Below are 72,089 nucleotides of genomic sequence, written 5' to 3'. Positions count from 1 at the left end.
GCTGGTTCAGTCAGTAGAGCATGCAATTTGATCTTGGGGTCATGAGTTTGAGCCCCACATTGGGCAGAGAGATTATTTTTATTTTTTATTTTTTTTATTTTTTAAAGATTTTATTTATTTGACAGAGAGACAGCCAGAGAGGGAACACAAGCAGGGGGAGTGGGAGAGGGAGAAGCAGGCTTCCCGCGGAGCAGGGAGCCCAATGAGGAGCTCGATCCCAGGACGCTGGGACCATGACCTGAGCCAAAGGCAGACGTTTAACGACTGAGCCACCCAGGCGCCCCGAGAGATTATTCTTTTTTTTAAGTTTTTTAAAAAGTTAAGTAAGAAAACTTTCAGTAGTGATTATGTAGCACTTTTAAAACTTGTAGATAGACTCAAAACAATCATGTAGTTTCTGTTAATAAAGGACTCATCTGTCTCTCCACCTATTCATTCAGCAAGGCATCCAATTCCTGAGCCCCCTGAGGTCTTAGGCAAGCATTCGTGAATAAGACAAACTCATCCTTGCCATTCTAAAGCTAGCAAGCTGCGGGGAATGGCAGCAATGAAACAGGCCGTCAGGAGCGATTACACTAGGGGAGTCATGGAACCTGAGATCAGAGACAGGGGCAGCTGGGAGTAGTGGATGACCTCTTTGGACAAAGTCCTGATGAGCTTATTTAGAGCTCCTGATGAGCTTATATATTTTAAGTTTTTATTTAAATTCCAGTTAGCCTACAGTGTAACATTAGCTTCAGGTGTACGATATAATGATTCCACACTTCCATACAACACCCTGTGCTCATCACAGCAAGGGCACTCCTGAATCCCCATCACCTATTTAACCCATCCCCTCACCCACTTCCCGTCTGGTAACCATCAGTTTGTTCTGTATAATTAAGAGACTGTTTCTTGGTTTTTTCTCTCTTTGTCTTTGGATTTGTGTTTTTGTATTCTTTGGGTAAATACTTAGTAATGCAATTGCTGGAGCATAGGGTAGTTCTAGTTTTAACTTTTTGAGGAACGCCCATACGGTTTTCCACAGTGGCTGCACCAGAGGTTATATTTTTTAGATGCAAATTTCCGGGTGAGTCTTACCAGCCCATCCTTTGACTGGAAGAGCACAGCCCCAGCTGTGGATGGAGCCCTTCCATTATAGCCCTTACTATGGAATATTGATGTGATCTGGTCCCCACCACCTCCACCCCAAGAACTGAGATAATAGGTCCAATTCACTTAGTTGTCTTGGTGTCTAGCTCAGGGCCTGGCCCATTTAATACATTTAATAATTGATGAGTGAACTGTTTGCTGATAGCAACGGGACTGCATGTCCTTGCCTTGTATGAGGGTCCATGGGACTCAACTATGAATCTAAGGAATGATGAATTAATGAGAATTATTACTCATCTCTGGTGGAGAGTAGAAGTTAGAGAGCTTAAAGCTATTATTTGTTAAGTGCAAGTACATAAAAGAGTTCACATTATGTAACATTATGAGTGCTTCTCCTGATCTTATCCAGATGTGGCTATAAAAAATGGTGGCCTGAGATGGCCCAGACACAGAGACAGCCTCACCAGGCCAAGGGCTGCCACGCAGCCACACAAGCACATATCTCTCTTAATCTGCCAGTGAGGATCCCAACATTTCTGCCAGTCTGAGGACAAGCCACCCCGGCCACATTTCTTCCTGGACATGGTGTGATGGGGGAGCCAAAGAAGGAGGGAAAGAGTTTGTAGGGGAGGTAAGAACCTTCCCTGTACCCTCCTAGGTTCTCCAGCTGGAGCCTTATAAATTAGACTGACAAAAGACAAGAGGATTACAAAGGATTAACAAGAGGAAAACAAATGAACAAACCAGAAGTTTATTAATATGTGCTTCATGCCCACACATGGGAGCATTCAATGATGAGTAACTCACAGGGGTGGTATAGTATCCTGGGCTTAAATAGCATCTTAACAAAGAACAGTATATTTTTAGAGAAGTGGCAAGACAAAGGAAAAGGACTTTGAGTTGTTAGGGGTGACAAATTGTGGGAAGGCAAATATATGAGGAACTAATGATAGATGAGGGCTAGTATTCACAGGTTTGTTGCAATCTATTCCTTTAGTACCATCTCTGGGCTGATACACATCTAGAGTTGTCTCTGGTGATTAACTTCTGTCCTTCCTGGTAGAGAGAGGGGGGACACCTTTACAAATTAATGACCTGCTTTGCAGAGAACTTTTGTTGTATTCGTTTCTTCTCAACTACCTTCAGCTCAAAATAATCCTTATGCTAAAGTGGTATATTTTGGGGTGGCATATTCTGCTACCCTTCAAGTTCCAAGAGATTCAGTCATTCTATATCCTGAAGAGACCTCAGAGCTGGGAGCCAACACACTGAGGCTGAAGAGAAAGGGTGCTTTGAGGGGATGTGGTTGCTGAGAAGAGGCTTCTGAGAGTGTGGATTACAACAGAACTTGTGGAGGAAAGAAAAAGGGGACATAAGAAGGCAAACTAAGGATTATGACCTGGATCTTCTTTAAAGTCCTTGAAGAGACCAGAATAAAGAAAAGCATTTCTTGTTTATCTATCTGTCTGTCTGAGTTCAGGCTGCTATAACAAAATACCACAGACCGTGCAGCTTATAAACAGCAAAAATTTATTGCTCATGGTTCTGGAGGTTGGATATCCAAGACCAGGGTGCCAGCATGGTTGGGTGAGGGCACTTTTCCGGACTGCAGACTTCTTGTTGTGTCCTCATGTGGCAGAAGGGGCTAGGGAGCTCTGTGGGCTCCCTCATAAGAGCAGTAATCCATTTATAAGGGTTCCACCTTCATGACCTAAGCACCTCCCAAAGGCCCCACCTCCTAATGCCATCACTTCTGGGGGTTAGGATTTCAACATATGAATGGGGGAAGGGGTTGGCAGGGACACAAATGTTCAGGCCATAGGACCATCTGTCTACTTCGCCTTTTGGAATCATACTTATTTAAATATGACACCATTCCTGGACTGAATGATGAGGTCACAGCATACCCAGACACCTCTACTTGGTCCTGATGAGAACTGATGGGCATCTCACTATGTCTAGCACTGAACTCCTTATCCTTTTCTCACAATCTGCTCTACCCACAATGCCCTCCTTAGCTGATGGCAACTCCATCCTTCCAGACACTCAGGCCAAACCCTTGGTGTCCTCCATGACTCCTTTCCTCTCATTCCAGCATCCAACTCATCAAGAACTCCTCTAGGCTTGACTTTCCAAGTACATCCAGAATCTGACCTCTTATCACCACCATTGCTCCTCCCAATTTGAGCATCCATTATCTGAAATTACAGCAATGGCCTCCTCACTTGTCTCCCAGCTTCTACACTTGCCTTCCTACAATCTATTCTCAACAGAGCAACCAGAATGATCTTTATCCACCTTCTAATAAGGTACAAAAGAATTCAGCTTATTTATTTCCTACGCTTAAAATGCTGCAATGGCTTTCATCTTAAGATAAAAGCCAAAGTCCTTTAAAAGGCCTAGGAGGATGTGTTCTGCCCCATCCACCCCACTTCATCTACTATTCTTTCTTTGGATAACTCCCCCTCAGCCACAATGGCCTCCTTGCTCTTCTGCACATTCACTGGGCATGCTCCAGCTTAGGAGTTTAGGGACCCTGGCTGCTCCCTCTGCTGAAACTCACTCCATAGCCACAAGGCTACCTTCCTACCCTCCTTCAAGGTGTTGCTCAGGTGTCACCTTTTTTTTTTTTAAGATTTTTTTTTATTTAAGAGAGAGAGAGAGCTCAAGCGGGAAGAGTGGCAGGCAGAGGGAGAGGGAGAAGCAGACTTCCCGCTGAGTAGGGAGCCTGATGTAGGGCTCGATCCCATGACCCTGAGATCATGACCTGAGCTGAAATCAAGAGTCAGATGCTTAACCGACAAATGCTTAACCAACTGAGCCACCCAGGTGCCCCTCAGATGTCACCTTCTTACTGAGACCTACTCCTTTCCAAAACTGCAACTGTCTTGAGCCCCACATTCCTGATCCTTTTACCCTGCTTTATTGTTTTTAGCATATAACATCTTATCTATGCTGCTAAATGTTCAGCCTGACCAGATTATAAACTCCATGAGTCCATGAGGATGGGTGTCTTTATTTTTATCCCTACTTTATCACTATTACCTGGAAAAGTGACTAGTGCAGAACAGCTATTCAGTAAGTGTTTGCTGAATGACTGAATGGAATCATTTTACACCAACAAGCATTCGAGGGTAGCTCTAGACATGGGCACCTACCAGTGCCAGGCACGGCCCTCACAAGCTGGAAGTGAGGAGCGAGAATTGCCCCTACTGACAGGCACAGGCTGGGGTAAGAAGTCAACATCCAGGGCACCCAGCTGTCTGGCACTTAGACTTTCATCTTTGTTATCAATCTGCTTTGTAGCAAGACAAAGGCAAGGACACTAATGTTAACACAATGTGAAGACAATTCTTACAGGGTCTCTGTGTCATTTTGTCCAATGGCCAGACATGTAGCAGGCCCAAGCTCCAGGCTAGATGAGGGCAGCTGGATGGTTTCAACTAACATCTTGAGTCATAGTACAGTCAGTCATATGCAGATACACTTTACCCAATTGGTCTCAAATGCAACAACGGCAGCCCTAAGCAAGGTGGAAAAGAAAGGCCAGCCAGAAGGGGACTCACAGGTCTCTTCATCTTTTCCAAGGAGAAATGTTTTCCCACTCACCATCAAGATAAGAACAATCAGTGTTTGCCCCCTTCACCGAGTGCCAAACAAAAGCAAATGTACCTAGTACTGCAGTTACAGGGCTTCACCAGCGAGCTGAAAGCCAGCACTGCAAATCGGCTCCATGAGAACTGTGAAAAAAATGTATCTATAAGCCCTGGGGCTGGGAAGGAGAAGGGGGCACTATATGCATAAAGAAGAACATTGCTATTTTTCAAGATAGTCGAGTGCTATGGGTTAAAGTGCATGGCCCCAAAATTCAGATGTTGAAGTCCTAACCCCCACTACCTCAGAATGTAACCTTATTTAGAGGTAAGGTCTTTGCAGAAGGAATCAAGTTAAAATGAGTCATTAGGGTGGGCCCTCATCCAATAGGACTGGTGTTCTTGCATAAGGGAAACCTGCTCCCAGACACGCATGGAAGAGGGATGATGTGAAGAGGCCTAGGGAGAAGATGGCCGCCTACAAAACACGGAGACAGGCCTGGAACAGATTCTTCCCTTGTCTCGTTCAGAGGGAACCAGCCCTGCCGACACACTGATGTCAGACTTCCAGCCTCCAGAACTGTGGGACGGTAGATTTCTCTTGTTGAAGCCACAGGGTTGTGGGTCCTCATTACCACAGTGCTAGCAAACTAAACCACCAGAAATGTCTATTTCAGTGTGTAATGGATACGATAATCCTGCCTCTTCTTACTTCGCTAACATTTCAGAACTTGTTACAACCTGATCATTCATTATGTTGTGCTGGGCACTGGACACCACGATATCACCAATATCTCCTCCAGTGTTTGTACGTTACAAAAAAAAAAATGTCACCTCAGCAAAAGATTGTTTGTGTTACCTTTGGCTGCCTTCGCCCGCCCTCCATATACCTTCTTTCCAGGGTCTAACCTGGAAACTCGAAACACTTACCTCTCTTTTCCCAGTGCCCACGCTTCCAAACCTACCACCCATCCTCCCCAAAGCAAACATTCGGTCTCCTTTCAAGAATATGCTTGGCTAGTGATTCCTTTTGGCAAAACCAGACTACTCTTTTTCTCAATTCTCTCTGAACCATCAGTTCATGCCTTTCAGGGTGGGCCTTCCACAGCCCATTCCACAGCAGATTTATTGCTCACTCCATCTTCCTTTTGCACGATTTAATCTGCTGTATTTTAATTGGGTAATAAAACTCTGTGTGCCACCCAGCAAAATTCCAGAGCAAGCAATCACCAGGGACATTCTCTCAGCAGCCAATTTCTAATTATTTATTCAGGCCCAAAGCCTAATTCCACCCCTGAGTGCAGTGGTTCTGAGCTGCTGCACTCCCTGTTTAGGGGGATGGGGGAGGGCGGGGGGCTGGGTGGCAACTCGGGATTCCCTGTGAGCACATCCCTAAACAATAGACGGTCTCTGCGTCCCAATGGCCTTCATACCTGGGAGAAGTCTCTCTGCTGTCACAGCAAAGGGGAAGATTGCCCTGGGACCTAGGCTTGGTACCCCACCCCCACCCCCACATTGCTCAGGAATGAGATTGCCAGCATGGGTAAGGAAGTGTCCCTGACACTTAAAGGAAAAACAGGGACTCATCAATTCATGGTGTCAAGGTTGAGGACAACTGGATAGCCATCTGGAAACAAACTGACACAGAATAAACTCCCTGTCACTAAAAACACTGAAGGGCAGCAGAAGATGCTGCCCTAAACTATAGGAGTTTAGGACAGTCCACCCCAAATATGCTGTTTTGTTAAAATACGACACTTTGCTATTTAATTATTTTGAGCTGTAGACACTTGAAAAACAGCAAATGCAGGGAGAGGCTTTCTCTGAATTCCCCTTATCTGTCCAAAGACAGGTCCTCCAAAAGGAACTCCATTGTCCTACATCCCCTCCCAGGAGTTTCATCAACCTGGAAGACTGACATTTGTCAGAAGAGAGAACAGACATCAACATTGCACCCAAACTTTGTCACAAACTCTCATACCTCCCATCTGTTCTCCTGAGGGCCCATTTATCTTTCCTAAGAATCACTTACTCTCTCCTGAGAGGCCTACATTCCCTATACTCTTTCCCTATTAAATGATATTTATTTTTTAAAAAAGATTTTTTATTTATTTATTTGACAGAGAAAGACACAGCAAGAGAGGGAACACAAGCAAGTGCAGAGGGAGAGGGAGAAGCAGGCTTCCCACGGAGCAGGGAGCCCAATGCGGGGCTCAGTCCCAGGACCCTGGGATCATGACCTGAGCCGAAGGCAGATGCTTAACGACTGAGCCGCCTGGGCACCCCTATTAAGATGATATTTAATTCTGAATTCTAAGCCACTTCGGGGGGCTGCTCATTTTTCCCTGGGTGCTTCCCATGTATACATGACATATACATCTTAATAAACTTCCGTTTGCTTTTCTCTTGTTAATCTCTTTTTACTACAGGAGTCTCAGCCAAGAATTCAGAAGGGTAACGGAAAAAGTAGTTTTCCTTCTCTGTAATATCAATATAAATGTGAATTTATAAGAATGTTAGGATAGAATATGGAAGAATTTTTCATAATTTCAAGTAGATTTGGTCTAAGTATTGCACAAATTCCAAAAACCTTAAAAGATTGATATATGTGACTATATAAAAATTAAAATTTGTTAAAAAGGTGCATTCCTCTCCAAAAAAAAAATCATAAACAAAGTCAGAAGATAAATGACAAAAGATTGGGAAAAATATTCACAATTTGTGTCACTCTAATATTATATAGTAGATGCCCCCGACAAATCAGTAAGAAATACCCACAACCCAACAGAAAAAGTTGCAAATGTCTTAGCAGAGTTTGTTGAAGGAAAATAAAGAGTAGCTCTTAAACTTTTTTTATAATACTCATTGTAAAGGAAGTGAAAACTAAAATTACAATGAAATACCATTTTTCACCAGTCAGACTAGCAAAAACTTGATCTCATACATTGTTGATGGGATTATAAAGTGGTTTGATTTCTATGATGAGAAATTTGTATCTGTCCAAATTAAAAATATATATACCCTTTGACCCTGGGAATTTATCTTCCAGATATGCTCACACATGGGAAATAACACCTTGTACAAGAGTTTTGTATGAGGCATTGTCTGTAATAGCCAAAGCTTGGAAGCCACCTAAATGTTTATCAAAAGGAAGCTGATTAATCAACTATGGTAAATCTATGCAATGGAATATTCTTTAGCTGTAGAAAAGAATGAAGTCCTTAATAAATCAAGATGGAAAAATCATACAGAAAACTACAAATGCACACACCATACCTGTGCGTAAAGCAGGCTGTCATGCATGTAAAAAAAAGGTCGCAGAGAGTAAAATATGTTTATAAGCCTTACTTATGCATAGAAAATATCTGGAAGGAGGGGGCATCTGGGTGGCTCAGTCAGTTAAGCATCTGACTCCTGATTCCGGCTCAGATCATGATCTCAGGGTTGTGAGATTGAGCCCCGAGTTGGGCTCAGCAATGGCATGGAGCCTGCTCAAGATTCTCTCTCTCCCTCTCCCTCTGCCCCTCCCCCTCCTCCCTCTCGCGTGCGCACTCTCTCTCTCTCTCTAAAAAAAATTTTTTTTTTTAAATTTCATATATATATATATATATATATATGGATAAACAAGAAAGAAATAGTGGTTATTTGTTGAGGAGGATGGGAACTAAATGAAGAGGGATAAGGTAGGAGAGAGTCTTTTGTTTTATAGCTTTTTGTAGTTTTCAATGTTTGACAATGTGAATCTGTTACCTATTCAAAAAACTAAGTTAAAAACGAAATCTGCTGAGGTGGGGGTAGGAGAGAGGGAGGATCTGGATTATACCCATAGTGTGGTTTCCAGGCAACCAAACTGCACCAAATCCTCCCTGTCCTCCTTCTAGAGCCTTCTATGGTGATGCCAGCACTAGGAGGTGCAGGAGGGAGAGAAGGGGAGGCAGGGTTGCCTGACCTCACACCCATGCAGTTCTGCTTTTGGCCCTGTTGTCAAATGAAACTATACATACACCTGGGTGTTTGTATGTGTGAAAACATTCTTCTGCTAAATGTAAATATTTTACAATCCTGTCTCATCATTTCCTCATATTTAAAGATATACCAATAGCCAAAAAGAAAGGAAATCACCTGGCCTTTTTTCACCCTGAAAAAGCCTGCCCATTGAGCTTTTGTCACATCTCCATTTTTTTTCTTCTTAAAACGTTCCCCCCACCCCCCCGCCCCCAAGTGTTCACTCTAACCAAATTTCATTTGAACACAAATATGAGGCCAGGGCACTCATGGATGACTCGTCCTGGGCACTGCACCCTCCCCAGGAGGCCCCAGTCCCTCTAGCTACATCTTAGGGAAGTAAATAGAGACCAGATGCTGCTAATCCAAGGTACACATGCTCCTTCTTAGTGATTCGGTACTCAACAAATATTCAATGAGGGACTGCAAGGAAGGTACCTTAATATAATGAGAATCTTACTCACAAGGTTTCTCTGAGGCAGACCCTCCATTTTGTTTCAATTTTGGTCATTATTGAAAAGCAAGGGATGGGAATTTGTTGGCAAGGAAAAGGAACTGGGTGTCTTAAAAAATGAAACATAGCATATAGACTAGCAAAGTCATTCCCCTGGGGAATTCACTTCCACTGGCAATATATTCTATTTATTTGAAGTGTCATGCAGTACAAAGATTATCTAAAAACTGACAGGATAGGGGCGCCTGGGTGGCTCAATCGGTTGAGCGTCGGACTCTGGTTTCAGCTCAGGTCATGATCTCAGGGTTCTAAGATCCAGCCCCAAACTGGCTAGCGCTCAGCACAGAGTCTGCTTGTCCCTCTCCCTCCCCATCTGCTCCTCCCCCACTTCTCTAAAATAAATTTTTAAATCCTTTTAAAAAAAAGAAAGAAAAAAAATGATGGGAAAGATTTAGTGTTCCAGAGATGGGGTACTCAAGGGCAAACATAAGATTCTATGAAGAAGATTTGTCAGAGAAAGACTATCTGCTTTCTTTGGGTAGAGTCACTGTTCATATATCCGTGGAAGTCTGGGATAAAACTTCTGCTTTAAAGCTACTTTAAAGGTGCAGGTTAATTTGGGGAAGGGGACCCAGGCCAAAGAACAGTCTATCATGTCCTAGGCAAAGGGGGCCAGAAAGAGCCACTCCACCCACGGCACTGAATTCTTGGTAGAAGAGATCCTCTATATAAATATGCACCACAGCCCTGGGCTCACCTGCCCCAGCAGTGCAGGCATCATTCTCCCCACCTGATGTTCTACCTCAACTCACCTCTCCAGGATCTAGTACTGCTACATTGCTGATGACAGAGCTTCCAGAGGCCATCACAACAAAACTACAATCATTTTGCACCTAAAATCTAGGGCCTTGACTCTGGGGAGAAAAAGACGTTACAGGGAGAGGTATAAGATGCTAGAAGATGCCCAGTGGGGTTCATTCCTGTGTGGGCAGCTCAAGTCCTCAGGCCTTGATCAAAGCAGATTACTATGAAAATGGGAGGCACCCCCTATATGTCCCTGACTGTCCTTCTGGGTCTCTGGGGTGGAAGACGAGCTTGCACAGGGGTTATGTTTCTCTAATGGGGAAGAGTTTTAAGTGTCACACCAGGAAATGAAAACACTGAACAGAAGGGACTTCCAAATGACATGTTGAAAAGAAGTCAAGAAAGCATAGGTCAGGGCCAGGCACTAGTAAGACCTTGGAAACTTTTCAGAACTTTAATAATTTCCTCACCTTTGCTTCTTCTCTTACCTTTCTGTTATCCTTCCCATTAGCACAAATTTTAAAACCTTTAAAGCAAAACTGTGTTTGCTGGGAGAGCAACGGTTGATCACAGGGTGAGGCAGCCTGAGAGAGGAAGGAAATCTGAAGGAGCAAGGTGAGTGCAGCAGTTTGGGGGAGGGCAGGTGGCTATCTAGAAGGACCAGGGGACAGCAGCTTGGGCTGTTAGATGTCCCAGAACCTTAGTAATAAAAGACTGGTTTCTTGAAAGCTTTTATTTTTGTGTCATTGTACATTTTTTGTTTGTTTGTAACCTACTTTTTTCCATAAAATATTTAAGTAACTAATAGGATATAGGAAATATGCAATAAAGTATAAAGTGAGGAGCAAGAAAATATAAATTTTTAAAAGCGGTCATGACTCTGAGGAAATCAGAACATGTCTACATAAGGTTTTACTCAGTTACTTAAGGGCAGGCTTGGATCCATTTCTGAGTTTCCAGACTCCTGGAGAGGAAAGGGAAATCAGATGGATTACCTGATTCTCATTGTCCATGAGAAGAGAAGCAAACAAGCAGTTGCTGAGGTCAGGTTCTTGTGGGTTTTTTCCTATGGTGCTTCATGGAGTGGGGCAAGAGTGATACGGTGACACCACCTCTACATTATCATCTAGAGGAAAACTCAGAGTGTTCCTTACACATGCTAGGAGAAATGACTCCAAAGCAAAGCCTACAGATAACATTTCAGCAGGAATCCTCTCCTCTTCACCTAACCAGAAAGCAGCAGAACCAGATTTGGAGCTTGGGTCATGGGGTGTCAACTCCTGTTTTGCTCTTTATCCCCTTTCACCTACAAATTTCCTACTCCCCTTTCCGTCTCAATTTAAACCTCACTTCTTGAAAAAGACTTTCTCTGGCCCTGGGCTGGGCTAGGCTCCTGGATTTTCCTTATCTTTCACACATCACATTATTCTTTGTTTTCACTTATTTGGTGTCTATCTTTACCAACAGACTAAAAGCCAATGGGAGCAGGGACCAAATGATCATCTCAATAGATGCTGAGAAAACATTTGACAAAATTCAACATCCATTCATGATAAAATCTCTCAGCAAATTAGGACTAGAAGTAAACTTTCTCAACCTGACAAAGGGCATCTAAGAAAAACTACAGCTAACATCATACTTAATGATGAAAGACTAAATATGCTTTACTGCAAAGATCAGGAATAAGGCAAGAATGTCCATTCTCATCACTTATATTCAACATTGTATTGGAGGTACTTGCCAGTGGAATAATGCAAGAAAAAAGAAATAAGATGTATCGAGATTGGAAAGGAAAAAATAACACTGCCTTTGTTTGCAGATGACATGATTATCTATGTAGAAAATCCTAAGAGATTGATTTTCCCACACCTATTAGTAAATAGAGCAAAGATGGTAGACACAAGATTTATACATAAAAATTAACTATTTCTCTATAATAGTAATAAACAATTGAAAATAAAATTAAAAAGCAATAAAGTAAAAAAGCATCAAAAATGTGAAATACTTATGGATACATTTAACAAATATATGGCAAACATGTAAACTGAAAGTTCAAAACATTTCTGTGAGAAATTAAGGATGACCTAAATAAATGGAGATACGTTCCATGTCATGGATTAGAAGATTGAATATTGTTAGGATTTTAATTATCCCCAAATCAATCGATAGATTCAAAGCAATCCCAAGTAAAATTCCAGAAGACCTTTTTGTAGAAAAGCTAATTTGAAAACTCATCTGGAAATACAAAACAAAAACAAAACAGAATAGCCAAACAGTTTCCAAAAAGTACAGAGTTGGAAAACTCTGATTTCAAGACTTATGGAGAGTTATAGTAATCAAGATGGTGTGATACTGCACAAGGATAAACATATAGATCAGGAGTCAGAAAACTTTTTCTGTAAAAGGCTAGACTATAAATATTTTAGGCTTTGTCATCTGTTTGAACTCTGCCTTTATAGCACTTTGAACAGTAATAGACAATACTTAAAGGAATACATGGGCTTGACGGAGTTCCAGTAAAACTTTATTTACAAAACAGATAGTGAACCAGATTTGGCCCTTAGGCCATAGTTTGTCAACCCAATATAGACCAATGGAACATACGAGAGTACAGAAATAGACCAATGGATATAAAGCCTCTTGACTTTCACAAAGGTGCCAATGTATTTAAATGGAGAAAAGATCATTTTGTCAAAGAATGGTACGAGAACAACCGGACAATCATATGAGGAAAAAAAATGAACCTTCAAACCACATATAAAAACAAAACAAAACCTCAAAATGAATCATAGACCAAAATGCAAGAGCTACAACTATAAAACATCTAGAAGAAATAGAGGAAACTATAGGATAAAATCTTTGTATCTTTGGGTTAGGCAAAGATTTTTTAAATAGGATACAAAAGCACTGGTCATAAAAGAAAAACAAAATGTACTTTATCAAAAGTAATTCCTATGACCAACTTGAAAAGAATACATCGCTGAATATGCAATAAGTTGTGACTAATAGAGTCAAACTTGTTCCCGGCCATTACCATGGCCTTTGAGGCCAAATGATTTTTCTGTATTTCAGTTTCTGAATTTGCAAAAGGAAAGTTGAGCAAACATATCTGAGTGAAATCCTTATACAGACCCTCATACAAACAATATAAAATAGAAGAGAACTCATCTGTGCAAAATAAAAGAGACCTACCTGACTGGCCTCAAGAGAAATGGATTAATGTAAGGACCCACATGGTCAGGAACTGGAACTGGAAATCCCAGAAAGCACAGAACTTCTGAGAACAGGACCCTCTCAATAGCTCTGCTTCTATCTGCAGTTATCTGACTTCTTCCTTTTTATAGGCTGGCCCCTTTACTCTGTTAAGCTCTTTCACACGCCTTTGTGTCCTTGACCTGGGCCCTACCTTAGAGCATCACCTCACCCTCCGCGGCTACTTTGGCAAGCATTTTCAGTATTTCTTGTATCACATGCTCTATTCTGATTGGCTCAACGCATCTTGACATGCCAGCTCTTAGATGGCTGGTCAACCTATGGATTTGCTTGCTACCCTGGTCCAATCAGCTGTGGCGAGGGTTCAGAAAAAAGGATCACATGATATAAAGCAGTTTACTATCCAGGCAGAATCCATCAAACATTTCAATTCCGGGAGTACAGGTAAGTGAAAAGTCTGATCTGTCCACAACTGCCATTATTTCTCCTTGTCATATAACGACGCTAATGTCACAAAGGAGTATTTTAGGGGCAAATGGAAGGCCCTATGTCATCAACATAGCATGTTCTGAGTTCTTAAAATTATATTACATTCAATTTTTCATAATGTGACTGTAATGGTTAATTTTATGTGTCAGCTTGACCAGAACATGGGGGCCAAGATATTTGCTTAAACATGATTCTGGGTATACCTTTGATAGAACTTCCAGGTGAGATTAGCATTTGAATCCATGAACTGAGTAAAGCAGATGGCCTTCCCCGTTGTGGGTGGGCCTCCTCCAATTCACTGAGGCAGAATAAGAAAGAATTCACTTTTTCTGCCTGTCTTTTGCACTGGGACATTGGTCTCCTTCTGCTTCAGACTCTAGACTCAGACTCAGGCATGAACTAAACCATTGACTATCTGGGTTTCCAGCTTGTAGACCTTGGCAGTTCTCAGCCCCATAATTGTGTGAACTAATTCCTTATAATACATACATGCTGTTAAAGGACAAAAATTCAACTGAATAAATTTGAAAATCTAATTAGATTTATTAAGTGATCCACAAATTGAGTAGCATCCCATCTAAGCAAGTAAAGGGGAGCTCCTAGGATTTGTACAAAAAGAAAGGTTTTCATAAGAAGAATGGGGCAGAAAGTTACTAGCAAAAGAAAGAATTATTCCAGGCAAGGTCACCTTCCTTCAGGTGGAAGGGCAAAGGGACTTACTAGGTGTATTACCTCATCTTCCTCTGGGAGATGTTTAGAACCCATGTGACAGATTATCTCAGTTACTGATCAGAAAATTCTTGACCGACCAGTTAAGACTTACATTTTTGGGGAAGGTTGAAATACAATTAGGTTAGGTATTAAGCCCGGGTTTGGTGACTTGGCCTAAGTGACACCATTTTGGGCTTGTGGTTTTTAACAATACACACATACATATACCACACACCCACATACCTATACCCACACCCACACACACACTCTGTGGGTTTCTGTTTCTCTGGAGAACCCTGACTAAAACAAGGACTCAAATGTACAAAAATCAAATCAACACAAAACAAGACCAGATGAAAGTCTATTTCAGGGGCGCCTGGGTGGCTCAGTTGGTTAAGCGGCTGGTTCTTGATTTCTGCACAGGTCATGATCTCAGGGTCCTGGGATCAGGCCCCATATTGGGCTCCATGCTCAGCAGGGAGTTTATTTGAGGATTCCTTCTCTCTCCCTCTCCCTTTGCCCTCACCCCCCCATCCTACTCACATGTGTGTGCACGCTCACTTCTCTCTAAAATAAGTCTTTAAGAAAAAAGAAAGTATATTTCATCACAGAATTTGTGATTCTCATACAGAGCTATGGGATTCAGTTCTGCTATGATATCTTACCTTATGCCCTCATCTTCAGCAAGATGGTGAACAAGACACTGGAAACATTTGAATGAGCTACATGTTCATCTCCATTTCTCTCCTCTGTCACAAATCCATCCCATCAGCTCCCACAGCATAAAATCTTCATAACAGTTAATCCTCCTCAGCCCAAAGAGAACCTCATGAGCCATATGTAAAATACAGTCTCAATTTCTTCTTTCCTGTTTAATTACTCACTTCATTTAGTTTTATTTTTCTCTTTCTCATTGGACAAAGACAACTTTGTATTTGGGTAAATTAGTCTAAGGTCTAATAATAAAAGAAGAATGTTTCTCTTTGACATTTATTAGCATGATGAAAATTCCCAAATGGGCTCTGAACGCTAATATGTACTTCTTGTTACAAACAGGCTCCGATCTTTTCTCGCATTAAGCACCTAAGACGATCCTTCTTTCCTGCCAAAATGATTCTTGTTGGTTTTCTGTTAAGCCATTGCTCAGAGAAGCAGCTGCCAGGGTCAAATACAAACAGGCCCTGGAACTTGCTCAATTAAGTCAATAGGTAGTGTGTGTGATTCCAGAGAAACGCCTTTGCACTATGCTCAGCTGCTACAAGTTATACATTTTTACATTTTTTTCCAAGATGCCCTTTCTCATCATTCTAGACTCACCGCTGGATTTCAGTCCAGGGCACTGTTCAAATCTGAAAGTGCCTCTTGGGGTTTTTCCTAATGGATCGCTTTTCCTAATGGGAACTAAAAAAACCTAATGGTTTTTCTTTCCAACTAAGTCTTTTTTCTTTTTTTTTTTAGAGGGAGAGAGAGAGTGAAAGAGAACGAGCATGAGTGGGGGGCAGAGGCAGAGGGAAAGGGAGAAGCAGACTCAGGACCCTGAGATCACAACTTGAGCCGAAGGCAGACGCTTAACTGACTGAGCCACCCAGGCGCCCCTCTTTCTAACCAAGTCTTGATAACCAAATGAAAGCAGTGTCAATAAGATTGTGAAAATATTTCTTTTCAAAGGCCTCATAAGCCACTTCATCTGGCACATCAGACCTAGCGCTGCCTGTAATGAAGGGGCAGGAAAGATCCCATTTTCTCAACCCAAAGGAATTAAATAAAAGTTCTGAGCCATATGTAGTCATCATTTAAAGCCACTGATGATTTTCTTTCCGTGCCTCTTCTTTTTAACGTCTGCTCATATCTATGTCAAATGTGGACTTGTTCTCTTATGAAGACATTTTATATGTGTATATATTGATTTATTATACTTTGGAAATGGGAGTGTTTTTGTGTAAAGTAAGAATCACTAAAAGTAATACTTGGCTCTTACCAGACTAATGTGGTCTAGTGGATTTTGTGCCCTCACAGGAGTATGAAACCATAATCCTGTCACTCTGAACGGGTTTTCTGGCAGAGTCTAGACAACTAATGACATTTAACATATTGTAGCTCCCATAGGCACTTCAGGAATCATCACCAGCTTGTGAAATGGTTATAAAATTAAGGTTTATCTGATGTGTCAGATGCTTTCAATAGCCACTCATTTCCCACTGTTAGTATTAGCTGTTAGTTCCTAAATAGGATCCAGACATGGTTGGTGGTAATTAACAAAATCTGCTAGCCATTTTGTATTTCTCGTGCAATTCCTTGTCCCAAGGCAGTCTCTTTCCAGTCAGGAAAGTTGCAGGGCAGTTCCTAGATACCGTTGAGTCCAGTGTCCCCCCTTTTACAGAGATTCTATGAAGGTCTAGAGGAAGCTTAATGTTGATAGTCAAGTAAAGATAGTGTGATAGATATTTGTGCCAAGTGTTACCATTTTCTTTCATGTGATACTCACAAAAATCCCATGAAATAGGTAAGACGCTACAAACGTCGTGTGTTACTTAGGACAAAGGCCAAGCTACTATTACCAAGAGACTAACAATACAGTGGCTTAAAGTCTAAAGAAATGCATTCACATGACAGTGTTGAGGTGAACGGGGCAGATTGGTGGTACAATTCTGCTCCACACGGTCATTCAGAGATTCTGATTCCTTCCGTCGTATAGCTCTCCCAGTCCCTCAGGCATTCTTATGGTCAAAGCGAGTGGCCAAAGATCCATCCTGGCAGAAGGCGGAAGGCGGCACAGGTGAAGCACACGCACTCTTTTGAGAACTAAGCCCAAAGTGGCACACATCCCTTTCACTCACATTCCATCGGAAAGAACACAGACACGTGGCCCCCTTGACTGCCAGGAAGCTGGGAAATGTAGGCTAACAGGCCCACAAAGAAGGAGAGAATGGATTTCAGTGGGTGGCTAGCAATTTTACAGCTGAGGAAACTGAAACAGACACTAACACAGACTAAACTTCTCCCAATACAAAAGTAAGTCATTAAGTGTTCCACTTGCAAGATATTATATAATTTCAAATGATACTTATACCAAAATAAAAAGGAGCATGATTAATGTGTTAGTCAGGGTTTTCCGGAGAAACAGAACCAATAGGAAGTGTATGTAGAGAGAGATCTATTTTAAGGAATTGGCTCACATGATTATGGAGGCTGGCATGTCCAAAATCTGCAGAGTAGCCTGGCAGGCTGGAGACCCAGGGAAGAGCTGATGTTGCAAGTTCACTCCAAAGGCTGTCAGCTGACAGAATTCCTTCTTGCTCAGGGGGAGGGCAGTCTTTGTTCTCTTAAGGCCCTCCACTGATTGGATGAGGCCCATCCACATTATGGAGGGCAATCTACTCAAAGTCCACTGATTTAAATATTAATCTTATCCCAAAAACATCCTCCCAGAATCATCCAGAATAAAGTTCAAGCAAATATCTGGGCACCATGGCCCAGCCAAGCTGACATAGAAAATTAATTGTAACATTAACCCCTCAAAATCTCTTTTAGCCCCCTGACTACATGGAATGCACCTGGTACCTACTTGCAACTCTGCAAGGAACTTTAACATCTCTGATTATCAGCTTGCCCCTCGGCGTCAACAGAGGAAAGGATACCATTACTCCTCTCACACTGAGAGCAGAGTAGGAAGAAACAACACATATGGCGATATGAAGTTTTAAAAAAAAATTTTTTTTTAAAGATTTTATTTATTTATTTGAGAGAGAGAATGAGAGAGAGAGAGAGAGCATGAGAGGGGGAGGGTCAGAGGGAGAAGCAGACTCCCTGCCGAGCAGGGAGCCCGATGCGGGACTCGATCCCGGGACTCCAGGATCATGACCTGAGCCGAAGGCAGTCGCTTAACCAACTGAGCCACCCAGGCGCCCCCAAAATTTTTAAGTACTACTATTGCATTACTTTCCACACAGACTGGTCAGTCTGTTCTTCAGGAGGCCTACAGATACAACTTTTTAAAAAGGGGAAAGAAATGGGAGTAGGAAAAGGAAAGAAGGCGGGGGAGGGGCTACAAAGCACTCATTTGCCATACCTCTGTCATCTTTCCAAATGCTCCCTATAAGAGCACTGCATTTCATCCAGCTTTATTCTCATCAAAAATTTACCGTCTTGTACTGTATTAGGTGCTACATCCAGCTAGGGCATGAACATCAGCTGAAGCACACTTATAATTAGAGTGCTCGAAAGCATTAGCTACCAGGTGTTTCACCAGCTGAACAAACAGGAATGATTTGAAAAATCAATGTCAATAATTTCTAGCCATTTCCTAAAAAAAATTACTTCCCATCTGCACATTGCATAGTGTTCTGGAAAGTGGTGCATTGTGGTGTGCCCTGTTCTGCCAGCGAAATGCTGCCTGAGTCCCCCTCAAAGACCAGAGCTACTTAGCTTCATGTGAATTTCTGCATGTCCCTGGCGCTGGGCTGTCCTCCTAACCTGGCTTGGCTCACTGCCTACTCCATCCCCAACTATCCTGGGCTCTCCTTTGTAATCCTCAAACTAGTTTCTAAAATGCATAAATCTCTAAGGTGTTTTTTTTGTTGTTTTATTTTTTATTTACTTATTTTTTTCAAAGAATCTCACCACTGTGTTGGTGGTAGAGTGGTGAGTCTAGCTGCCTTCCAAAGAACCCTACCACTTAGGGAGAAATGTATGGTGTTCACATCACTCTTTTTCTTCTGATTATAGAATCTCAGGATTGAAATAGGAAAGTGACTTAGAGTTTTTCCCCTTCCTACGGTAGGCCCCCAGGTTGTTGTGCCGCGTGTGTTTGAACAAGCCCAGGGGTGGGGAACTCACTGCTTCCCCAGTCAGCCCAGTCCCTCTTAATACCAGGCTAACAAATAAAAATATCTTCTTGTGTCTACTCTAATTGATTAGCTAGGGACCATATAATAAAACAGTTTATCCTGCTAGTTAATCATCTTTCTACCATGAGTGGAAAATTTTTTCAAGATTTACTAGCTACTTACAGGTTTTATTATTAGCACACCCAAAATACCATAGTATCTATGAATCTAAAACTGGTAACGAAGTTGTGTGTGTGTGTGTGTGTGTGTGTGTGTAAAGCCAAGTTATTTGGGTGATTCTTACTGACTTTATTTCTTTTAATGTTAATAATGATGTCAAATGGGGCACCTGGGTGGCTCATTTGGTTAATGGTCTCCCTTCCGCTCAGGTCATGATCCCAGGGTCCTGGGATCAAGCCCCGCATTGGGCTCCCTGCTCAGCGGGGAGCCTGCTTCTCCCTCTCCCTCTGCCTCTCCCTCTGCAGCTCCCTCTGCTGCTCCCCCTGCTTGTGCTCTCTCACTCTCACTCTCTCTCAAATAAATAAATAAATAAAATCTTAAAAATTAGAAAGAATAATGATGTCAAATGGTTTAAAAGTCAAAAAGAATAAAAAAGGCATACAGTGAAAAGTCTCCTTTTTTACCTCTCTCATCCATCGGAGTATTCCCACCTCCCTTTCAAACAGAGAGCCACCATTACTAGTTTCTTCTGTATCCTTCCAGAGACTTTTTATGCAAACAGATACAAATATGTACTCCTGCCCTCCTTTTATACAACTGGAAGCGGCACCATGCACACTGTTCTGCAGCTTTCTTTTTTCTAATAATATATCTCAAAGATTTGTCCATACCAGAACAGTTTCTTTTTTTTTTCTTTTTTCTAAGTAAACTCTACACCCAACATGGGGCTTGAACTCGTGACCTTGAGATCAAGAGTCACATGCTTCATCAACTGAGCCAGTCAGGTACCCCAGGAGTTTCTTATCTTTATAGCTCCATAGTAGCTATAAAGCTACCATCCTCTGGATATGCCATAATAGATTTAGGAAGGCCCCTATGGGTGAGCATATAGGTCATTTCCTTTTCTTGCTGTTACAAGAAGTACAACAATAACTAACATTGTATAGACATCATTTTGCATATGCCCAGGTATATCTATTGGCTAAACTCTTTTAAATGAATTGTTGTGTTAAAAAATATATTCATTTCGGGTGCCTGGGTGGCTCAGTCGGTTAAGCGTCTGCCTTCGGCTCAGGTCATGATGCCAGTGTCCTGGGATCGAGTCCCACACCGGGCTCCCTGCTCAGCGGGGAGTCTGCTTCTCCCTCTCCCTCTGCCTGCCTGCCACTCCCCCTGCTTGTGCTCTCTCTCTCTGACAAATAAATAAATAAAATCTTTAAAATATATATATATATATATATATATATTCATTTCATATTTTGCCAGCTATTGCCAAATTGCCCTCTACAGATGTTGTATTATCACAAACCATATAAAGATGCCTTACCAACACAATTTTTTATCACATATAAGGACATTTGCCTATCTGATATGTGATAACTCATATGTAAGTATAATTTGAATTTGTGTCTTCTATTATGAATAATGTAGAACATTTCTTTAAAAATATTCAACAACTCTTTGTGTTACCTTTTCTATGGATTCTAGTGATAGCATTTCCCCGTCTTTCTGGTGGATGGTTGTTTATTTTTCTTATTGATTTGTAGAAATCAATATGTTAAGAACATTATCCCATTATCTGTGACATGAGTTGCAAATATTTTCCCAGCTTGTCTTATGACTTCACTTATAGTAGTTTTTATGCAAACATGTTAATCTAGTTGAATCTATCATTTTAAAGTAATTTTATTTAATAGTTAGAAGGGTTTCACCCTTCCTATTTTGAGGTGTTAAAATAATTTTCCCATATTCTTTTCTACTATTGGTGTTGTGTATTATTTAGCATTTAAATCTTTGATCTTTTTCAAGAAGTGTGAGGCAAGGATGCCTATTTATTTCCTTTCAGATAGCTACCTGTTGTCCCAAACACTTATTGATGACTATCTATCTTCTGTGAGCTTTATTTAAACTATCACAACACATAACAGGGGCAGAGGAGCTACAACCTGTGGTTTTTGTAAAGAAAGGGTGACAGGAACACCATTCCCAATGAAAGCTGCACCCATTCATTTCTGAATCGTCCGTGGCCACTGTCATATGACAAGGTCAGTTGGGTAGTTGACACAGAGCCTGCATGGCCCACAAAGCCCAAAATACTTAACTTTCTGGCCCTTTACCAAAAAGGTATGCCAACTCCTAATACAGAAGCAGGACAAGGAGAAGAGGAAGAGGAAGAAGAGAAGAAGGGGTAGAAGAAGAGAGAGTAGAGGAAGAGAAGAATGAAAAACAGAGGAGACACTCTGAAAATAAATGAAATTTTTTGGCATAAACTGCAGAAAAATATATATATATATTCCCAAGGAGAAAAAAATTGAACTGAAAGTGTGAGTTTATTTTCCTCTTTTATAGTCTTCTCCCTCGGTAGCACCCAAGGAGCTTTATTTTGATTTTCTGTTAAACTGTGGTCCACTTCACAAAGACCTACAAATCTCTCATCGTGTTTTTTTCTCCCAGTCAAGGCCAGGAGTCCCTACAGAGGTTCTGAGTCTCGTGCTTGTTCACATATTTAATGAGGTGTAGAAGGTCTCAGGGGACCCCTTTGGAATGTGGAAAGCTGGGGTTCCTTTTTTTAACACATCTCTTTGGGATACTATGTGCTACCCCCCTTTCAAATCTCCTTTCTTATAAGACGGACAAGAAACCCCTCTAAACTGGCTTTTATTATTACTTTTTAAAATGTGTTGTACAGGACCCAGAGGATTTTTTTTCCCAGAAAGTAACGTATAGTGTTTCTTCCTTCTAAATATTAAACAACGGAATTTCCAGTCCAGTGTCTCAGTGGGTTACATGGGCTTTTTAATGCTCCAGCTGTTCCCCTTCTTTTCTCCGACGAGGCAGTTTTCTACCAGCTCCTCACTGATCTCATTAGGACCTTGCCAGCCACCCGAGCGTTCCACCCTCTGCTGAAGCAGCTCGGAAGTACCAATTATTACAGGCAAAAATTATCCTGACCTGCAGGAAGAGAAGAAGTGCAGTAGGAAGCCGAGGATAAAGTTCCTTTTATATAGTAGCTGTACTACACTAATAAACTCTAAAATGCTTCACAAATATTTAATTTACTTTATATCATCATTATTTCAGTATTATGTCCAGTTCTGCACTCCAAAATCTAAGAAGCACATGGAGAATTTAAAGAGTGTCTATATATTATTAAAATACTCAAAATAAAGGTTATATGTGAAGAACATTTGTATTTTTCAAAGCACCTTTACGTACATCATTTTATTTGATTCTCAGTACAATCAAACGGGTATGGCTATGTCCGTTTCATAAATGAGGAAACAGAGTCATGGGTAATTTGTTTCATTTTTATTAAATGTATTCTTTTCTACATAGCTAAAATATTCACATTACTCACAATTCAAAAGGCACATAAAGCAGGGTGCCTGGCTGATTCAGTTGGTAGAGCCTGTGATTCTTGATCTCAAGGTCATGAGTTCAAAACTTATGTTGGGCATATAGAGTTTACTTTAAAAAAAATTTTTTTTAAAGGCACATAGAGGTACACAGAAAGCAACCCCCCTCCATCCCTCACCCCCAGCTACCCAGTTTCCTTTCCTGGAGACAATTGCCCTGTTTCCTATAATATCCCCCTGGAGAGATTGTATGATTATACAAGCATACATAGCTACACACAGTTTTCTTCCTTTTTACACAAATACGTTGTTCTGAACCTAACCTTTTTTCATTTAATGATATATTCTGGAGATCTTTCATACCAGTATGTAGTGAACTTCCTCTTTCTTACATTTTCATAGTATCCGATTGTATAAATGTGTAATTTATTTGAACAGTCTTGTAGTGATGGATTTTTACGTTGTTTCCAATCTGTTTTTAATGAGCAACCTTATGTATGTGTCATTCACACATGTGCAAATGTATCTGTTGGATAATTTCCATGTTGGCATGCATTTAAAAATTTGAGAAGTATTGTGAAATCCGTAAGATTAGACAGAAATTTTAGGTGACGTAGCCAAGACTGCAGAGCTAGTTTTTGATAGATTTAAAGATAAAACAAATGTTTGCACCACAGAAAACAGGAACCATGAAGAATGGCATATTTGGGGGAACACTAACCCCTGGTGAAATATAATTATTAGAGGCATCTGCAAGAGACGAAATGGAGGAGTTACCTTTCTTGCCTACTCCATCCTTCTGCACTGCGTCTTTTGTACTTGTTCCCTGAACCCAAGGGCCAAGTGATGAGCTGACCTGAGCAAGCCTAGATCGGTCTACCTCCTGTCAGCCTGGGCCTGTAAGTCTCATAGACGACTGAGTTGTGGATTCCTCTGCTTCTACTGACGTTGAAGAAATTAAAGTGATTTACCTTAAAAAGTAGAAGGCTAGGAAAAGAAGGGGAATATGTTGAGAAAGTCCTTCAAAGATATTGCTCACCTGGTAAGATGTACCCTCACTAAAAGGCTTGCTTTATGAGTTACTGTCCGTGGTGCTGACAAATCCCAATGGGCTGAGGCAGGGTTGCTTTTCCTATTCCCAAGGCATTAAATTCTTCTACAAACCCTCCTGGGAAATTCTGAATGGGAGGGAAAGGAAGCAATTGAGGGAAACAAGGATAAGAGTTTGCTTAGACAGGCAGAATGTTTGTGAGGTTGGATGCAGAAGAACAAGGGATTGGTATATGATTTGGTATTGTTTACAAATCATCAGAGATAGCAAAAGATAATTCTGTCCCCTTTGTGATGGTGGTGGTGGGGGACATATGCATGCTGCCTTATATGTTCCCTTATTATACGCACATATCCCCTGAGGACTAAAAGAAAAATAAGTTGGGATAAAAAAAAAAAAACAAGACCCACTTATATGCTACCTACAAAAGACTCACTTCAGAAGTAAGGACACACAGACTGAAAATGAAGGGATGGAAAAAGATGTGTCATGCGAATGGAAACCAAAAGAAAGAGGGGGTGGCGATACTCGTACCAGACAAAATAGACTTCAAAAAAAAAAAGACTGTAATAAAAGACAAAGATGGGCATTACACAACGGCAAAGGGGTCAATACAGCAAAAAGAGATAACATTTATAAATATTTATGCATCCGGGCGCCTGGGTGGCTCAGTCGTTAAGCGTCTGCCTTCGGCTCAGGTCATGATCCCAGGGTCCTGGGATCGAGTCCCACATCGGGCTCCCTGCTCGGCGGGAAGCCTGCTTCTCCCTCTCCCACTCCCCCTGCTTGTGTTCCTGCTCTCGCTATCTCTCTCTCTGTCAAATAAATAAATAAAATCTTTAAAAAAATAAAATAAAATAAATATTTATGCATCCAACATAGGAGCACCAAAATTTATAAAGCGAATATTAACAGACCTAAAGGGAGAAGTTGACAGCAATATAATAATACTAGAGGACTTTAATACCCCACTTGCATCAATGAATAGATTATCCAGACAGAAAATCGATAAAGAAACATCAGCCTTAAACAATACATTAGACCTGATGGACTTAATAGATATATACAGAACATTTCATACAAAAGCAGCAGAATACACATTCTTCTCAAGTGCATATGGAACATTCTCCAGGAAAGATCACATGTTGAGCCACAAAATAAGTCTCAATAAACTCAGGAAGACTAAAATCATACCAAACATCTTTTCTTTTCTTTTTTTTTTTTCTTTCATACCAGGCATCTTTTCTGATCACCATGGTATAAAACTAGAAATCAATCACAAGAAGAAAACTGGAAAAACCACAACTACATGGAAATTAAACAGCATATTATTGAACAACTACTGAGTCATAGAAAAAAATCAAAAGAGAAATTAAAAAATACCTAGAGACAATGAAAACAGAAATATGACAGACCAAAATCTATAGATGCAGCAAAAGTGGTTGTGAGAGCAATTTCATAGCAATACAGGCTTACCTGAAGAAATAAGAGAAATCTCAAATAAATGATCTAACTTTACACCTACAGGAACTAGAAAAAGAAAAACATATAAAGCCTAATGTTAGTAGAAGGAAGGAAATAACAAAGATCAGAGCAGAAATAAATGAAATAGAGACTAAAAAGACAATAGAAAAAAATCAATAAAACTAAGAGCCGGTTCTTTGAAAAGAAGGAGAGAGAGAGAGAGAGAAAGCTCAAAGAAATAAAATCAGAATGAAAGAGAAGTTACAACTGATACACAGAAATATAAGGATCATAAGAGACTACAAACAAGCACCTGCCAACAAACTGAACAACCTAGAAGAAATTAACAATTCCTAGAAACTTATAATCTTCTAAGACTGAGTTATGAAGAAATAGAAAATCTGAATACACCAGTTACTAGTAAGGAGATTAACTTTCCCAACAAACAAAAAAGTCCAGGACCAGGGGCGCCTGGGTGGCTCAGTTGGTTAAGCGACTGCCTTCGGCTCAGGTCATGATCCTGGAGTCCTGGGATCGAGTCCCACATCGGGCTCCCTGCTCGGCAGGGAGTCTGCTTCTCCCTCTGACCCTCTCATGCTCTATCTCATTCTCTCTCTCAAATAAATAAATAAAATCTTTAAAGAAAAAAAAAAAGTCCAGGACCAGATGACTTCACTGGTGAATTCTACCAAACATCAAAGATTTAATACCTACCCTCAAACTCTTCCAAAAAATTGAAGAGAAGGGAGTACTTCCAAACACATTTTATGAGGCCAGCATTACTCTGATACCAATAAGAAAAGGACACTACAAAAAAAGGAAACTACAGGTCAATATCCTTGATGCACATAAATGCAAAAATCCCCAACAAAGTATTAGCAAACTGAATTCAATAATACATTAAAACGATCATATACAATGATCAAATGGGATTTATTCTAGGGATGCAAGGATGGCTCAACATTCGCAAATCAATCAATATGATATACCACATTAACAAAACGAAGGATAAAAACCATATGATCATCTCAATAGATGCAGAAAAAGCATTTGACAAAACAAATAAAACAAAACCCAGACCCATACAAACAGAGAGAAGATTGGTTGCTGCCCTAGGAGGCAAGGGGTTGGAGGGTGGGCAACAGGGGTGAAAGGGAGCAAGAAGTATAATCTTGCAGTTGTAAAATAAATACATCAAGGGGATATAATGTTCAGTATGGAGAATATAGTCAGTAATATTGCATTAGCTTTGTATGGTGACGGATGATTTAAAAAAGAAAGGAAAAGAAAAGGAAGGTTATAGAAAGAACCATGGAGAGAATCATGTGGAATTTCTTGAGTGGGCAATTTTAGAAATAAGATGGATTGCCATCTGCTTGAGCTGATTTAACTATAATCCTGTCAAAGACTGAGAATAGACTGGATAACCTCCCAAGAGCCTCTCAATATTTGAAGTTACGACTTCAATGAAAATATTCATCCTCCCCTTGCTCTTTATCTCTATTTGAGCTTCAGGGCAGCCTGGATTCAAACTAAAGTAACATCACAGGCTATAATGATTATTTTTGTCTTATCTAAAGTCAGTTGCCTTCAAGTGTTGTTTTAATACACACGAGAAGTTAATAACTTTCTCAACCTGTCAGTTCTTTACCTAGCAGCATAAAAGTAAAATACAGAAGATAAATTCAATAAATTCCATTCATTCCTCAACGCTGCCCTGCAATTGAACAATCTTCTGTTCTCATGATTAAGTCTAAAAAATATTTATGTCTTGGTGCAAAAAGAAAAAAAACCCTTGGATTTATATAAAGTTTAAGTATAAAAATATAGGGTTTTTTTATGTTTCTGTACTTGGTTTTGTTTTCATTTTTAATATGCTGGATTTTCAAATTGGAGGGAATACATAATATTGGGGATTGGGCTAGAGATTCCATAAATGCTAGCAATTATTTTCCAATATTTTAATGGCCTCACTGGCAATTCAGTTGGCTCTGAGTGCTTGGCTGTGACTAGAATCATTGCTGCTACAGGGACATAAGGGTTTTGAACTGTCTGTGTTTGGGGAGCTCTTGCTTATGAGCAGTCAAAGCAATATCCAGACATCAGGTCACTAGACAAAGTCTCCAGGGGCCCCTTCTAGTGCACCTGTCTCCACACACTGTGAGATTTCTCCACAGGGAAAGTAACCTATTCTCCCCATGGGTTATCTGATTCTGCCTGTGGGCATTGACTCATAACCCTTCTCATATTCCAGGCTGAGAAACTGCCCTCAAGTTCTACATCAAATTTCTCTACTGCAGAGTTGGGACTCAGCTCCAATCTAAAATCCATTAGAGAAAAGAAAACCTTTAGGGGAAAAGAATATCATCCTTTCTTTTAGATCACTGGTTCTCAACACTTTCAACACTTTCTTTTTTTCACACAGAGCTAATACAATGGTCATCCCTCAGCACACTGCAGTGATTCTCTGCCAAGGTGGATGAGAAAAGCAGGAGGGCATGTCCCTTTCTGTTCCTCCCAGAGAAGCTTATCATATGAAGGGTAGGGTGGGCAGTGAATTTTCTAAAGTCTCCCAAGTTTCTGATATGTCTTCCTGGTTGGATAGCCTTTTTTTTTTTTAATGTAGGCTCCCCACCCAGCATGGAGGCCTCAACTCACAACCATGAGATCAAGACCTGAGCTGAGAGTAAGAGTCAGCCGCTTAACCAACTAAGCCACCCAGGCGCCCCTTAGCTGGATAGCTTCTGTGTGCAATGCAGTGCGTCCTATGAAACAATTACAGGAATATGGACACGTGACCTTGGTGGGGGAGGGGAATTCAATGACCGTGCTGAAGTGAGAAAAGTGGAAGGTCATATTTTGGTAGTTATAAAACTGCAACTACTCAGAGACACAATGAAATAAGAGTGCTCCATGAAAGCCTTCCTGTAATGAAAGTATAAATTAAGTATCACTCGGTGTTTCTTTCCCTTTCTAAAGGATTTTTTAATATAAAGTTTAAAGATAAAAGCAGTTTGAGGAATAATAAGAAAATGAACATTCTTGGGCCCCAACCCCAGCATAAAAAACGGAACATGTCAAACACCTTGGAAGACTCCTGCGCGACTCTCTTCGGTAGCACGCCCTGCCCGCCTACGGGTACCACGGTCTGCGTTTTGTAATAATAACTCTCTCACTGTTCTTAAGAGCTTAAGCACATCTCGTTTAGCTTTGCCTGCTTAAAAGTTTGCCTGTGAAATTTTTTCAATTTGATTTCATGAGTATGGGATCCATCTCCAGTGTCGTGTTTGTTTCCATTGCCGCATAGTATTCTAGGGTATGGACAAAATATATATTTGATTCCTTTTCTTTATGTGTGTAGTGGCTATTTCGAGATATTTGTTTCCCACATCAGATTTAGAATCAGTTGTCAAGTTTCTCTAAAAAGAAACCAAAAATCTACTGGGATTTCGATTAGAATGGCATGAAGACTATACATTAATTTTGCGTGAATTGACATCTTTACGCTATTGAGCATCTTTATCAATGACTATAATATAGCCCTCCTTTTATTTGGGACTGCTTTAATATCTTTCCAGGAAGTTTTATGACCTGGCACATCAAGACCTTAGTGATTATATTTATTCCCTCCCTCCCTTTTATTTGTTACTACTACGTTAAATGCCTTTTCAAGCTGTATTTTCTCACCATTGCTGGTGATGATAACAATTGTATTAATGATGATGATGAGAACAATAACTAACGTGGAGTGCACGTTCGCTCTAAGCCAGACACAGGTCTACTTGCACGGTACTCACACTACCTGCTCCACGACCTGAGACGTTAACATCCCATGCCCTACGTGACACAGCGAGGAACTGACGAAGTCAGGATTGAAGAAAGGAAGTCCGCCTCCAGAGCACACGCCCTGAACCACAGTGCCCTGTTCTTCTGTGTGTTCTTGTATTAGTTTCCTGAGCCTGCTGTAACAGATCACCACAAACTTGGTGGCTTAAAAACAACATGAATTTATTCTCTCATAGTTTTGGAGGCTAGAAATACAAAATGCAGTGGAGCCATGCTCCCTCCCAGGGATCTACGGAAGAACGCTTGCTGGCCTCTTCTGGCTTTTGGTGGCTGTCCAGCAGTTAGGCCATCACTCCAATCTCCAATCTCTGCCTTCCTCTTCACCCCACCTTCTCTGGGCGTCTAACGTCCCTCTGCCTCCCTCATGTCGTTGAATTTAGGGATCACCTGGATAATCCAAGATATGCTTCTCCTCTCAAAATATTTAATGTAATCACATCTTTCACCATATAAGGTCATATTCACTCTTTCTCTTTTTTTTTTTTAAGATTTTATTTATTTATTTGAGAGAGAGAGCATGAGTAGGGGGAAGGAGCAGAGGGAGAAGCAGGTTCCCCACTGAGCAGGGAGCCCGACGTGGGGCTCGGTCCCAGGACCCTGGGATCATGACCCGAGCCAAAGGCAGACACTCAACCGACCAAGCCACCCAGGCGCCCCTATTCATTCTTTTTCTATATAATCTGTACAGGTTCTGGGGATTTGGATGTGGACCCATCTTCTGGGAACCACCATTTAGGCCACAACACTCTCATAGAAAATCAGCTGACTCTTACCTACACATCCAGCAGCCTGGCTATATTCTCTGATCAATTCCAGCAAATATCTGTCAACCCTTGAGTTTTCTTTGTACACAATGGCATCATCTGTTAATTACCCAAATCCGCTTTTTTTTTTTTTTTAGGTTCCATATTGCATGTGTAGTGCATGCTACCCTATTATCATGATAATCAACACAAACAACAACAAATGTTTACTGAGTGTTTACTAGGTAAAAGACATGGTCCTGGGGGATATGGGGATCCAAGGGATGAATAAGACATAGCCGCTGCCTTCTCAAAAACCTAATAATTGGGACACGGTTTGTCTACAAGAAAAAATAAAAACATGAAACAAAAGGAAGCAAGGTCACAGTTACCTCTGCAGACCTAAACTTCATTCAAAAGACTTGCTTTCCTTCTGCCCCTACTAGGTAGGCATGCCGCATCACCCAGATGTTTGGTCACCATCTCCCACTCTCCTTTGTTTTTCTCCTTGTTTTGGACAAATGTCCAGTGCCCAGCCTACGGTATGAGTCATGAGCATAATGAGATTAGAAGTGAATGGAAAAGGAAAAGCCAAGCAGAAGTTTGCCGCAGAGCCGCTCTTGCTCACTCTGCATTTCTCTGCATCTGGCAGGGCTTCCTGGCTCCGTCATAAAGCAGAGATTACTGTGGTCACGAAAGACTCTGAAATCTTTCCCAGAAGCCAATTGCCAGACTGAGAATACTGATGGAACACACAAATGAATAACACATTATTTTCTTCTCCACGAAAAGAGCAAAAGGTTATGAAAATTAATAAAAGAAAATCTAAGCATGAAATTTGGATTAAGGAAGACATTTTTAGCCTTTCAACTGTCTACAGACAATTTTGAAGTAGCTTAAATTTAGCTAATCCATAGATGGATTACTACCCAAAAATTTTCAAGTGGTTCATAAAATGGGATGTATAATAAAATCCATTTGTAAGAAAAAAAGAAAGGTATATTTATGAATAGAAAAGACTGTCAACTGCGACTATCTCCAAGTACTGTGATTTTAGTTCATTTTTATTTTCTTCCTTTTGAGTAACTATACTTTCTATAGTGAAAATACATTACTTTAAATAATAATTTTTAAAATATAACATTTTAAAGGCTGCCTGGCTGGCTCAGTTGATAGAGCATGTGACTCCTGATTTCAGGGTCATGAGTTGAAGCTCCATGTTGGTTGTGGAGCCTATTTATTTTTAACGAAAAAATAAAAAATAAATAAAATACAATGTTTCATCTAATTGAAAAAAGTATGTTAATATGGGACCATTCTGTCCATGACGTGGCATTCTACAGAAACCATATTACTAAATAATGCTAGTGAACAGGCAGGAGTGAGACCCAGAATTGGGGGGGGATGTCAGATATGATCAATCTCTGAAATTGAAAATAGTAAAATTCTGGGGCACCTGGGTGGTTCAGTTAGTTAAGCAGCCGACTCTTGGTTTTAGCTCAGGTCATGATCTCAGGGTTGTGAGATCAAGCTCTGCTTTGGGCTCTGCGCTCAGTGGGGAGTTGGCTTGGGATTCTCTCCCTCTGCCCCTCCCCCAATTCATGCAGGTGCGCACGCACACTCTCTCTCAAATAAATAAATAGATAGATAGATAGATAAATTTTAAAAAAAGAAAATAGTAAAGTTCTATAAAAATAATGTCATGTACAGAAAGAAGATCACTGGCCAAGGTGGCGAGACTGGACTGTCTCCCAAGTTTTCTCTCAAATTATAGGAAGTTATGTCTCAGGAACACATGAACTGACAGAGTTCAGATAAGGATCACAGGAGGGGTCCCCTTGACCACTCTCATGCTTTCCTGAGCTTGCATTATCAGCTCTATCGTCAACCATAATTTCTTTACAGGAATCTTCTTTAGCCACTTATGCATGGACCAGGTGGACATTTTAGTTAAGTTAGAAAGCAGAATCTATAAATCTCTGAAACTGTGCTCAGGTAAACTACAATAGGTCAAAATGGCCTGGAGGACAACAAGAGGCTGCCACCGCACACCCTCTGATTTGGGGCTCTTCTGACATGGGAACACTTTCCTCAGGATGTTTCCAGACAAGGGACACCATTGCTCAAACTCCACACAAGTGAGAGGGCCAGGGATTGAACCGTATGGTGAATATAAGCAAGGCATAATACCTTTGTATTTTTAGATAAAAACAAATATAAATTAATATTTTAATATTTTCTTCTCACCCTCCAAAGAATCGTCTGCTCCCCCCCACCTTGCCATAGTCATCTGGTGAAACTAAAGCTCAAGACATGAAAGGAAAAGGAAAATGCAGGGAAACATGAAGAGAGGAGGGAGACGAAAGGAGCCAGCAGACTTTCCACACATAATACAGAGAGACACCCCCTGTTGTAGAAAATCCTTGGTCTAATCAAACTTAAAATAATAGGTCACACAGCGACACACATAATGTAACCCTAACCATATCAACCACAAAAAATACATAAGCCTATGAAATTATTCAGGTTCCCTACACAGAGTCGCATCATCACTGTGAATTTTTGTTATATGGCTGAAAAATAAAATATTCACTAGTGAAAGATCACCGGTCGCAGAACGATTACAGGTAACAACAGCACTAAGTTGGGTTTTTTTGTTTTTGTTTTTGTTTTTAACAACAGCGCTAAGTTAAACAAAATCCTACCAAACAATAACCGCATTTGAAACCCTGAACTATTCATCATTTTAGGAAAAAATGTTTTTGCTGATTGACATATTCACAACAGGAGAGCCTTCTTTTCTTTTTTTTTTTCTTTTAAATAAAGCAACAATACGCCTGGGCTTTCTGCTTCTCTGGTGAGGGGGTGCTGATTTGGAGGCCAATCAAACTAATCTGAGGAGACCCTATTTCCCACTATAGAAAGGTTTGTTCACTTTCCCAGGTCACTTGACCACATCTAAACAAAGATACTAGAAAAACTGAGGGTTTTAGAAGAGTTGATGTATTGACTTTGAATTCTCTCCAAAGCACACCTCAGGAAGTCTCGGAGGCCCATCTTCGGAGCATCAGGGAATGTTTTGGACTTTTGGAACTTACTTTTATTTATTCTACTATTGTCAATTGGTTCCAGAGCAAATATGAACTGGAAATACCCTTTACCTGTCATGGTGCCTGAAATGCCACCATTTCCTTTTGGCTCTGGAGGCTTGCTTGCTGTCTTGTCCTGCACTGCAACACGGCACCTCAATCACACATTCTTTTCACCTGAACTTGGTAAGAGCAAGGTCTGGTGGAAAGAATTTCTGTGGGACTTGAAGATAACATAGACACCCTGAGATAGTAAACAGCAGGGAAACAGAAAGACAAACCCTGAATGGGAAGTTGAGAAGGTCTCGTAGTAAACCTTCCTATGCACAGTTCTCCTTGGGACTAAATAAGGGCTCTTTGTGGCTGATGGATTCACCGATGACTGACACCTAGTCCAAACTGCCACTTCTTGGGAGACCAGATCAACTACTTGGTAAAGACTCAGATGAGGGAGAGGTGCCGGCAGGGGTGGGGACAAGCAATGGTTCTTGCAGCAGAGCTAAATATAATGTAGTTTCACCAAACCAAGAGACCCCATAGAGAGCCACTAACATTTGTATTATCCATATTAGCTTCTGTGATCTCCTGGCTAATGTGATTGATGGGTCGGTCGCTGGATTCCTTCTCCTTTCTCACTCCCCTCCCTTTGCCTGCCATCTTTTCTCTACCCTTAGGTGTAACCTCAGGACAAGTGCCTTCCTGGTACTGAGCGTCTGAGGAAGAAATGAACATGACTGGGAATTTATTGGTTTTGTGTTAAGTCCTAAAGTGTCTAAGAGACAGAATCTTCCTCTTCCAGAAGAATCCGGAAACTTCCAGAGGCAGAATCCACCTCTACCAGGTATAACTTTTGAGTGGTTCAGTTCAGCTTGCAGAGAATTATAAGAGACTCAGTAAAATCAGGAAATCTGTGTCATTTAGTAGACTGCTTAAAATGCATCTATAATTTGTTGGACTTCGTTGGAAATTGTGCCAGCATTTCAAGTTAATTGCTAGATGTTTGGATAGTAAATACATAAGCTGCTTAACAACACAAATACTTAGCTCCCCAAATATGTTTGATTAGTTGCAATACATGTGCTGGTCATTAAAGATCCTAGATAACAAGATGATGTATGTTATAAATTAAAATCAAAATAAGAAGCAATAATAAGTATTGTTAATGGATCTTAAAATCAAATTTCTCTAGACATCTAGTTAAGCAAGAAGCAGAGATCCTAGTTTCTAGTTGTTACTTTTCAAAAGCTTATTATGAATTCACAAGAGGCCACTTGTTACCATGGAAAGTGCATTGGCTTGGAGTTAGATCAGGTATCAAATCCTGTGCTGTGACACACTGGCTGTGTGACTTTGGACAAATTACTTAACTTCTCTGAACCCATTTGTTCATCTGTAGAATGAGCTGGTGAGAGGATTAAACAGATAATGTAATTAAGATGCCAAATGACTTCCCCTAATAGGTACTTACTATAGACTAAGTGCTTGTGTTCCCCAGAATTCATGTTTAATCCCTAATCCTTGATGGGACCTTTGGGAGGTAATTAGTTCATACGAGTGGAGCCCCATGAATGGGATTAGTGCCCTTATAAGTAAGACATGAAGTAGATGTTCTCTTTCTCCACCATGTGAGGATACACAAGAAGGCAGCTCTCTGCAAACAAGGAAGAGGGACCAAATTAGCCAGCACCTTGATCTTGGACTTTCCAGCCTCTAGAACTATGAAAACTATGAGAAATAAACTTCTGTTGTTCAAGCCACCCCATTTATGGTGTTTTGCTATAGAAGCTTGAACTGACTGAGATAGTACTATATAATAATCGTGCAAAGGAACAATATTTTTTTGAAATCTTAACTAATATTTTTTCCCAAGTATTCCCTTTTACCATTGGCCTTTGGTCCCATTCAGTCATACAGCTCATTAGGTAAGAGGTATAAGAGCAGAAGGCAGAGAAAAGGGGCATATCTCTCTGATTTTGAATTTCAGAGGCCAAGGCTTTGAAGGAATGGATAGACAATAATTTGTGATTATAGGATAGGCAATAAATTGTGATTGTAGGGTGATTATAGGATAAATAAGAATGTCTTCCCCTCACCCTAAACCGAAAGGATTCTCTGGGCTAGGGGAAGAATGTTACCTTTGAAAGCAGGAGTATGTATAGGGCTGAATAAAGAAAGGAGTGTTGAAATTCTCTATAAGGAATGGCTAGACTGCTTGGGGACCCAGCTCCTCTCCCTGCCTAGCCAGGCAACCTCTACTCCCTAACTCTGGCAAAAGTCAAAGGCTTAATCTCTGCAGGGTTGGGACATAAAAGCTCTAGGTTTGCGCACAGCAGGTGCAGGCGAAGAAGGTATGGGTAAGGGACTATAGGCAAAGTGAGGATTTAATGAAAGTTGAAATTTTGAATGAGTCTTTCAATCCTCTTTCCCTTTGGCAATCAAAACACTGACAGCCAGACATATACTCCCAGGGAGAAGATTGGAGGGTATGTTTCTGTGGAAACTGAACATACAGACACTGACACTGGAATTCCTAAAAAAAAAAAAAAAAAATGCTGTCTTCTCTCTCTACATTGAATCCCACGAGTCAATGAATACCGACCCCTGCCACATACACACCTAGAATTTCTGATGAGCTCTTGAGTACTTGTTTCTTGGATATCCAGACGTTACCAGACGTTTGTGGAGAATCACTAACAGAAAGAGAGCAAAGCAAACAAACAAACAAGACACAGAATAAAAGAATCTTAGAAAAAAACAGATAAGACAGAGAGCAGAAAAAATTTTCAAAACATTATCATAAATATCCTCAGGAAAACAAGAAATATAATTCATCCATAAAACAAGAACAGGATGCTATGAAAATAAAGGAATAACCAGAAAATAAGAAAGAGCTGTTAGAAGTTTAAAATACAATAGCCAAAATGAAAAAAACACTAACAAATCAGAAGATAAAGTTGAATGTATTTTCTATGAATAATGGAAAATATGAAAAAAAGAAAAAAGAAAATCAGAAGAGGGGCGCCTGGGAAGCATAGTTGGTTAAGAGACTGACTCTTGGTTTTGGCTCAGGGTTGTGGGATGAAGCCCTATGTCAGGCTCAGCACTCAGCCCACAGCCGGCTTAAGACTCTCTCCCTCTCCCTCTGCCCCTCCTACCACCACCACCACCCACCCTCCACCCCCGGTGCTCACTCTTTCAAATAAATAAATAAATCTTAAAAAAAAGAAAGAAAAGCAGAAGGAAAATCCAAGAAGTCTACAATCCAACTAAGAGAAATTCCAGAAAAACAGAAGAGAAGGAACGAAAGGGAGGACTTTATTAAAGGAATAACATAACTATTTATCAGAACAAAAATAGTTCACCATTGATGGGCTTATGGCAGGTTATCATGAAATTTCAATCATCAAGGAGAACCAGAAGCAAATTCAAAAGTCAAACAACAATGGGATAAATGAGTTGCAGCTCACATTAAAATAAATGGTTCTTCTTTCTAAAACATAAAGAGCTCCTATAAAACAATAAGAAAAAAACTAATAGCTTAATAGAAAAATTGGCAAGAATTCACATAAAGGGAATTTTAAATGGCCCTTAAAATATGAAAAAATGACCAACTTAATTAATTAGAGAAATATTAATTAAATCTCATTGAGACACCTTTGCACCTATGAGATTAACAAATTTTTTTTTAAAGATTTTATTTAGGGGCACCTGGGTGACTCAGTCGGTTAAGTGTCTGCCTTCGGCTCAGGTCATGATCCCAAGGGCCTGGGATAGAGCCCCTTCTCCCTTTCCCTCGACCCCTCCCCCCCATTCTCTCTCTCTCTCTCTCAAATAAATAAATAAAATCTTAAAGTAAAATAAGATAAAATAAAATAAACTAATTTTTAAAAACAAAGATTTTATTTATCTGTGAGAGAACACAAAAGAAAGCCCCACGCTGGGTGTAGAGATAACTCAAAATAAAAATGCATTTACTTTTGAGCCAGAAATTTTACTTCCATATTTTTTTCCTATACATAAACACATGTAACAATTCTTGTGTATAATATTATTCTCTTCAGCGTTGTTTTAATGGATAATTTTTTTTAAAACCTATATCAATAGAAGATAGGTTAAGTAAACTATAGTATACCTATAAACTGGCATACTGGGGCACCTGGGTGGCTCAGTCGTTAAGCGTCTGCCTTCGGCCCAGGTCATGATCCCAAGGTCCTGGGATTGAGCCCCGCATCGGGCTCCCTGCTCTGCAGGAAGCCTGCTTCTCCCTCTCCCACTCCCCCTACTTGTGTTCCCTCTCTCACTATGTCTCTCCCTGTCAAATAAATAAATAAAATCTTTAAAAAAAATAAAAAATAAAAAATAAACTGGCATACTATACAAGGCTGAAAAAGAATGAGGTCTGTGTAGTTTATGAACTGAAATGTAAAGTATATTAGTTTTTTTTAATTTTATTTTTTTTTAAGATTTTTATATTTAAGTAATCTCCACACCCAACATGGGGCTCAAACTCACAACCCCAAGATCAAGAGTCTCATTCTCCACTGACTGAGCCAGCCAGGTGCCCTAGAAGGCATATTGGTTTTAAAACCAAGGCACAGACCAGGATATAGAATGTGTGTATTAGTTATATTTCTGTGTAACAAGCCAGCCCAAAACATAATAAAACATCCATTTTGTTATGCTCACAAGCCCTGTGGGTCAGGATTTCCAACAGGGCACAGGGGCGGTTCGTCTCTGCTCTGCCACAGCCTCTGGGACCTGGGCGGAGAAGAGTTGGAGGGACTTGATGCCTGGAGGCTGACATCATCTGCTGACTTCAGTCACAGGTCTGGGGATATATGCTCACTGTTGGCTGGAACCTTTGCGGGAGCCCTCAGTTAAATTACCTACGTGTAGCCTCTCCTTGTGGCCTGGGCTTTCTCACATGGTGGCTACATTTCAGTAGCAAGTATCCTAAGAGGCAAGACAAGGAGGCTGCCACTTTCTTAAGGCCTGGGTCCAGAAACTGGTCCGTACCACCATATTCCACTGGCTGAGAGAGTCACAAAGGTCCTCCCATCTAGATGGGGGGGACATAATAAACACTGTTCTCATCGGGAAGAGTACCAATGTCATACTGTAAAAAGAGCAAGTGGGATAAAATATACCACAGAGTCATCTTTGGAAAATACAATCTGTTTGTGTAAATGTATATATTACAGAATATCTCTGCAGGGATGCCTCAGAAATATTTAAGACCGGTTGCCTCTGGAAAGGAGACTAAATGGTTAGCGCACAGGAGTGGGAGGAAGATTTTCACTTCACACCCTTTGATACCCTTTTGAATTTTGAACAATGTGAATTTGTTACTTATTCAAAATATACATTATATATCCCATATCCTGCCAAAGATAAAGAGACGACCCTAAAAAGATTCTAAAGAAAAAGAAAAAAGCAAATCACATACAAAAAAATCAGGGCTTAGAGTGACAGCAGGCTTCTTTGGAACCTAGAAGACAAAGGACAATACCTTTACAATTTAAAAGGAAACAGTTCCCAAACTAGAACTGCACCCAGAATACTTATCAATCAAGTGTGGGATAGAAAAGAGACATTGTGGGGCCTCCACAGTTTTAAAATTTTTATCTCCATAGTCTTTTATTTAAAAAAAAAAAAAATGGGGCTCCTGGGTGGCTCAGTCAGTTAAGCATCTGCCTTCGGCTCAGGTCATGATCCCAGGGTCCTGGGATCGAGCCCCACATCAGGTTCCCTGCTCAGCGGGAAGCCTGCTTCTCCCTCTCCCTCTGCCCTTGCTTGTGTTCCCTCTCTCACTGTCTCTCTCTGTCAAATAAATTAAATCTTAAAAAAAAAAAACCTACTACAGAGTATAAGCAATTAACACTCTATAGGGAAAAATGTACAAGAAAGAATTGCTAAATATACTTTTTTAAATAAATAAAATATTTTAAAAAGGGGGTGTCTGGGTGGCTTAGTCAGTTAAGCGTCTGCTAAATATACTTTTAAAAAGCATGTGTTAATTCTTAGGAGGTTGAAAGGGAACAATGGGGGAAATACAAAAGCTACAAAAGAGCCAAGTCCTCATCCTTTGTAGAAAGAAGCCAATATAGATCCAAAATTAAAATATCAAGAAATAGCTGTATAACCATGTCATTTAGAAACCCAGGGGAAAATGGCTAAAAAACAACTAAAAAAGTTGAAAGCGTTTGACTCTTGATAGCTATTAGGGATGGGCCGGAAAATAATGATGTACTATATGTTGACTAATTGAATTAAAAAAAAAAAAGGAATTAGGGATGGGAAAGGAGAAGACCAGACTATTTTCATAATAAAGCCCATAGAACTATTTAACTTTCAAAAATATGTAAATTTCTTTTTAAAAAATCAAAGTTATATTTAAATTTTCAATTAAAAATTTTAAATATGGTCTTAGAACAAAAAATGCTGCTATCAGGGGTGCCTGGCTGACTCAGTCAGAGGAGCGTGTGACTCTTGATCTCAGGGGTCTTGAGTTTGAGCCCCATGTTGGGCATAGAGATAACTTAAAAAAAAAAAAAAGTGCTGGTGTCTAGTAAGCATTCAGTAAGTAATTACTAATGTTATGCAGTAAGAATAACCTTCAGAAAGGAAATACAAATCAAAACCACAAAGAGATACCAGCTCACACCGGTCAGAATGACTAAAATGAACAACTCAGTAAACAACAGATGTTGGCGAGGATGCAGAGAAAGGGGGACCCTCCTACACTGTTGGTGGGAATGCAAGCTGGTGCAGCCGCTCTGGAAAACAGTATGGAGGTTCCTTAAGATTTTAAAATAAAGCTACCCTATGACCCAGCGATTGTGCTACTAAGTATTTATCCAAAGGATACACACATAGTGATTCAAAGGGGCACCTGCACCCCAGTGTTTATAGCAGCAATGTCCACAATAGCCAAACTATGGAAAGAGCCCAGATGTCCTCAGACAGATGAATGGATGAAGAAGGTGTGTGCGTGTATACACACACACACACACACACACAGACAGTGGAATATTAGCCATCAGAAAGGATGACATCTTGCCATTTGCAACAATGTGGATGGAACTAGAGGGTATTATGCTAAGCGAAATAAAGCAGTCAGAGAAAGACAAATACCATATGATTTCACTCACATGTGGAATTTAAGAAACAAAACTGATGGAGGTAGGGGAAGGGAAGGAAAAATAAAATAGGATAAAAACTGAGAGGGAGGGGCGCCTGGGTGGCTCAGTTGGTTAGGCAACTGCCTTTGGCTCGGGTTGTGGTCCCGGGGTCCTGGGATTGAGCCCCACACCGGCGGGCTCCTTGCTCAGCAGGGAGCCTGCTTCTCCCTCTCCCTCCTATCTGCTACTCCACCTGCTTGTGCTCTCTCTCTCTCTGTCAGATAAATAAATAAAAAATCTTTAAAAAAAAAAAAAATGAGAGGGAGACAAACCATAAGAGACTCTTAACTACAGAGAACAAACTGAGGGTTGCTGGAGGGGAGATGAGTGGGGGGATAAGATGTTTGGGTGATGGGCATTAAGAAGGCACTTGATGTGATGAGTACTGGGTGTTATATGCAACTGATGAATCACTAAATTATACCCCCAAATTAATAATCTATTATATGTTAACTAACTTGAATTTAAATAAAGCAAAACAAACAAACAAACAAAAAAAGGAGTATCCCTGAGTTGATGAGCAGTGTGTATTAAAATAAAAGAGTTTTTTTTTTAGCCTGGGTGGCTCAGTCGGTTAAGCGTCTGCTTTCGGCTCAGGTCATGATCCTGGGGTCCTGGGATCAAGCCCCATGTCAAGCTCCCTGCTCAGCGGGGAGTCTGCTTCTCCCTCTCCCTCTGCTGCTCCCCCTGCCTGTGCTCTCTCTCTCTCTCTCTCTCTGTGTCAAATAAATAAATAAAATCTTTAAAAAAAAAAAGAGTTTGGAACCTAAGGGCCCAAGAATGTGCCATCCCTCCATGACGCTCCATCTAAGCACCAAGCAGCCTCTCTACATCACAGCTTCCTTATCTATAATGCCAACCACAATATTCCTATCTGAAAGCCAAGAGTGCATATGGCTTAAAATATTTACTCCGGGCCATATCCAGACCTTTATGATTGATGTATACACTGTGATCTTTGTTGGCCCCACCTGTCCTCCCCCTTCTCTGGGAACTGTCTGTGCTGCCAAACCAGAGGTGGGGGTATGAACCGGGCTGGGTGACACACAGAGCACTCCACCTCTCTATGGTCAGTGACCCTGCCACGGATGAGAATGTGATCCTCTCGGGGATGGGATCCATCAGAGTCCTGACCCAAGAATTTATCCAGCTGACCCTATTTGCAAAACAGAAGACTGAGCCATATATTCAAGTAGTCAGAACTGTTTATAGCGTTGGCTCAGGAAAAAAAAATAAAGTTGACTGACCTTAGGCAAGTCACTTAAACTCTGTTGGAAGAAAGTTCCCTCTTCTATGAAGAGCTTTGATCAAGACCATCTGGAAGGTTCTGACATTTGGAGACGAGAACTCTCCTTTTCCTGTTATCCAGGCATTGAACCAAGACAACCTGTCAAGCTTCAGTCTTCTGCTATAAATTTAGTCTGACGACTACTTCTCAGTCCAAAAACGGAGTTTTCCAGGAACCCAGATGATTGCGACTGGGTCTTAACTGTAATGCCTCCTGAGCACTTTCTTAGATTTTTGAGATTGGGTGAGATGTGTATATCATTGTATTCTCCAAAGTCTGGTTGCAGACCCAAATCATTAAACTGGCGAGCTCTTATCCTAAGACAATTGCCACTCAATGTTTGGTCTCCAGCCTCTGTTAATAAAGGTTTTGCCAAAAACTGGAATCACTGCACACCATTTGATACTACTCAGCAATAAAAAGGAATAAACTATTGGTACATGCAACAAATTGGACCAATGTCCAGGGAATTATGATCAGAAAAAAAAATTAATCCCACAAGGTTACATACTGTATGATTCCATTTATGTAACATTTTAAAATGAAATTTCAGAAATGGAGGACAGATGCATAAGCAGTTGCCAGGGGATAGAGACAGGAAGAGGGGCAGGGGAGGGACGTGTGGTTATGAAAAGCCATATGAGGCATCCCTCTGGCATCGGAACTGTTCAGTATCTTGACTGTGATGGCAGACATGCAAGTCTATGCGTGTGATAAAATTGCAAAGAATTAAATACACACACACACACACACACACACACACAGATGAGTGCTAGCAAAACTGGGGAAATGTGATACAATTGGTGTTAACATGCTGGTTGTGATACTATACTACAGTTTTGCAAAATATTACCATTGTGGAAACTGGCCAAACTGTGCACAGGATCACTCTGCATTATTTCTTACAACTGCATATAAATCTATAATCATCTCAATGAAAAAATTTAATTAAAAAAATAGGTTTGGGTGCCTGGATGGCTCAGTTGGTAGAGCATGTGACTCTCAGTCTCAGGGTTATGAGTTTAAGCCCCACGTTGGGCGTAGAGATTACTTAAAAATAAAATCTTTTAAAAAAAATAGGTCTGTTTTTATACTACTAGAACCAGGCAGGTGAAGCCTTTTCCTGATACTATGAAGAATGAATTCTTTTTTTTTTTTAAGATTTTATTTATTTATTTATGTGAGAGAGAGAGAGAGCATGAGCAGGAAGCAGGGCAGAAGGGGAGGGAGAGGAAGAGAATCTCAAGCAGATTCCGGCTGGGCACGGAACCCAATGCCAGGCTCGATCCCACAACCCTAAGATCATGACCTGAGCAGAAACTAAGAGTCAGACGCATAACTGAATGAGCCACCCGGGCATCCCTGAAGAGTGCATTCTTAACATGAGACCCCATTTATCCAAATAGGCTTGCTCCCCATTTGTGTTGACCTTGAAACCACAAGAGAGGCAAACTAGTTGTCACTGTTCCTATCTTACATGAGCCTAATGCTGGTCAGGAATATTTAGACTTTATTTTCATAAATACTAAAAGTTATTCACAAATTCAAAAAGAGCAACATTTTATGAGACACTAAATGTTACTGTTCTAAATTGAGATGGAAATTGGGTTCAATAAGATTTTAGGCAACTCTGCAAGAAACCTCACTCACAAAGGACCCACCAAAACAGTCCTTCAGTAGTGTCATACCGGGGACATTTAAATCAGATTCATCCCAAATACACAAAATTAGGAAGACAAAAAGGGAACAGGCACAGGCACAGAGGAAATTAAAAGTAATTGTAGATAAATACTTTAACATGATTAATATATACAAAATCTGAATACAACTAAACATTTTCTAAGAATAAATGAATTAATAAATGTTACAGATGAGTAACTGTGGAATGGAGAATCTTGACAAAGCAGTTTATCTTTTTTCAAGATTTTATTTATTTGAGAGAGAGAGAGATAATAAGACAGCACGAGCAGGAGAAAGAGGGAGAAGCAGCCTCCCCACTGAGCAGGGAGCCCGACCCCAGGACCCTGGGACTGTGACCTGGGCTGAAGGCAGACGCTTAACTGACTGAGCCACTCAGGTGCCCCCAACAAAGCAGTTTAAAAATTCCAAGTCCAGGGGCGCCTGGCTGGCTCAGTTGGTGGAGCATGTGACTTTTGATCTTGTGTTTGTAGGCTCAAGCCCCATGTTGGGTGTAGGGATTACTTAAAAATAAAATCTTAAAAAAAAAAAAGCTCCAGGTCCAGATGATTTCACATGTGCAGTCCTTGAAATCATCGTGAAGATAATTCTTATGCTATTTAAGCCATTTCAGAGCATAGTAAAAGAATGTAAGCTTTCCAAATATTTTTGACAGCCAGCATAATAGTAAAAACAAAGTTAGGAAAAAAATTACAACTCAAACTCAAAAACATCTTAAGTATAAATATTGATGCAAACGTTTTTTATGCAAACATTTTATGTAAAACATTACCAAGCAGAATCCAGCATTAGATTAAAAAAATAATATACCAGATCAAGTAGAGTTCATTTTAAAAATACAAAGATGGTTCAACATATGAATTACATTAATAAAATTCATCATAATTTTTAAAGGTGAAAAATCACCTCATCTCAAGAGATTCCAAAAGACATTTTAAAAAATTTCACATCAGGGCACCTGGGTGGCCCAGTAAGTTAAACATCACTCTTGATTTCATCTCAGGTCATGATCTTAGGGTCATGAGATCAAGCCCCGTGTCTGGCTCCACATTGAGTGTGGAGCCTGCTTAAGATTCTCTCTCTCCCTCTCCGTCTGCCCTTCCCACCCCACCCCCCACCCACTTGTGCTCTTTTTCTCACTCTAAAAATAAATAAATAAATAAATAAATAAATAAATAAATAAATAATAAAATTTCACATCAATTGCCAATTTATCTTTTTAACTTTATTTATTTATTTGTCAGAGACAGAGAGAGAGTTCAAGCAGAGAAAGCGGCAGGCAGAGGGAGAAGCAGGCTTCCCACTGAGCAAGGAGCCTAATGCAGGACTTGATCCCAGGACCCTGGATCATGACCTGAGCCAAAGGCAGACACTTAACCGACTGAGCCACCCAGGCACCCCTCAATTGCCAATTTAAAACCAAGGTTTATAAGGGTGTTTTAAATATGAAAAATTATGTATTTATTATGGTGAGACATTTAATAATAAAATATAAGAATCATTTCCATAAATATAACGAACGAGGCAAGGTACTCTATTATTTAATCTTGTAAAAGTGCTGGCTAAAACAATGAGAAAAAAAAAAAGAGGTATAAACTATTGGAAATAAAGAGACAAGATTGTCATTTTCAGATGATGTCACTTTCAGAAAATATGATAGGCTTGTTAGCATCGTTAGGTGTTAGAATCATTAGAGAGTTCTATTATGTGGTCAGATTCACATAAAAACAAAGCTTTCTCAATTACACCTCAATAAAGCTCAATTAAAAGAAAAACACAAAACTTATTCTATGCTGACAACAACCAAGTAAAAAAATAAAAGAAAAAAGACACATAAAAGAGAAAGAAGCTAAATAAGTAATCTGCAAAAAACTATACGAAAACTATAAAACACCAAGGAACACCGAAGAAAATAAAAATAAATGAAGAGAAACGCCGTGCTCATGCATGTGTACCACATCCATTTTGTTCGTCCTCCTCCCTGTTACTGCCTTTGTCCCCCCAAATCCCAGCCCATGTTTCTAGAACAGATACTGAGTCCCTTTCTCTGGGTTCCCTGCTCATTGTGTGCAGGTTTCTTGGGACTATCACCCAAGGTGTCCTGCCCATCTCTAGCCAAGGGACAGACAAGCTACCCGAGCAAGGATCACTGCATTCTCTTTCAGAATCTGAAATTTGAGCAAAATGCCTCAAAGAGAGAAAGCTGGTGGAAACAAGGGATGTGAATGAAGTTGAGTGGACTGGCTCCAGGTCCCTGTGTCTGCTCTGCTTCTTTTCATCCCCAAATCTGCTCCTTCAGCTTCCCTTCACATCTGTGAGCCACCTCAAAACCTTTCATAAATTCCTTTATTTTATCTTTTCCGCTAAGTCAGCCAAAGTCTGTTTCTGATTTTTTTCAACCAAAGAATTGTAACTGAATCAAACAGAAAGGCATAGTATCATAAAGATGTCAATTACCTCTAAATGAAGCTATAATTCAATACAACACAGATCAAAACAATAACAGAAATAGAACAAAATAGTTTTCAAGTTCATTTTGTGAAGTGGTACTCAACTTTGGCTACACATTAGAATCATCTGGGGAGGTTTTACAGCCCTCTGTTCCCAGACTGTACCCCCGAACAATCAAACTGGGACCTCTGGGAGTAGGCCAGGGTTATCAGTGTTTATGAAGGCTCCTGGAGTGAGTATGATGTACTGCCAACGTTGAGAATTACTTCTCTAGAAGAATAAACATGTAAGACTAGCAAGAAATGTCTGGGGAAAAAAAGAAAAGAAAAACAAGCTGGTTTGTCTTATCAGCAATTGAAATACATTATAAAGCTACAGTAATTAAAACAGTATAATACTAGCACAAGACCCTGACAGACAATTCAACAGAACGAAACACATACTCCAAAAAAGAGTCAAGTGTATACAATTTAAAATATAATAAAGGTGGCATTTAAAATCAGTGGAGAAAAGATGGTCTACTCCATAAATAACATCGTGACAACTAGCCAACCATTTGAAAACTTTTCAATGATTAAAATAAATTCTAGATGAATCAAATATGAAAACGTGAAAAGTAAAACTATAAAAATGTGTTGCTTTTGCCTGTGTAGTATCTATTTATCCTTTTGGTAATTAGGCTGAGGATTTGGGGTGGACCCACTAATCTGCAATTTTCAATCCATTTGAATGGGGGTTAAAGTAAAAAGATAAAAATATATTAACTCTCCCTAGAAACTAAATAATATAATAAAAACAATGAGTTATCACTTGTTGACCATCATATTGGCAAAATAAAAATGTTTATTGGTAAGGTCTGCTCTTCGTTTTAGTGTGTGGAGGTTAGACAGTCTCAGAGTACACATGGCAGGGAACATTATGGATGTATATACCCTTAATCCAGCAATTCAGCTGTCGGTGATATAATACAAGCGTATCAGCAGCCACAACCACAAAGAGGTACACACAAAGATTTCATTGATAATAGTTTTGTTTACATGGTGAAAAACTAAAAGCAAACTAAATAAATGCCTTTCACGCGGATAATATATCCATCCATGTGTTGACATTAGAGATTTCCATGACTCTTCATCCTCAGGAGGATGGCTGTTTTTAAACACATACACACACACAGAGAAAATAAGTGTTGGCAAGGATATGGAGAAACTGGGACTCTACCATGTACTGTTGGTGGAAATGGAGAACACTAAGGCATAGAACTACCATACAGTCCAGCATTTCCACTTCCACTTTGAGTATATACGCACAAGAACCAAAAACAGGAACTCCAACAGATGTTTGTATGTCACATTCACGAGAGCATTATTTACAATGGTCAAAAGTTAGAAGCATCTCGAATGTCCATCAGTGCATAAATAGATAAGCAAAATGTGGTGTATGCATACGATGGAGTATGAGCCAGACTTTTTTTTTTAAGATTTTATTTATTTATTTATTTGACAGAGAGAGACACAGAGAGAGAGAGGGAACACAAGCAGGGGGAGTGGGAGAGGGAGAAGCAGGTTTCCCGCTGAGCAGAGAGCCCGACGTGGGGCTCGATCCCAGGACCCTGGGATCATGACCTGAGCCGAAGGCAGATACTTAACGACTGAGCCACCCAGGCGCCCTTGAGTCAGACTTTAAAGGGGAGGATATTCTGACACGGGTACAGCACAGATGAACCTTGACGACATTATGCTAAATGCAATAAGCCAGTCACAAATGGACAGTTTTTGTATGATTCCACTTATGTGAGGGGCTTAGAATAGTCAAATTCATAAACACAGAAAATAGAATGGTGGTTTGCCCAGAGCTAGAGGAAGAGAGTCAGGAGTTATCATTTAATGGGTAGAGTTTCAGTTTGCTAGAAGAAAGAGTTCTGGAGATGAATGGTGGCGAAGGTTGTAGAACGATGTAAATGTTCCTAATGCCACAGAACTATACCCTTAAAAATGCCTAAGATGGCAGATTTTATGTTGTGCCTATTTCACCACAGTATAAATTTTTTTCTGGGAAAAAAGAGAAGTTTTTGCTCATTTATTTTGATTTCCTCAAGATTTCTCTTTATCACTGTTGTCTGGGACATTTGCTTGTATGATGAGTCATTCAAGAATGGTTCTGAAACACAAATTTTGAGAATATGCGGGAAAGTTTCCTAGATGTCATTCTTCATGGTTGCATTTATAGTTTGTTATCATCGATCATTTTTATTTGTAATCATTGTTTATAAAATAGGAAGAGTCAAAAAAAAAAAAGAGCAAAGCCTTTAAAAACATCAAAGAAGATCTTTACACAGAGTCAATCACAAATGCAATTATGAAAAATCGGGTGGTGACATCATATCTTAGCTTACAAGTCACTTCTTTGTGGGGTAATTTTCCATATTGGAATTTTGTTTTACATTTTCGCAGCAGTTCCATTTCATTCCCAGAAGCTAGCTGCTCATAAAGAAACTAGTGGCCCGATCATGCATGCCAGGGACCCAAAATCTGAAAAGATTCACTTGGCTAGCCAAGAACACTTAACTAGAGGCGATCTCGTTTCTTTCTCAGGACTGGAACAAAACAGCGAAAATATTTCCACTCAAAATAGAAAATGCAATCTAAAAGAAATCCTGTTCCTTTTCTTTTAAAATAAGAACACAAGCAGAAACTTTGTGGAACTTTGGATTGCCTGACACCGTGGTGTAAGACAGGAACTGCAGCGTGTATATAAAAAAAAAAAAAAAAATTTCACTGGTGCTAGGACCATATGACAAATACTTCATCTAAAAACTGTATCTAGTGCAGCTGCTTAGTATAGAACATGACCAGGATAGAAGAGAAATACCGCCAACTTCTTGTCAGAAAATCAAAACACCGAGCCATCTGAAAGCAGATCAAATACCTTCCCTTAATGTCTATTTAAATATGTACTGAGGTTTTTAGACACAAAAGTACCATTGTAAACACAGGAGAGGACCATATGTAATCTGACCCAAGGAACTAGCTGATTTTGATAAAGGTCGCTATTTGCAACCAAACTCAGCAAAGTTGTTCAAAAGCAACACGAGAAGAACAGGAAAACTCTGGGTACTAAAACCAGGATTAGGATTGTCTGCTCTCTGCGCTTGGTTCTCATACGTTCTCATACAAAGTCCGTCTTCCTGGGGATGTCACACCATCTGTTGCTGAGGTTCATGTAAACTAGTTTTGGTGATTTCATGCCAAAGCTGTTTGACTCTGTTTGTTTAACTCCGATATTTGGTGAGAGATTTCCTGAATATTAAAGGGACATGACACATTCACATTTCTGAGATCTTAAGACTATTTTCAAATATGACTCTGAAGTACTCCCTCACAAAAATACTAGCAGAGGTCTGCCCTGCTCTCGTTCTTGCAGATAATTATAAATTATTCATTCCAGTCATTCCACTGTACATGAGCATGTATTTAGAATTGGAGTAGCACACTGATTCTAATAAATGCCAGTCCTTGCTAAGAAACCTCAAAAATCCGTCCAACAGCAATCTGGAGCCTCAGCGAAGGCAATGCCAGTAAATCAGTTGACTAAAATAATCAGTTCTTCTATCTAGTATAGCTGAAAATGAATGTACCTTCATGACCCAGCAACTCCATAACTAGGTATAAACTCTGAAAAGTAAATGCACGAGGAGACGTGTACTAGAATGTTCACCGCAACACTGTTCGTAGTAGCATAATTGAGAAAACCCTAAAAGTCCATCAGCAAGAAAAAATGCATAAATTGTACGTAATTATGTAATAGAATACTCATAGAAGTTAAAATAATGACTATTTTTGCTAACTTAGCTCTTGAACACATAATTTTAGTGGATAAAAACAAGATGTAGAATATTTCAGTCAGTAAATTATCATATATATAAATTTTAAAGACATATACACAAATCAATGAAAATTTAGAAATAAAATTAGTGTTCCTAAGGAGGGGACTGGAAAATCAAAGCAATATATTCATACAATGAAAGGTATTTTTTAAATGATAGTGTAAAACTCTACTGTTAACATTGAAAGAGGTCAACAATATTGATGTTCTTTTCTTCATTTTGCTAAGGGAAAAAGCAATATGTATATGATGAGCTTATTTTTATTTTCAGAGAAAGTGTGCGTGCATCCATACAAATTAACTGACTGTTTCTGGATGGCAGGATACCTGATAGGCTTTATTTTCTTCTTTATACTTTTCCACATTTTTTCTGATTTTGCAACTAGTAGTATTACTTTTGCGATCAGAAAAAAGTTGCTACAAAAAAGAAAGAACAAAAACACAACATGGCAGATTTTATTTCCAAAGATGGCTGCACAGATATACATTTCCTCCCATATGCTTTTATTACAGTAGGACATTGACACTGCTCCATAGAGAAGTAGGAGCCTCCGTTCCTGCCCCTTGAATACGGACCAGCCTTTGTGACTTGCTTCTATTGAATAGAACGCAAAGTGCCTGCATTACTTCCAAGGGTAGTTCTTAAAAGATGATACAGCTTCTGCCTGGTTTGTTCTCTCTTTCTCGTTCTCTCTCTCTCTCACTCTCCCCCGCACCCCCTGGGAACCCAGCCACCATGTCATGAATTAGCCCAGGCCACATGGAGAGGTTTCACGGAGACGTTCTGGCCAACAGCCCAGCGAAGGGCTCAGCCAAGAGCCAGCACCAACTACCAGACATGGGGGTGATTCTACCCCAGCTTTGAGTCTTCCAGCCAAGGCCCCAGACACCTCTGTGCCTTGCTCAGAATCTGTGAACATAGTAAACAGTTGTTTTGTGCCGTGCATTTTGGCATAATTTGCTACACAGTCCTAGAAAATGGAATACTCACAACAAGCAATATTACACATTGTTTAAGGCTACATATGTGGTAAGAGCAAATCAATTGACCAAAAATAATCATTTCTTGTTATCTAGTACCGCTGAAAATGAGCATATCCCCAAGACCCAGCTAACTCCATGTCTACATATAAACCCTGAAAAAATAAATGCACAGTGAGATATATATGAGGATGTTCATTGCAACACTGTAATAGGATCATTTGAAAAAAACCTGAAAGTCCACCCACAAGAAATTAGATACATAAATTGTGATGTAATTGTATAACAGAATACTCATGGAAGGTAAAATAAATAAATTACTCTATATACAAATTTAGCATGGACTGGAATTACCAAATTCTTTATAATAATTGCTTCTAGGAGCATGGGAGGAGAATGGGACCAAAGAGAGGGCCCCATGGGACTTCACCGATGTGTGGTATTTTTTTTTTATTCAGCACATATTTTTTTAAATTTAAATTCAATTAATTAACATTTAATGTATTATTTGTTTCAGGGGTACAGGTCTGTGATTCATCAGTCTTATGTAATACCCAGTACTCATTACAACACATACGCTTCCCAATGTCCATCACCCACTTACCCCATCTCTCCCACCCCCATCCACTCCAGCAACCCTCAGTTTGTTTCCTAAGATTAAGAGTGTCTTATGGCTTGTCTCCCTCTCTGGTTTTGTCTTGTTTGATTTTTCCCTCCCTTCCCCTATGATCCTCTGTCTTGTTTCTCAAATTCCACATATCAGTGAGATCATATGATACTTGTCTTTCTCTGATTGACTTATTTCGCTTAGCATAATACCCTCTGGTTCCATCCACATTATTGCAAATAGCAAGATTTCATTTTTTTTAATGGCGACATAATATTCCATTATATATATATACATATATATAGCATCTTCTTTATCCATTCATCTGTCGATGTGTGTGGTATTTTTAATAGTGAAAGGTAAAAAGAAAAATAAATTTTAAAAATATATATTGATTTGAAGCCCATATGACAAAACACTAACATTTATTTATTATTTTTTTTTTTACTATTTCAAAAGTGGTGGTGTTTATTTCCATCAGGACACACATAAATGTCTGATTGTCTCTCTTGCTGTGACGTTATCAACCATTTATGTGCATTATCCGGCTCCAGTGCCTGGATTCATTAATGCTTTAGACACTGCAAAATGATCTAACTCTATCATTCTTTGCATATCAGTTGAAATTCTTCTATACAGAGAAGCTACTCCTCCTCAACTCATTATCCAGAAGTAGAAATCTTGGGATGATTCCAGACTTCCCCTCAAAATGATGAAGGCGGTCTCCCCACACCGTATTCAAATGCACCACCTTCCAGAAAGTGGTCGCTTTTCTGTTCATAGAATTGCTATTCTTTTCTTCGATCTCCTGTTGAGTTCGTAGGTGTTCAGAATGGTTTGATCCCTATCCAGCTGAATTCCTGGGACCAGACGAAATTTAGGTCTCCTACTCCTCTGCCATCTTGCTCCTCCTCACATTTATTTATTCTGATTATGAAAGCTCAAGTGACCATAATTGCCCATGTATTTTCCTGTATTCACTTTCTCCCCACAACACCAAAAATAAATCTAGTATTTAAATTTTAGGGGGTTTTTTGGGTTGGTGTTTTGTTTTGTTTTGTTTTTTGGTTGTTGTTTCCCTTTCTGTTGGAAACAACAAATCCCCTTATTAAAAATTCTTCCAGAGATGGCTGGGTGGCTCAGTCGGTTAAGTGTCACAGGCAGGGCCCTGAAAACAGATGGCACACCAAAAGGGGGGAACTGAAGTGGACCTCATGAAGGAATTATTTGCAAAAACATTGGCAGGGTCAAGGGAACCAAAGAGGGAAGATGAAGCACACAGTCCAGCAACAATGAGAAGGCCCGACCTCCATCAGGCTCCAGGTGTCACTGGAGGAGGGAGGCTGAGTCACGGAGGACGGGCACCCCCCAGGGACTGAACACAGAGGGGGGCAGCCACTACCACACAAAAGCCTGGGATCTGAGGAGGTCAATACCTCAACCCTCTCTTCCCAGCCTCCATTCTCCTGCCAGGGCCTCCCAGTAACTGCCCCAACCAGTAGCCTGAGGTCAAGGGCATCAGGAGATGTCCATACAGGGCCACATGGCAGGATACAGAGCCGGGCAGAGAAAGGCAGAGAAGGAATCTGGGGGCTAACCAGAAGATTAACCATCACATTTTCCCCCAGAGAAAAGAGAAAGATAGGGTTATCCTCTATGCTAATGGCATAGTTGGATTGCCAAAAAAGTACAGGTGGCAGAGAATATGGGCGAAGATCAAATATTCTAAACCCCTCAACGTCAGGTTTTGTAGATGCTAACGGATACAGAAGAGCTCATGTCTAGGAATACCTGGTTACTTAGGAAAACACTTGAAATCATGTTGGAAGTAAACTGTAAGTGAAATCACTTAACGTTTGGGCATTCTATGGATCATGATTCTATTGATTATTCTGTGTGTTGATAGATGATAGATAGACGCATAGATAACGCAGAGATAAAGTCATTAGAACATATATATAGATATATAGAATGTATCCTACAAATAGAGAATATATAGGATTATATACTTTATATACATATGGAGAAAACATCATATGTATGTATGTGCATATATACGTACATATATATATATTTCTATAGATCAAAATATTAATGGCTGCAGATGAGTGATTGGTAACTTCTGTGTCACAAAATTTCCAAGCTAAAATTACTGCGTGCTGGTGGGAATGGAAATTGATATGACCTTTCTAGTGGACATTGAGGCAATATATTATCAAAAACCTTAAAAATGTGCACAGTAAAATTTTTAAAAATTGATAATCCATTGCAAGTACTCTTACAGGCTGTTAAAGGAAGTGTAACTTGGTACAGCTTCTTTGGATGTCAATCTGGCAGTACCTACTAAAATTTTTCATGCCCATATACTTTAAACTATTAATTTCCCTCTTAAGGAATTGAATATGTACACAAAATACATGTATATGAAGAATGCTTATTACATTGTTGCTTGTAATAGCACTAAATACCTGTGTGTGTACATACATGAGTATATGTGTATATATAGACATATATATATACATTTGAAAACCATTTAAATATCCATCACTAAAAGAACAGTTGAAAACCTGATCCCATGTTAGGGATCGTCATCCATTCACTTGTGCACCCTGGAAACCTAGGAGACAATCAGCACCCCTCAGTGTCTAGAAGAGAGAGTGGCTGGCATAGAGCCCTTGATCAATAAATATTTTTTAATGACTCCTTCTCCCTCACACGGGATCTCCAATCCATTACCAAGGTGTGTTGATCTTATTTTCTAAATATCTCTCAAATCCATCCACTTCTCTTCTCTGCTGCGAGGAGTGGAGTCTATCTTTCACCTGGGTTGTAAAACAGCCTTCTGTTTGGTGTCTCTGCATCTACTCTGGCATCTTCCAATCAATACTCAACTGTAGTCAGGCCGTCTTTCCAAAAATAAAGATCTGATCTTATCACCCCACCCCCAATACTTCAGTGACTTTCCATTTGCGTTTGTTTACTAGGGCTGACATAAGAAAATACCACAGGCCAAGTGGCTTAAACAACAGAAATGAATTTTTTTTTGCCGTTCTGGAGACTAAAAGTCCAAGATCAAGGTACGGACAGGATTGACTGCTTCTAAGGCCTCCCCCACCTCTCTAGATGGCTACCTTCCCTCCGTCCTCACATGGCCTTTCCCCTGTGAATGTCTCTGTCCTAATCTCTTCTTATAAGGACACCAGTCCTATTGAATTAGGGCCGACCCATACGACTTCATAGTACCTTAATTACCTCTTTAAAGGCCCTATCTCCAAATATAGTCATATTCTGATGTCCTAGAGATTAGGACTTGAACATACGAATTTGCAGGGTATACAAGTCAGTCCATAACACCATTGCTCTTAGGATAAAGCCAGAACTGTCCCCATTTTGGTTTCCTCATCTGTAAAAGGTGATGATGATGCTGGCAGCAGTGACCACACAGAAATGCTTCAAGTATTAAATAAAGGGATATATGTAAAAGCATTTAGATGACTGCTACACGGCGTCTGCCATTATTTTCTGCTCAATCCATATCAAAAGTTCAGTTACAAGAAATAATATCCGTGGAGAATGTTGTCTATATATTCCTCTAAACATTCAGGCATTTTTCTTCCTACAAATATTCAATTATAGAGCTGCATATTTGGTTAACACCATTTCAGCTGCTGGTAAAATTACAGTTGACCCTTGAGCAACACAGGTTTGAACTGTGTGGGTCCACTTACACACTGATTTTTTTTTTTATAGATATGGTATGGTAAATGTATTTTCTTTTCCTTTTGATTTTTTAAAGAACATTTTCTTTTCTCTAGCTTACTATAAGAATACAGTATATAATACATATAACATACAAAATATGTATTAACTGTTTTATGTTATCAGTAAGTCTCTGGTCAACAGTAGGTTAATAGTTGGGGGATTTTTTTTACTAACTTAATTCAGTTTATTATATATTTTTTATTGAAGTATAGTTGACATACAATGTTACATTAATTTCAGGTATACAGCACAGTGATTTGACAAGTTTATGCATTACGCTATGCTCACCACAGGTGTGACCACCATCTGTCCCCACACAACGCTATTACAATACCATTGACTATGTTCTCCATGCTGTACCTTTTATCCCCGTGACTTAGTCCATAACCTGAAGCCTGTATCTCCCATTCCCCTTCACCCATTTTGCTCATCCCCCTCACACCCTTCCCTCTGGCAGCCATTAGTTTTTATCTGTATTTATGGGTCTAGTAGTTATGTTTTGGGGAGAGTCAAAAGTTATACACAGATTTTCAACTGCGTAAGGGGGATAGGAGCCCTTAATCCCCTTGTTGTTCAAAAGTCAACTGTACTTCTGCTAAATTATGCTTTGTTATTCGCTTGTCTTGATGACAATGCTAAGAAATAGACATAAGAAACTTGTTCTGCCCATCACAAGGATGGTGTTAATGAAGTTGACCATATTCACCTTGAAGTCCCTTCCTAAGGACCCATACAAAAATCTTTCCTCAGACCTCAGTCCTTCTTGTTTACTCATGTGTTTTAAATGCACAAGCAATTTAACTTCTGTTTCTAATCATGGCGCCTTCCTTCAATAGGGCTATAGTAACTATTCAGAACCTCATGACAAGCATTCTTGAATCCTATCCGTGAACTCATGTTTATTTTGACCCTTATTTATCCTCTGCCTCAAATTCCTCATGTATTTGTAACCTAGTATACAACGCATATTTCGGTAAGCTGACTCAAAATCTTTTCTTTTATTAGAATGAGACAGAGAATAAATAAGCAAATAAACAAGTAATAAATGTGCACTAATAAACATGGTGTTAATGATGAGACTACAAAGGGAAACTGTTTCCTGATTGCATTCACACCCAAGTCTTCAAACCAGACTTGTGTCACTGGTTGTATTTCACAAGCTTTGTCGAACAGTTCAAAGTTGTTGCAATCTCATTTAAGATAAACAATTATCAGTTAGACTGTACTAATCTATCATTAAGAGAAGCCTTTTCAGAGTCTTCAGAAAATGTGGTAGGGTGCAAAATGACAACTAAATAACAGAGCAAATGTATATGAATGCCCAGTGTCTTCTAGAGTAACGACAATGAACTTGCATAAATTGTTGTAGGCTCAGCATGGAGTATTGAGCTTAATTTCTCATGGATGGAAGAGCAAACTCACAAAAGCTCATAGGAAAAAAATAAGAATAACATTCTGAATCACGGAATAAGTTGGATAGAATCTTAGTATTCTAAAACTGTAAAGTATTGGGTACCTGGGTGGCTTAGTCACTTAAGCGTCTCTCTTCAGCTCAGGTCATGATTCCGGGGTCCTGGGGTTAAGCCCCACATCAGGCTCCCTGCTCAGTGGGGAGTCTGCTTCTCTGCCCCTCCCCTGGCTCCTGCGCGCGTGCTCGCTCTCTCTCAAATAAATAAATAAAATCTTAAAAAATAAATAAATAAAACTGTAAAGTATTTCCGAAAAGTCCAATCCTCTTGAAGCTCACAGAGGCTTACAGATGCCATGTAGCAAGTTTTCAGACGCAGGCCTGGGCTCTGGATCTGCTGATGACAGTGTCTCAGGCACTAGGCGCTAGACCCAGATGATTCAAGCATAAATCCACATGTCCTTTTGGATTTGTGTAGAAATCCAAATGGTAGACTAGAGGAAAGTCACCCTACTTGTCTCCAAGCACAGCCCCTATGTGAACACCTTTGCTAGGCACAACGACTTGAAGCCCCCGGTCAGGACCGGGTCTGACTCCCTCCCCTGCCAGCCAGTGGGTCTAAGAAAGCAGAGCTGCCCCAACCCACTCTCAGGCCTGTGCTTCTCACGAGGCTGCACTTTAGAATCACCTGCAGATCTTTTAAAAAGTACTGATGACCGAACTCCACCCAGACCAATTAAATCAGAATCTTCTAGGTAGGTAGAGGTGGCAGACATCACTATTTTTCTTAAGATTTTATTTTTAAGTCATCCCTACACCAAACGTGGGACATGAATTCACAACTGTGAGATCAAGAGTCACATGCTCTACCCACTGAGCCAGCCATCATTATTTCTAAAAAGCTTCCCAAATGATTCTAATATGCAGTCGGAGTTGAGAACCATTGTTACAGATAGATAAGCAGCTTGCCTATCTGATGAAAACAAGCAGCCCCAGGACCAGCCTATTTAGAAATAGTCCTAACCACCTTGTCATGCTTCCCCCATGACCTAATATAGTATCGAAGGTCTGTCCCTCCCCCCAGTTACCGTACTAAGGTATTGCTGCTGGCTCTTTTACTTACTCAGTATTAATTGAGCACCTACTCTCAGTCACACATCAGGCGTCCAGAGATGATTATGGCACAGTTCCTGCCTTCAAGGGACTACCTTCAAGATGGGTCAACACAATGTTCATATATTAATGGAAAAGAATGCTGGCCAATGTTTATCAAATATGTACTAGCAACATACCAGACTCAGTTCTAAAGCTTTGCGTGTTAACTCACTTAATTCTCCCAACAACCTTATGAGATAGGTACCATTACTCACAAGCCCATTTACAGACAAGACTCCCAGGCCACAGAGAATGCATGTAATTACCTAAGCTCTTTAGCTAGTCAAGCAAGGCTTGGAGGCAAACTGAGGCAGCCTGGCTTAAGCATCCACACCTTTAACCGCCACACTGAGTTGGATGAGTGGATGCATACAAAGCCATGGAGACATGAAAAAGACATTGACATTGTTAATTCAGAGAATGGGGAGCAATCTAGTGTGACTGAAGAGTTGGATTGGGGCCAGACCGTGAAAAGCCTATGCACCATGAATGGGGGTTTCTATTTTACCTTCTATAGGCAAAGGGTAGCCAGCCAAACTTTTAAAGTGAGGAACACAACGATCAGATCCACATTTTAGAGACGAGGCATGGGGTGGAAAGACTAAGGAGAGGGAAGGACAGAGAGGCAGAGTTTCAACAGATGATGCAAGGCAGAGGAAGGCAGGGGGAGGGAGAAGAGAGGCAGGTCACCTAGACATTTCTGACTTAGTAGTGACAAGATTTTGTGGCTGATTGGAGATGGGGAGAGGAGAAGCAGCTCCTAGGCCTGTAATGAGAGAGACTTGGCAGGCAGGTGCTCTGAATAGAAAAGCAGCGGTCTGTGGAGGGGAAGGTAATGAGTTCAGCTTTGGACATGTTCGGTTTCTGCACACCTTAGCACCTGCCAGTTGCTGAGAGGCATGAGAGCAACACCACGTCAGACCCTTTGGGCTCACAGAGGTGTTTCTTTGCAAAATCATAAATATGGAAACTTCCTCAAGGTTCTTGGAAATGCACTGATTTTCAAGTTTAGATGTAATTTGAAGAGACACTGAAAAGCAAACCATGGCAGGGACTTCATTGTTTCAAAAAGTGCCATCCTACCAAAATTAGAAAAAAATATATGTATTCTCTTTATACTTACGGAAAGAATCAAAAATAATCAAGCCAACCCCAAATGAGGTTTATGAGAAATGAAAAACACATACTTTTCAGCTACCTAAATGTTAGAGTTCTGTTTTAAGGACAGTGGTTGCCCTGGGTGTGTGTGTTTAGAATGCTTAGTTCTAAAGAGATTTTTCTCATCCTAATTTTATAGCATAGTTCTTCAACTATCTGCTTGTCTCTAAATTGTTTGCTTTTATCTACTACTTAGCTCAAGAGACACCCATACAATGAATATTCATTAGACAATTTAGCCATAAATTATGACTAGTATTCACATGTGAATATTTAAAGTATAACCCCCAATTTAGAGTAATTGTCTGATAAATATAACAGCCCAGATTAGTTTGAAATCATTTTCAAAGAATAGTTGAAAAAGTTATTCTATTTCCTCCTCCATAAGCACTGATAATTACTTTTTAAAAGATATCCCCAAATTTTGGGTTGCTTTTCTATAAACTTCTATAATCTAATGATCAAGGGTTGGGTATGATGGTCACTTTTAGGATTTCAGAGCAAAGTCCTGCCCTTCTCTGCGGACAGGAAATCTTCTTGAGAAACAAGCTTTGACTCATCACTGGGCTTTAGTAAAAACTGAATGCTTAACCACAGATCACCATACACACTGAGCTGCCCTTCATGAACTGGCTGTGGTGTAGCCCACTGAGCCATAAAGTTGGGTGTGCATAGCAGCACTCCACTGTCAGATGAAAGTGGTACATATGACCTCGGGCTTGAGGAGGCCCTGAAGATACAAGTTACATGAAGAAGTGGCCCAAATGCCCAGGGCCTCTATTCCTGTGACATCACCTTCTCTCTCCCAGCCTGCACCTGTGGCTTCCTGGGGAGTTCCCTATGACCAGTGGACTGAGGAAGAGAAAACTTGGTTCTGGTTTACAGGGTCTGCACAATATGCAGGCACCACCCCCAAAGTAGACAGCTACAGCTCTACATCTCCCTTCTGGGACATCCCTGAGGGACAGTGATAAAGGGGCGCCTGGGTGGCTCAGTCAGTGAAGCATCTGCTTTCGGCTCAGGTCATGGTCCCAGAGCGGTGAGATTGAGCCCCAGGTCAGGCTCCCTGCTCAGAGGGGAGCCTGCTTCTCCCTCTCCCTCTGTCCACTGCTCCCTCCCTCCTTGTGCTCTCTCTCTCTGACAAATAAATAAATAAAATCTTTAAAAAAAAAAAAAAGGGAAATACTCCAGTGGGCAGAATCACAAGCACTGCACCTGGTTGTTCACTTTGCTTGGAACGAGAAATGGCCTTTCCAAGAGGTGGGACTATACCAGTTCATGGGTTGTGGCCAGCAGTTTGGTTGGATGCACTTGGAAGGAACATGATTGGAAAACTGGTGACAAGAAAGGCTGGGAAAGAGATATATAGGGAGACATCTCTCAATGGGAAAAGAGTGTTAAGATGTTTTTGTCCCGAGGGGCCTGGGTAGTGCAGTCGGTTAGGTATTCTTGGTTTTGGCTCGGGTCATGATCTCAGGGTCGTGAGATCGAGCCCTGCGGCGGGAGTTTCTCTCTCCCTCCCTCTGCCCCTCCTGCTCGTGCTCTCTCTCTCTCTCAAATAAATAAATCTTAAAAAAAAAATTTGTGTCCCATGTGAATATTCACCAAAAGATGACCTCAGCAGAGGAGTGTTTTAAAAAACAAGTGGATGAGATGGCCCATTCTATGTATCCCAGTCAGCTTCATTCCCTGGCCATCTCTGTCATCACCCAATGGGTTCATGAACAAAGTGGCCATGGTGGCAGGGATGGAGGTTATGCACGGGCCCAGCAACGTGGACTTGTACTGAGGGTGACCTGGCTACAGCCGCTGCTGAGTGCCCGAACTGCTGTAGCCGAGACCAACAGTGAGTTCCCCACATGGCACCATTGCTTGGAGTGATCAGCCAGGTGGAATGTTGATTACATTGGACCACTTCCATCATGGTGGAACAAAAAGCAGCATTTTGTTCTTACTGAATAGACACTTATTTTGGGTATGGATTTGCCTTCTCTGCATAGATTTTTGCCAAAACATCTGTGAATTTACAGAATACCTTATCCATCATCATGGTGATCCACATAATATTGTTCCCGATCAAGGAACTTGGCCAACAATGTGTGGCAATGGGCCCGTGTCTGTGTAATTCACTGGTCTTACCATTTTCCCTGCCATCCTGGAGCGATGGATTGATAGAATGGCTTTTTGAAAACTCAAGTTACAGCTCCAGCTAGGTGGCAATATCTTCAGGGCTAGGACTTTGAATTCCAGGAGGCTTTATACGCTCTAAGCGTGGTGCTGTTTCTCCCATAGCCACAGTTTGCAGATCCAGGAATCAAGGGGTGAAGATGGGAGTGGCGGCACTCACTATGATCTCTAATATGTGATTCACTAGCAAAATGTATACTTCCTATCCTTGAGACCTTATGCTCTGCTGGCCTAGAGATCTTAGTTCTAAATGAATGTCTCCACCAGAAGACATAGCAGTGATTCCATTGAACCAGAAGTTGAGACTGCCACCCAACCACTCTGAGCTCCACAAGCCTCTGAATCAACAAAGAAGGGAGTTACTGTACTGGTTGGAGTGACTGATCTTGACTACCAAAGGAAATTTGGGTTGCTACTACACAGTGAAGCCTAGGGAAGAGGGTGTCTGGAATAACAGATCTGTTGGGGCTTCTCTTAGTACTATCATGTTCTATGATTGAAGTGAGTAGAAAACTACAACCAAATTCAGACAAAGGTTTAAGTCACCTCTCCAGCTTAAGAACCATGACCAGCTGAAGTGCTTGCTGAGGACGAAAGAAATATGGAATGGATGATGGAAGGCAGCCATAAATACCACTATAGCCATGTGACCGGTTGCTGAAATGAGGACTGTAAATTATATTTCTTCCTTATGTTTGTATACACACACACACAGCAAATTTGTTTTCTTCCCTCGTCATCTAACATTATGTACTAATAACAGTAAACTTTATGTCACAGCATTTATGTGGGTTATCAAGACGAGTGAGCATGACCCAGAGTTTGCATCCTCTTCTAGGGAAAGGGTTGTCTGGGGTTGTATGTAGGATAGTTCTATCACATTAGATGTATGATCTTGTTATTGTCCTTATTTGTTAATTAAGTATGGTTGAGTGGAGTGTGAGTGCCAGGTTGACAAGAGGTGGACTGTATAATGATTGGTTCATGTGTCAACTTGGGTAGTCCTGTGGCTCAGCCAAACACTAATCAAGGTGTTGCTATGAAGTATTTTGTAAATGTTCTTAATGTCTGATACCAGTTGACTTTAGACTCTCCTACTCTGGGTGGGCCTGATTCCACCAGCTGAAAGGCCTTAACAGAACTGACTCCTCGGAGAAACTGCCACCTGTGCACTAGCTCCCACTTATTCCCAAATTCCATCCTGCCTTTTCTGGCAGTCCCTGACCAGCAATAAAGATGGTAGAGCTAGGAGTCCAGGATCAAAGAACTCTAGAGTACGAAAGGAGCAGGTAGAAGTGACAGCTTAGGAAACCAAAGTGACTTGTGGACCTCAGTGAAGATATGAAAACAGTGCCAGTAACTAAACAGACTCAGGGACTTAGCACATGTTCCCTCCATCAGAAATGGCCCTCCAGGGCACCTGGGTGGCTCGGTTGGTTAAGTGACTGCCTTCGGCTCAGGTCATGATCCTGTAGTCCCAGGATCGAGTCCCGCATCGGGCTCCCTGCTCGGCGGGGAGTCTGCTTCTCCCTCTGACCCTCCCCCATTTCATGCTCTCTCTCTCTCATTCTCTCTCAAATAAATAGATAAAATCTTTAAAAAAAAAAAAAAAAGAAAAAGAAATGGCCCTCCAGATCTCAGCTCAAGTGCCCAAGACCACCCATAATGACGCAGCCCAGAGCCCATGACTTACCACCCTGGCCTCACAGCACTAAGTGACAACATACTGCTTATCTGTCATCATATACATACTCTTTCCCAAAGTAACTTGCCCAGCAAGTTCAGCATTCCATCTTCAGTACCCTGGAACATAGCTGCCACCCAATAGTTGTTGAATAACTAGGGGAGTATACAACCTTCCTTAGGAGCTTTAAGATGACCACTTTCAGATTAATTCTTTAGTCAAAACCTCCTGCTAGTTAGCAATGGAAAACAGCTCAACTATAATGTTCTGGTTAATAGGAAAATACTGATATATTCTTAATAGCTTAAATAGACTCCTTTAACCATGATAATCCACAAAGTATTTGCTGCATCAGAAAAACTTAAAATTCAATAGGGGCGCCTGGGTGGCTCAGTTGGTTAAGCGTTTAACTCTTGGTTTCAGCCCAGGTCATGCTCTCAGGGTCGTGAGACGGAGCCCCCACCGGGCTCTGGGGTGGATGTGGAGCCTGCTTAGGATTCTCTCTCCCCCTCTGCCCCTCCCCTCCTCTAAAAAAAAAACTTAAAATTCAATAGATTGCTCTTTCAGCCATTTCTTTTTATTTACAGTTTGTGTTCAATGCAAATCAATTCCATAACATGAGAAGTTACTATGAATCAAAGCATAAATACACAAACACAATATACAATCCAAAATAGATGTACAGCATTCAGGTATGGAACAAAATGGAATGTTCATTCACACACACAGTAGCTTGAGATCTGTTGGATATGGTTGTTCTGGTGTAGGTTCCTAAAGATGGGAAAAAATGACTTTGGTTATCAAGACTACTGTGGCCATATTAGATACTGGAACATCTAAGCATCAGTGTGTGACCATGCGAACAAAAGACCTCAGAGTGTCTATTTTTAAAAAGCTTTCTGTGCATCGAGGCAGTTGTAAAAAGATTTACTTTCCAGAATCAAGCCCACTTTAGGCTTAGGACCAGGTTCTAACTATCTAAAAATATTGACTAACAGAAAGTGTTCCAAATGTGGCTATTCTGGTTCAGAGTTAAAAAAAAAAAAAAAAGTATTTACAGAAAGAGTATAAAAGTTTTTCCGAATTTAACGTAAGCTTCCAGTCTTCACTTCCCAAATACCTGATTTACAGTTTTGGCTCCTACACATATTTTGCCTTTTTAATTTCAAGATTTGTCAATTTTACCTTCAAAACAGATCTTTTAAATTATAAAAAGTATTCAACATATGCAGAAATAAAAAGCATTTTGAAATTAGCGGAGGTCAATGATCTTCTACTCTTTGGAATCAGTTTAGCTAAATGAATCTGGCACTCTTGTTGAATAGGAATAAGTAATCAGTACATAAGCAAAATTTACTCATTATGCTTCAATCGGGGGTAGATTCCAATCCATCATTGCCCTGGCACATGTCAATTACTATATAAAAAAATCAAATGCAATGTCAAATCCAAAGCCTCAGAGGAAAGAGTTCAGTTCCCAAGAAACAGTGATAGCTTAACAAGGTAAAACTTTTATCTAGAGTACACAGGCATTAAGTTAGTACTGCTGAAACAATGCATTGAGGATTTACAGTAACACCTGGAAGTTCCTTCTAATGTACATATAAATAGAATCATGGAAGCTTTTTGTATTAACTGTTTTATGGCCTTAAAGATTTAATGAACCAAATGAAAACTGAATCTGTTAACATCCCATCTTTCACATCTAGGTAAGATAAAATCTATTCTCATTTTCAAGGTAGGATTTTACATGTCCATACTTCCTAGGCCACATTTAAAGAAATTATCTCTTAAAACTAATCTTGGATGCTGTCTCTTCATCTTGTACATGAAACTCCAGTAGATTTAATAGACATTCATCATCTAGTCAAACCCTTCACATGTTCTTCAAACCAATCAAATTTGGGATCCTCAACATTTTCTTTTTCAATAAAATAAGGTGTGGAATTAGCAGATTCAACGAAGACCTGTTTTTTCCTTGTCACACCGGATGTCTGACGCCATTTGGATTGGGTTTAGAAGATGGGGAAGTATAGATGTTTCTTGGCCTGAGTCTTTTAACAGTAGAGATGTAGAAGGGAGAACGAGATCACGAAGAGACTGGCTGATGACTGCAGAGCTCCGCCAGATGGTGTGGTGGTGGTATTAGCTGGATTTGGGGCAGTTGAGGTACTCTGGGAGGAGGAGTTACTTGAAAGTGTTACAACAGCTGTTTGATTTGAATAAATCTAAAATATATAAAAAGTTATACTGGTAAATTTCCACATGTCACAGCTGCCTCTATGTACACTTAATATGCAATTAGACAAAGGATATATTCTTAGATTGCTCTTCTCCCATTATTTCCTCACCCGTCATTTAATTCTGAATTCTTGCTTAGTCCCACTAAGATCATTCTTTTACATTCAACACAAACTACCTACAGATGCCTAAATGACTGCAAGTAGCACCAACCAAAAATGTTCCTCAATAACTATTAACTTCCAAGAGTGTGATTTTATTTTTAATTCTCTTTGAAGAAAGAAAGGACCAAGTTAACTAATCTAGTTTTTGTGACTATATTGACTTACTGGCATTGCAAAAAGATTTACTCTACTCTCCCAGGAAGGGGAAGATTTGAAAGTTGCATGAATAACTTGGATTCTAAAATATTGTAAAATTTGTAAATTTGTAAAACTGTCTATCTTGGATTTGCTAGGCAACTTTCCCATACCCATTTAACACAGCCTTGGATTTAACTTAAGGGGACATGGGATATATATCTGCTCCCTTGAAATCTTGAAATTATATAGATATATATATCTTCTCAAAAGTGGCCACAATATTGGTTTTAAATTGAAAAATATGAGGCCCTTCCTTGAAGCAAAATGACTTCTCCCCCAAACGTCATGTCGTCAGAATGACTTCACAAAAGACACCAAGAGGGTTTGGTGTTTTCACCAGCAGCAGCCTCCCTGCCTGGTCATTAAGTCCAATGCTGTGGCCAAGAACCAAGGTTCCCCTAGTGTCCCGAAGCCTGAGTGGCATCATTCACCACACTGATTTTTCAAGTCACAAAATGCACAGTCCAGCGGGGCACGTGATAATCTCTCCTTTGTCACAGAACAAAGGCAGATGGGAGATTTCAGCTCTCACTGCGAGGGAGGGTTTACCGGAGGGTTTACGAGGGCTTCTGATTACAGACAGGAAGGAGGATGTGGCACCAAGCAGGTCTGGGCCACATATACATTTCTCTGCCGACGATCCAAAGATAAATCCGTTCTATATCAACATCAGCTCCCTTTGTTGTAAAACCCATCATTAAGCAAATATGGACTTAAAATGTATAAATCCTACACAAAATAAAAAACATCTTGATCAAGTCAAAGATGCTTACTGGGCACCTACTGGGTGCCACATTCAGCTTGGCCTATCGAGGAACAGCACTCCCACTAAAAGGAAAGCATTAATAATATGGGAAATTATTTAAACCAGGGCTCTGGGACAATACCTGGTTTGGGATGCCTTAAGGGTTATCTGTTCTCAGGTATACAAAGACCTTACAGTGAGTGCAGCAGGTGACCTTTGTCAGAGTCTAGTGCACCAATAGGAGAATCTAAAGGTCCTCTACACCAACAAAAGAAACTAATGTTAATATATGAAATTGACATTAAACAAAATTTTCCCTACCAAACTAGATTTGCTTAACTAAAACCTCCCTCTTGAAATTTCTGGGGGGAAAAATCTGGTCGGAAAGGAGACGGGGTGCGGGTGGGGGAGATCAGTACGTTTCCTGCGGCCGCGCCCCTCCCCCACGGAGGAATTGTGAAAGGCTCGGGAGCGCAGCCGACCCGCAAGACAACAATAGGGTACAGTTACCCGGCCCGCGGAGGGGAAGCGGAGGAGCGCTCCTCTCTCGGGCTGCGCTCCCAGGTGAGCACGGCGGCTGTCTGGGGACCAAAGACCCGTGGCACCCAACTTCTCGGAGGAAAAGCTCAGGAGACACCCCTCATTAAGCCCCAGTTGAAAGAGGTGGGGAGCCCCACGTTCCCACCCTGCCCTCCGAGAGCGAGTTGCTGGAGAAAATTGACCCTTCCCGCCCCCAGCGCCCCCTACCCCGCTCGGGTCTCCCAGGCTCAGCCCCCAGCCTCCATCGAGGACGCCGCACACCCACCTGCGGGGCCGCGCAGTCCTCGCTAACCGCGCTGACGCGAGGTCGGTTCCCGGGATAGAGAATCTGGGGAGGGGGCGGCGGCGACCGGGACAAAGCCTGGCGGGGACTCGGGACGGCAACGTCCCACCCGCCGCCTGCCCAGAGGTAGCCGCTGCAAGCTACCACGGGGTTCCGAGGTGACAAGAAATGGACGTGTAATGTGAGGTCGTACCCGGGAGAGCGCAGGGTCAGGAGTGGGTCCCCGCCCTGGCTTCAGCCGGGAACCACGCGGGACTGGGGTGGGTTAACAGGGCCTGAAAAGCAGGGCTTCCCCGGGATCCCCGAACCAGCTGAGGGGAGGATGGGTGAGAGCGGCGCCCCCGAAGCGGATCGTCCCCTCTTTGTGTGGTGCGCGGGGGGCGCGAAGACACTCCTGGAGGGAAGCGGGATGCCCTCCCGGAACAGCCCGAGATCTCTGGGCGCTCCAGAGGTGGGAAAGACACATTCTCTTCCCCTCCAGTGCCTCGGACCTCTGGGAGAAAGCGGGTGGTGGGCGCCAGTCGGCCTGGGAAGCAGCTGCGTGGGACTTGGGGCAGGGCACGGGCCTCCCGGCCCACGCGCGGAGGTGCATTGTTCCCGGGGCCGCGGGAGGGTGGGGGCAGCCCCCCAGGGAGCGGAAAGTGGGCTCCACGGTGCCCTCCCTCAGGCCGGATTATGCGGGATTCTCTCTCTGCACCCCAGTCCGCGGCCCGCGCTGGGGGCGCAGGTCGGTACCCTGGGGGCGGCTCCGCCCCCCCCTCAGGCGCGGCCCCCGAGCCCCGCGGGCGCCAGGGCCTCACCTGCGTGGGTAGGAGCAGCGCCAGAAGCAGCAGCCCCAGTCCGAGCCTGGCCACCATCGCTCTGCCCATGTCCGCTCCGTCGGCGTCGGTGCGCGGCGCGTCTCACTGGATGCGGGGTGAGTGGAGAACCGGTGGCTCCGGGCGGGCGCAGGCAAGGTGGGGAGCGCGGCCGGCCGGCGGGACCTTATATACCGGGACAGCCACAATAGCCGTGACGTGACGCCGCCCGCCCACCCGCGCTCCCCTCCTCCGCCGCCACCGCCCCCCCGCGCGCGCCCGCCGGCCGCCTCCCCGCCCTCCCCGCCCCCTCCCCCGGCGGGCTCCCGGGCGCCCCCTCCCTCCGCCGACGCCCGGGAGACCCCGGGGCGGCCGGGCCGCGGCAGGTGGGCGGCAGGGCGCCGCCGGCTGCTGGCGTGCTGCTTTGTGTTTCCCCGAGCCGACTGCGTGCAGGCTGGCACAGGCGCCCGGCGACTCCCACACAGGACCCGGGGCGAACTCGCGAACCACACACGCCGCTCCCGGGGCCGGGCCCAAGTTTCCTTTGTTTCCCCGGACCTGCCATCTTACCCCCACAAACACACACACACCCCCGAAAGAAAAGTCTGAGGCTCCCGCGCGGCGAGCAGCCTTTAGTCCCGGCGCCGGGGGCGGGGGGCTCCCTCGGCTTGGGGTTTCTCAAATCCCCGCAGCAGAGGAAGGGGGACTGTGGGGGCGTTCTGGGTACCCGGGCTGGTCGGCCGGGCTCGCCGGCGGCGCCCGGACTCGGAGGCGTGTGCTCGGCCTCGTGCCCACCGCGCCCGCCCAGCCACTCGCTTTGTTTTTTGAGCTCCTGAGTCGGCCACGCTGTGTGAGCTCTGGGGCGCATCCCGGGTCCGCATCCTCCAGAGAGTTGGGGAGCCGCCCGCTGGGCGCTGACTCGCTGCCCGGACGCCGCGAACGACTGGGTTTCGGCCCTGGCGCTCCTCTCTGCCGTGGCGGGCGGACGGGGGCGAGCAGGCGACAGCCCACCCCGAGGGGTGACCCACCCCCTCCAGCCCTAAAAGCCTGCTGGCCTTCCCCCACGCGGCTTTGCTCCCAGGCCCTAGGCAGGGACCAGGAACCTCTCAGGCGGTCGCATTAGAATTCACTGCCCCTCTGGAATTCCTGGGGACACACTTCTTTGGTCTGTAGGAGAGCACTTGCTCGTCATTCGTTTAAAGCAAAAGCTTTTGGGACATGCATTTACTTTTACGTAGCTGCCATTAGGCAATTTAACGAACTGGCGCAAATAGGAGATTAGTCATCATTCTGCAGATTTTAGTGGAAAATATTTTCCAACCATTCTATTGCAGAAACTTTAAAGCATACAGCAAAAGTAGAAACAATTTTACCAGGGGAATATTTTCGGTTTAATTTTTTTATTACAGGATTTAATCCTTGTATTTAAAGTTTGCCTGAGTGTTTTGCGGTCTTTAAAGGAAACAACAGAGACCAAACCTAGTAGGGTTGTGAATTTGTTTAAATTTCACTTTTCCAGAACAGTCTTGTAAAAACAAGCTTAGTTTTATAGAAGCAGAGTGACAATAGACTCCACAATAGTGGGTCTTTGACTGAATCAGTCTGTACCTTTAACTCAGTAACTTTCCACGTTCGGTATGTGCTTGGGAACACAGGAATTTCTGTCGTGCACCAGTGGACTTCCCCGTTAAACAGTGTTATCGCATTGTATAGAAATAACCTGTTCAGCTTCTCCACTCCTCTTGCAGGGTGTGAATGGACTGTGGCTTAGGAGTGCCTAGTTCCAAGGCAGGGTTCAAAGCAGGTTTCCTATTCCTCCTCCCCCTCTGCCTTCTCCCTCCTCTTTGTTATTAATTTAAGGAGATGAACTAATGGAATGATTAAGAATACAGACTCTAGAGTCAGACTGCCTGGGTTCAAATCCTGATTGTGCCAGGGAAAGTGGCAGTTTCTTCATCTGTAAAATGGAGATAATAGAACCATTATTAGTTAGTTATTAAAGAGTTATTGTGGATGAAGTGTTAGACCAGTGCCTGTCTTATCCTGGGAGCTCTCAGGTGCTATTTGCTCTTGCACGGAAGGTCCCAGGAACCGAAAAGTACTTACCTTCTTTGCAGCTGTGTGATTTGTAAAAGAAATAACAAGCATCAAATGGTACCCAAAATTGGCCAGGCACTTGGGATCTCTGCTTTGTGAGCCACTTCATCACCAGCTAATGAGACTGCGTAATTCACAAAGCAAGGCCTTTCACATCTGCCTAGCAGTTCCCCTGGGCATCCTACAGGGGGTGTGGCCCAGGGCTTTGGCAGTTCTGTACCCTGGAGGCTTAGCCCTCCTGAAAAGTCCTCTTTACAAATCCCCACCACACCCGATTTCCTATATGGCAGGAAACAAGAAATCTGCCTGAACCTTTCCTCTGGGATTCTTTTTGTTGATGATTTTTATTTCATATTTATTCTGTTCCTGGTTTCCTGTAGTTATTTGTCTGCTTTTCCCTAGCTCATGCTACTAAATTGTGAATCTCATCACTTCTCCTAGAATTTTTCCTAGGACACACGTCCAATTTCCTTTTTTTTTTTTTTAAAGTAGGCTCCACACCCAATGTGGAGCTTGAACTCACCACCTGGGATCGAGGGACTATTTCTACAGATTGAGCCAGCCAGGCGCCCCTCCAATTTCCATTTTTACAGAGAAATTATTTCACGAAATGATCTTGAAACCAGTTGATTCAATAAGTTGAGCTATTTGTGGAAAGTCATAACTTTATATTTTAATATTTTTTTCATGAGACGGCATGTGACCTAACTTTTTGATGCTAGTTCTCTTATGAGTACAATTAAGGGAGCAATACCTACAATTTCTAAGAGCAGAACTGTGAGGAATGGTAAAGAACCAGACAGGCGTGCCTTACAGTAGAGTCCGGAGTCAGACCTGGATTTGATCTTGCCTCACCACTCTTGACCAGTCTGACTTCGGGCGAGCTTCCCAACCTCCCTACACCATGAATTCCTGACCTGGCAAATGATACCCACCTCACAGGAGTATGAGCTTAACTGAGATAATGTGTATGTTTAGCAGAGTGCCCAGCACACAATAAAGACTCACTAAGCTGCCGCTTCAATTGCTATAGGGCATATTCATTATCGTGTGGGTTTATAAATATTTCCTTTGTATAGCCCTTGCTCTTTTTTTCAAGCATCTTTGCATGTGGCATTTTATATGTGCACCTATGAGGTTATTGAGGTCAGGGCATTAGTTTCATTTACATTTCTGAGGCACAGAGAAGTTAAGTAACTTGCCTAAGGCCACATAGCCAGTTATGGTGCCTCACCTAAAGCTAGAACCAACCACAGCTTCCTGACCCAGGTCCCAGGTGTTTGCTTTGCCAGCAAGAGCGGAGACCATGTCTTCTCTACCTCATATCCTCTGCACCTAGCATTCAATCCGTATTTGCTGGTTGAATGGACTCATATTAAGGGAGCAGGTTAATTTGCTTTTTAAGGTGAACTAATTAATCCTATTTCTAGGGGAACAGAAGATATTATTTGACATTTTCAGCATTTCTCAGAAAAATGGATATGAAATATATTAATCCAATAAAGGATAGTCCTTCTGTGCTTTATACCAGAAATGGTGGCTGGGATAATCAAATATTTCATTTAAATTCTATCTTACAATATGGTGCTATTCTTATTTATGTTCACAGTATTCTTCCCCCTTATTTCATGCCACCCTAGATTTGGCTGGCATTTAACATTTTAATTTATCCTGATTTTTTAGCTAAGCCTTGTTCTGTACTCAGGAACTCCAGCCTGTTTTCAACAGTGAGTTGACAGTGAAGGTAAAAAAGTGAATTAGTGCTTCTGACTGAATGGGTTCTAAGTCCCATGCTGGAGCTCGCTCAGTCGGCTGGTGGAGGCTCAGCCTGACTCTGTGGGGACATGCTGCCCCCTGCTGGCCGTAAGGACCCCCCCTCAGCTCTAACTGTCAAACAATAAAAACTCCTTTGTGCTGATTTTAAAAGCCCTGAATTTTTGAAGCCCTATAAAGCTAATAAACCACAATGAACTTCTTTAACTTTTAGTTCTTTTTTTCCCTCTAGAGTCTCTCAAAGAAATTCTCTCAGGTCTTAAGCTCCATCCAAATAAGAAAACAAATGTAAAGTGAAAGAATTGTTTGCACAGAATTGCATCTGTGCATTTTCAGTTGCAAATTGGGTAGTAGGATGCCTACCTCTAGCATCCGGGGATTTTTTCCTTAAGGAAATGAAAAAAAAAAAAAAAAAAGGAAGCAACTCTTAATCTCTTTGGCCAGAATTTAAATTCAGTGTCTCCATTGTGTTGGCAAGGATGTGAGAAATCAGGCCCTATCATCAATGCTGATGGGATTATGGAAAGGAATTTGACATCTATCAGTATTAAAAATACATGTCCCCTTAGACCTAACAATTCTAATTTTATGAATTTAGCCTACACATGTATTTGCAGAAATGCAAAAGGATATGTGTTCAAAGATCTGTTGCAGCACTGTTTATAACCACAAAGGATTGGAAATCAACTGATTATCCAAAGGCCAAGGCCCAGCTGTAGAAATGATAGCATATCCTTATCATGAAATATTATGTCATTTAAAAGAGAAAAAGAGCATTACAAGTACTACAAAGAAAAATCTCCAAGATAAATTCTTAAATGAAAAAAAAGTACAGAACAGTATGTACAGTATATTATCTGTGTTTAAAAACAAAACAAAGCAAAACAAAACTA

General features: G+C 41.3%; 1 long non-coding RNA gene across 1 annotated transcript; it reads right to left on the bottom strand.

Annotated features, from left to right (window-relative positions):
- Positions 1 to 62,913: 62,913 nt before the first annotated feature.
- Positions 62,914 to 67,559, bottom strand: LOC116634621. Its single transcript, XR_004300005.1, has 2 exons — positions 67,330 to 67,559; positions 62,914 to 64,586 (listed from the first exon to the last, which is right to left on the bottom strand). It is a non-coding gene; the product is annotated as an uncharacterized LOC116634621 (long non-coding RNA).
- Positions 67,560 to 72,089: the final 4,530 nt, after the last annotated feature.

This window comes from Phoca vitulina, unplaced genomic scaffold, assembly GCF_004348235.1.
Source record: "Phoca vitulina isolate PV1807 unplaced genomic scaffold, GSC_HSeal_1.0 scaffold9, whole genome shotgun sequence".
In the NCBI taxonomy this organism is placed as follows: domain Eukaryota; kingdom Metazoa; phylum Chordata; class Mammalia; order Carnivora; family Phocidae; genus Phoca; species Phoca vitulina.
This window is presented reverse-complemented; position numbering and strand designations above follow the sequence as displayed.